Consider the following 72089-nt stretch of genomic DNA (forward strand, 5'->3'; position numbering starts at 1 on the left):
ATTCTTTTAATTTTCTTATTCAATTGATTTTCTACTTCCGCTTTATAAGTTAAAAACTTGTCAAAAGCTTCATCCTTATGTTTAATTAAATACACTTTGGTGTATCTAAAAAAATCATCTATAAAAGTTACAAAATAATTTTTACCACCTCTAGACATGGTTTGTTTTAAATCAGCAAGGTCGGTATGTATTAAACCAAGAATTTCAGTTTGATGTTCTACAGAGTGACATGTTTTCTTTGTTATTTTAGATTCTACGCATTCATCACATTTACTACTTTGTTTGTCATGCATGTTGATTAATCCTAGTCGTTGCAATTTCATAACATACGAAGAATTCACATGTCCTAATCTAGCATGTCATATATCATACGAGTCAACAACATAAGCAGAAGATTCATAATTTCATAAATGTTTAATACAAAAAGGCCTTGATCACAATATCCCTTTTCCACAAAAACATTGTTTTTTGTCATAACAATCTTGTCAGATTCAAATGACACTTTAACCCCAACTTTGCTTAGCAATGCCACAGAGATCAAATTAACTCTAATTGATGGCACATGTAGCACATCACTCAAAGCCAGAGTTTTACCAGATGTGAGCTTCAGAAGAACTTTTCATTTTCCTAGGACAGGAGTTGTCCTGGAATCACTAAGATATACTTGTTCTTCTCCATCCCCAACACTTGTGTAGGAGGTAAACACATTTCTGCTTGCACAAATGTGTCTGGTAGCCACAGAGTCTACCACCCATTTGCTCACATTTGTCACAAGATTTACTTGTGAAACGACTGTCACAATTGTATCTTCCCCTTCGACTAGATTTGCCTTAGGAGGATAGTCGTTTTTAGCCCTATGTCTGCATTGAGGTGCATGATGACCTGGTTTTCCACAGACAAAGCAATTATTCTTTTTCTTGAAAGTGGGGTTAGTTCCACTGGAGCGAGAGAATTTATTGTATTTCTTTTTATGATCAAATTTTTTCTCATACCTTTTTGGAGCTAGTTTGTCTTCTACCACTTTTGCTTTGGCAGACAAAGTTTTGGCCTTCGCAGCAGCATACTCCTTTCTGTTTGTGTCTTCGATGATGATGTGGGTGATCAGATCTGATAGTGACATCTGTTTCTGTCTGTGCTTCAGTTGTTGTTTGTAATCCGTCCAAGATTGCGGAAGCTTTTTGATCAAGAGTTCAGACACGAATTCATCCGGCAAGGTTATGCTTTTAGTTTTGATATCTTTAATCAGCTTGTGATATTCGTTTATTTGGATTTTGATGTCTTTGCCTTCGATCATCTCCCAGCGGTAGTAATTTGCAATTATGAACCTTTTTCTGACGATGTCTTCGGCAGTATATTTGAGGATAAGAGAATCCCAAATATCTTTCACATTCTTATAAGAAGCATAGACATCGAACAGATCATTAGATAAAACACTGAGTAAAGTGTGACGACATACCTTATTTGCATGGATCCAATCATCAACTTGCTTCGTAACTGTGGTTGAGTCGGGTTTGGAAGTTGTAAGTGCAAGAGCAATTCCGTACATGTCCAATAGGGTGGACACGCGTTCTTGCCAACGTCAAAAATTCTGACCAGTGAAGACTTCAATTTTGGAGACATCTGGAAATGATTTCGCAAAAATGGTTTGCGTTGCGGAAACAACATTTGATGTTCCCGGAGCAACGTTGTTGTTGTCCGTATTTTCAGCCACAAGTCCTTACGATTGTAGTAAAATAGGCTTTAAAACTCGAACAAAAATTGGTTTCCCGAGACGTGAGTAATCACTGTCCGTAAGGACTTATCCGCAGTGTATTGCGCAAGTCCCCCAGAATACAACATGACCTTCCTGGTAATTTTCGAGGATCAGAACTAGCAAGTTTCTCTTTAAAAGAGCAATACTCAAATAGAACCCAGAAATATTATAATTATAAAAAATGAGGAGAGAGAAATTAAAAAGGAAAAATGGAGAAGGAAGAAAATGGTGAACGGAGGGTTTGAAGAAGATGAAGAGGTGAGTGTGAGCTGCGTTTTCTGAAGGAGGGGAACCCTTGTTTATATAGGGAAAAAAGTAACAGCCCAAACGGCCACAACCCACGTTCCAGCAGCCATTGGTGACACTATTTCAGGTTCCAACTGCACAACTTCTTCAACCTCCGAAAATCCAACAATGTGGAGGCGTAGAACTTCCAAGTTGTGCAGCACAATTCAAGGTGGGGAAGCCAACGTCTGCTTTTCAAACTTGGAGTCATTCTCCGCTTCACCCTGCTTTCGAAATTTCCTCCAACATAAGCATCGAAAGATTAGGATTTATGCTCATATCTGTTTTTCAGTTTTTTATTTTGCAAAACTGATTTTGTTTACAAGATCATGTCCATCCATGTTAGTATAATATATTTTTTATTCTTAATTTATCACTTTATTTATTTTAAACATTTGATATATATTTCTTGTTTTATACTTTGTCTTTGATTATAATTTTCATGGCAACATTATCCACAGTAAAAGGACAACATGAAATCTTCATTGCGTGGAAGAAAAAGCACGTATCTGGCAACTGGCATGTCAAAAGCGGACACAGAGGTATGTAAAAGGTTACTGTAGACATGTTTTTGCTCCCACGATGAAAGGTTCTTTGGCACTACCAAACAAAACTCCACTGATATTCTCCACTTTCTATTGTTTTCATGCATGGTTTTGAAGGGCCACGAAGGCATTGGAGGATAAGGTTTAAGTGGCAGTATCCCAATGATAATAAAAAAGCTAACACACACAGTAAAACACTTGTCTTGGATCAAACCTAGTGCTTCCTTAAAGTGACCTTCCAACCACTTCAAGATCGACCAGGAAGCACATATATAACTTTATCTTTTTTTTAAGCCTTAATGATGGCTTATGATACTAAGCCACCAAGTTATTTGTCGACTATTATTGGTTTCTTCTTTACGTAAATACAACCAAGTTCCCACTAAGACTCATTATATTCTTTTCTTATATTGTCCTTATTGAGTACCGCAATAGCTTTATTATAGAAACTATATTTTGGTTTTGCTAGAATAAGACAGTTTTGTAAGAGATGAAGTTGTCCACATTCTTGGAATAATATGCTTCTTTTTTTAGTCATAATTAAGCAGAAGACTATGATGAATTTACCCAAGTGATTAAAATCTTATGCTTACACAGATGTGAAAACAATTTAAGTGATCATGAGGAATCACAAATTTGTCAGATCAAGGTAATTATAACATTGTAAATATGAAATTCTGGCTTTGATTATAAAAGAAACATGTGAAAACAGAGAAAAAAAAATAAGACATTGAGAACAAAAGACCATTTTAGAAAAGTTGTTGTGTCTTAAGTTGACCCATGCATAGGATTCACTAGAAGCCCAATTATGGGTACGGTGGAACTCTTCGAGTGTAGCAAATGATTGAAGTAAATCAGAAATGGATTTGGGTTTAGAATTAGTGATATTTTAGGGTGTCAATTGTACGTTGTTGTAACTTTTTGCAGAAGCTAACTATAATGAAAGGTACGTGAGAACATATGGCGCAAGGATGAGCAATGAAGGTTTCATTTTGACGCGTGTGGCTTAAAGGAACCCTTTTTCACGTGTCAGTGGCACGTCGTTCACACACTGGTGAAATTATTCTGACCACATCAGATATCAGATGTCTCTACACTGCTATCTATTTTTCTATGATTACTTTTTCTACTTGTGTTTTCCTTACAGATGGCAATTTTCTTTTATGAAAGATCGCAGTCGATTGTAGGTAATGTATTGGTGTCTCATCATTGAAGAAAGGATCGTAGAAAATTAGTTGCCATGGATTTAGTTATATTGGATATTAGACTATCCATTTAAATGATTTGTTAGATTGTTCAGATATTAAACGACACTAGGTTTGATAAATAGAAAATGTGAAATTTATATTTGTATATTTTGATGATAATAAAAAGTAATTGAACAATTTATTTATATTTGATTCTTCTAAGAATGTTTTGTATAACCGTAGTTTTTAGTAAATTTTCAGGGTTTCCAATATGCATGAGCATATATTTATGATAAATGGTATTGATTGATTGGTTGTATAAAAAAATTTAGATTAAATATATGTAGTTTATATGTGACTTAATAATATAAAAGTGGTTAGTGAAAGTTACAATATATGTTGATACTTATACTTACGAGTGTTTGTAATTTTCTTTATGTTTGAAGGTTTTATAATTGTGTTGCATGACTAACATATTTTTTATTAAATGATTTTTTTTAATATATATTTTTACTAAAAACACGTTTAATCGAAATATTATATCTAGAAACGAAAATATTTCAATATATAAAATGTTGACCATATATTTTGTTGCATATGTCTAAAATCTATGTTTTCCTAAATATATTTGCTCAAATTAAATCTTCCAAATATTTTTTTAATATATTGTGAATGTATGTAATCTTTTTTAAACATAAACAATTTGAAAATATGAACTACTATGTTTCTTTACCACATATTTATATGGAATGAAAATATTTTCTAATCATGTTTTAATTTTGTACACATATTTCAAATATTTTTAAATTAGTTTCTTAAACAAATTTAAAGCAAGATCAAATTAAAAGATTAGAAATCCAAACTTTTTGTTTTGAGGATCTATCATCAAATAGATAAAGATATGAAGATATTGTAATTACCCAAAATTAATTAATTAAAGTATCAAATAATAGATTTGAAAAGCTATATATAGGTACTAGAGGTGAAAATGAAAGGTAGGCAAACCAAGTAATAAAAACTACACTAGTAATCTTGCTGAAAATACAAGATTTGCAGTAGTGTCTAATTTAGTCATTAGAGTGTCTAATCTTTTGGGTTGAGTGTAAAACAATTGTAATTCTTTACTTTATGAAGTTATACTAGTGTGAATATTCTTTGTACTCTCTTTAAGAGTGTTTTTTATTTATTTTTTTGGACAGTTTTTAATATCTGGAGGAGGTTAAGAATGTGTAACCTATGAATGTGTGAACACTCTTTATAATATGGAGAGGTGAGAATATCCGTTGTAACCTAGAGAGATAAAAATACTCATTATAACCTGAAAAGATAAAAATACTCGTTGTAATCCAGATAATTTCTTAAATAGACTACATATAATCTGAATTTGAGTTAATCAAAATAATTTATGTAATAATCTTTTATTATTCTTGTCATTGCTCATATTTTATGGTTTGCTCTATTTTTCTTATTAAACAATCTGTTTAGACAATTTTGCTAAAGTTGCAAACAAAATTCAGACTATATTCAAACTGTTGTAAAGTAAGATCCACCTATAGATATCATTAGTTTATGTATAGAACATTGGTGAGAAATATCTCATCATAACCCTTGTGTGTGAAATCTGCATGCAACTGCAATGATTAGTGGGTGGGAAAGCGTATTGTCATGGTTTATGGCCGTTAGGTTAAAGCAACAGATAATTAAACAAACGTGAAAATTTTTAATGCACCATGCACAAAACCAGATGTGGGTCTCATGTTCCTTAATCCTTATCCTTCCTAATTAACTAACCATACACTAATTTAATGATTTAATGTTAACTTAAGTTGTAATTTTCGCTGGCTTCTTTTGATAGCTTCCTTGGCCGGCATTGCCCTTCTTAATAGGTCCCACTTTCTTATCATGCTTTTACACGTAGCGCCGCCTTTCTTACAGCAACTCACTCAAGTTTTGAATAATAATAATAATACTAACAAAAAACTTTCTCTTTCTCTTTCTCTATCTCTTGCTATTTTTCATTATATATATTCACAAATTAAAACTGAATTATCAAATTCAAGAACATAGAAGATGGAAGATGCAAGTTTCAACCTTCCTCCTGGGTTTTTCTTCTCTCCAACTGATGAAGAACTCGTTCTTCACTTTCTCTATTGCAAGGCTTCTCTTATTCCATGTCATCCCAACATAATCCCAGACCTCGATTTCTCTCGGCTTCATCCTTGGGAACTAAATGGTATGTTAACTTCTGTTCAAGTTTTCAAAACTATATATATATATACATTATATATATGTTATGATGATATATAACAATGGCATGACCATTTCTTGTGTGTTATTCATGCATGCATATGTTTATACTCTATACAGGTAAGGCTTTGTTAAGTGGGAATCAGTACTATTTCTTTACCAAAGTGAATGAAAACAGAACAATGGAAAATGGGTGTTGGAAGGAAATAGGTGTCACTGAACCTATATTTTCAACTTTTGACGAGAAAGTGGGAACGAAGAAATACTTGGTATTCCACATTGGTGAAGAAGCTCCACATGGTACTGAAACCAATTGGGTAATGCAAGAATATCATATATGTTCCTCTGGGTTTGACACTGCGTCCTATAGAAGTTCTAGGAGAAGAAGAAAACATGTAAGTGACTTTGTTTTATTCATTTGTTTAAGCTAATTAGAGGAGAATTAAGAACATACTTTTTGTATTAATCGTGAGAGAAGTTAATTAAATAAGATGTGAGTCAAAGTTTTATGCTCGTTAATTATTAAATTTGAGCTGAAAAAGGGAGTGAGTTAAAGAATATTAATTTTTCATTTAAGTAATGTTGTTGTCCTAACACAGGATCAAAGTTGGAGCAAGTGGGTTTTGTGCAGAGTTTACGAGAAGATGAGGTCTGAACAAGGTGTAAACAGCTATAGCGATGATGACGATGAGAGTGGATCAGAGCTTTCATGGCTAGATGAAGTTTATCTGTCCTTGGATGATGATCTGGAAGAAATTGTCATGCCTAATTAGATTGAATATTGTATACTTATATATAAAGACTTGTTCTTAATTATAATTTTGAATTGTTTGAAATGAAGGGGGTTCAATGATGGCCTTTTTTACATGCAAATTAATGGCAGAGTAAGGTTCAAATCGAGTATGTAGTAGAACAATGCCAATATCTCAGGATGTGTTTTGTTCATGAAATTGAAATTTTGGCTTTAATTTCTAAACCATATAAAATTTGATTTGTTTAGAATTATAATTTTATATTTGGGTTGTGCTAATTATCAGTATTAGTTAAATTTAATTAAAAAACTTAATTAAAAATAGGCTTTTCTAATATAAAGCAACTATATAACTAATTCTTGTTTCCACCGAGGTATATTTTCACCTTTTAGATTTTTTTTTATGTTAACTTATTAGTCAATTAATTTAGCAGGTTAGTAGGTTAGATTAGTAAGCTTAGATTAGTAAGCTTGTTCTGCGCTTTTTGATACAGGTTGCGGGCCGATCCACATGACTGATCCTGCATTATCATCCCTAATATTTATGATTTTTCCTTTTCATCTTATCTATTTTTTCTTTAGAAATGATTGAAGCTAGAAGTAACATTGGCAAAGGGTGACTGCTAAAAAAATACATTTTATATAAAGTTATGGTATAATTACCTCTTTGGTCCCTACATTTAAGGTCAATATTCAATTTACTACAGTGGTTTTTAAAAAAATCAATTTGGTCCTAAGTTTTTTTAAAAAGTATAAAATTTGGTCCCTTTTGTTAGATTGGCATGAACGGCGATAACTGGTGAGTACGTGGCAGAGTGTGTGACATACAAAGTGACAGTTTTATTTACAGGTGTCTTCAGGTGTAATCTAGTATTCTAACACTCTTCTCCATTATGATTTCATTTAAATTAAATTATTTAACTGAATTAAATTCATTCATAACCCAAACCAAACGACAAGAAGAAGAAAAAAGAGCTTTATCTGAACCAATCAAAATTGAATCCTAAGTTTCTTTGTAGTAGTGTTGAATACAAGAGAAAATGTGAAACCTAGTCAATTGATGAATCTGAGAAAAAAAAATTAAAACATAAGGATCCACCCACTAAAGAAAAAAAAAAGAGAAAATTGATGTAAAGAGGAAATTGAATTGAAGATTTGCAATTCCACATTTGATATTGTTGCTTAAGAGAATGTTGTTGAGTTAAGATATTGAAATTTCAGCCTTTTCAAAAAATAAAAGGGCCTCCAAAGCTTTGTTGGTGAAGAAACAGAACAATGGAGGAAGAAGAAGACCAACAAGATCTTCCAGATTTAGTGAAGAAGCGAGTCCACCGCTTCCTCTCTCAAAACCTCCCCTCCAATTCCCCACCGCTAAAGCTAGCTCCCCCAAATTTTGAAACTCTATCCACTACGCCCTCCGCCTCGCCATCCACGCCCACTCCGCTTACACACTCTCCTTTGCCAACCTCTTCTCCAAATTTGCCTCTAAAACCCAAAACGACAACAATAAATAGGTCTTGGACATCAACATTGTATTGCTTGACGAACCAAAAGACGGTAACCACGAGAAATTGAACCTGCACGAGTTGTGATTTCACTTATGAGTTTTGGATTAGGGTTTGTGCAAATGGAGAGGTGATATTTGCTTATGAGTTTGGGATTAGAGTTTATGCAGATGGAGAGATAATATTCAAAAGTTAAAAATAAATATAATTAATAATTAATTATAAACATGGAATAATGCGTGGACTCAATTTATGCATAAATGTCCACATTATGCACCACCTCTTCACCACTTAATGTCGTTCATGTCAATCTAACAAAAGGGACCAAATTGCATACTTTTTAAAAAAACTTGGAACCAAATTGATTTTTTAAAAAATCATTGTAGTAAATTGAATATTGACCCTAAATGTAAAGACCAATGTAATTATACCAAAAGTTATTTATTAGATTTTACGTCGATGTAGATGTCACCATTGTAGAAAGTGAAACATATTTTATATCGATTTTAAAAATTAATCGATATATAAAAGCGTATTTAAAAGAATTAAATAAAAAAAAGTAAATACGACACTTATTACATAAATTATTCCATAACCAAAGTAATATCCCATCTTTTTACATGGTTGTTCTCGGAACCAATGTTATATTCCTTTTTTACATGGATTATTCCCAAAACCAATGTAATAGCATTATAAGGTTACATATGACTTTAGTAAAGGCCCGTATTACATTGATTATCGGTTATGACCATAATCGATGTAATATGTACCCTTTTACATCATTTCATTCTTTAACCAATGTAAAATGGATAATATGTAATATGTTATTTTTTTTAAATAATTACGTTGATGTTAAATCTAGCATCACATACAAATAAAACTATCTCACAATGGAGAGACACAACAATATTGACACATCATCCAAAGTGATGGTATCTCACAAATAGGGAGGTGGAAACTGTTGGTGTTGCGGTGCCACATTTTCACAAAGGCTTATATGAGACCTTTATCAGCAGTCTCATAGCGAATGTTGCTCAGTGACAACAACCCAATGTTAAGCACCACAACCTCAATTTGGGGATAAGGATTCCAAGCTTACTTAACTTACGTTCGTGGGAGACCAACTTCAATTCCTTCGATGCTCACCCTCTCACATTCTACAGGCCAGATGATCAACGTAAGCTAATAACAACGGCGTATGAGCATGTCCCTCCAACAAATCCTACTTGCTCATTGTGTCCTAAAGTAGTTGATAGCAACACATCTGCATCAATGACAATGACAACTTATTCCCTACCCCTTCTATGGACCACATTAGTGCACAAAACACATTCTACAACGACATATAGGTCAGTTAATTGAGAACCGGTGCAAATAAAATATTTGCATATATTACACCGGTTGTAAGGACCAACCAGTGTAATATGTTCTTTTCAGAGTAAAAAAAAACTTAATTTTGGCGTTAGACATATTACACCAATTGGTCCATCCAACCAGTGTAATATGTCTTATAGAGTAAAAACCAGCAATTTAAAATTAATTAGGTTTGACTTTAGACATATTACACCGGTTGGTCCATCCAATCAATGTAATATGTCTTTCAAAGTAAAACAAAAAGTTTTAACAAAATAATAGTTATATTACATCTGTTGTTATTCAAAACCAGTGTAATATGTTTATTTATCCTATTTTTGTGTCTTGCTCTCTCACTGCTCACTTTGCGCTAAAACAAATTTCTCTTTGTCTTGTAGTCTCCATTGCTACTGTCATCATTGCTACCATCGCTGCCTCCACCGTTCCTTTTTCCATGTCTTCCTCGTCATAGTAACCCAACAAAATGTCATGGTTTAATCAGTACAAGAAAAACGCGAATTATATACGGATTATTACATACGGATCAAAATCTGTATGTAAAATCAACATTAGATACGGATAATACGGATTACATCCGTATGTAACTTTGACACCATAAAACAAAAATCTGCAACGGATGGAATTCGAACACAGGTTCCTTTAACCACTACAACAGTCAACTTCTTTTATATTATTATGATTTTTATTATACTTATTATTAATAATAATACTAATAATACTAATAATATTAATAATACTAATAATACTAATAATACTAATAATACTAATAATATTAATAATACTAATAATATTAATAATACTAATAATAGTAATAAAACTAATAATACTAATAATATTTTATAATACTAATAATACTAATAATATTAATAATACTAAAAATATTTTATAATACTAATAACATTAATAATACTAATAATATTAATAATACAAATAATATTAATAATACTAATAATCTTTTATAATATTAATAATACTAATAAAATTAATAATACTAATAATATTAATAATATGAATATAATATTAATAATATTAATAATATTAATAATATAAATAAAATGAATATAATATTAATAATATGAATATCATAATAATATGAAATATAATATTAATAATATGAATATAATATTAACAATATTATTAATAACATTAAAAATATTATTAATAATATGAATAATGTTAATAATATGAATATAATATTAAAAATATGAATATTGAATATTATATTAATAATATGAATATAATTTATATTATTATTATTGTAAATTGTATAAATTATATTAATAATAATAAGTTTAAATTATATTTATAATAATAAGTATAAATTATATTAATAATAATATGTATAAATTATATTAATAATATGTATAAATTATATTAATAATAATAAGTATAAATTATATTAATAATAATATGTATAAGTTATATTAATAATAATAAGTATAAGTTGTATTAATAATAATAAGTATAAATTATATTAATAATAATATGTAAAATTATATTAATAATAATATGTATAAATTATATTAATAATAATAATTAAAAAAGATAATAATAATAAAGATTTTTTTTTTTTGCATTACATACGGATTCTCCGTATGTAACGCTTACCTACGACAGTTTTATATACGGATTTTTGCTCGTATGTAATCTGTATATAAACCTGTTTTACATACGGATTTTGGCTGTATGTAATTCCAATTTTTCTTGTAGTGAATGTTGACATTCAATTTTTTATAGCAAAAGTTTATTTTTTTAGGTTTTATCATGGATCACTGAAAGGGTATTGCTCTGGAGTCATCTGCAGGTATCCATGAACACAAAAATTGGACTTCTGACATGGATTTTCGATTGCTGAATGCCATGATCGATGAGGCATTTATGGGTAATCGCATTGACGGTAGTTGGACGACCCAGGATTACACAAACATCGTTAAATCCCTACATTAGAGTGGATTGGTAGGGATTACAAAAAATCATGTGAAGAACAGGCAGAAAAGCCTTAAGAGCAAATGGCATGAGATCCATGATCTATTTAGAGGACTGAGTGGTTTCACTTGGAATCAAAGCTCGAAATTTTTTTAGCCTGAGGATGAAATGTGGAATGTGTTGATAAAGGTAACGTATTCAACCTTTTGTTGACTTATCGTATACATTAACCATTAATTATGAATATCAATGCATTTCTTTTCATTAATGAACAAGCAAAACCCACAACCGCAAAGTGGCGCGTTAAACCCATGAGGCACTACTACTTGATGGAAAACTTATGGGGGCTTGATCGTGCTAGAGGCCACGGTGGGAGAACAACACTACAATCATCAACTCGAACTCAGTTTCATCATTTTAATGTAGATCTTAACGATCACAATATGGAGTACATCCCGGAGGAGCCAGATATATGCGACGCAATGTGAAACTCCTCGCTCAACTGGCCCTAATGTCGATTCTTATAGTCCTGGCCCTAATCTGACACCTCAGTCATCCCAACCATCAGGTGGTACTTCTTCTTCTAGGGGATCAAAAAGAAAAGCCCTCATGGTGGATGCCATTGATATTAAATTGGAAAGACTTAATACAAGGTTTGAAGGATTAATTGATATCCTTGGGAAGGGTAGCGATCAGTCAGATGGTTGTGTCATATTGCTGAGCGACAAACCATTTCATCTAAGGTTGTCGCTTTGTCATCACAGCGAGTGACTAATGCTATAGAAGAAAATCTGTAACATAACAGATGTCGTGTTGTTGCTGAAGAAGAACGAAACTCCATATTTCGTGAACACATGCGCACACTTTGTCGTACATCGACTTTCCAGTACTTTGAATCTAATTTATGGGAAATGTTAGTGAAGATGAACATGCAGGATGAAGATATGTTGGATAAGTGTTACAACTTTCTATGTAGTCATCCTAATGCGGTGAAATAACTCTTTGACCTGCCTCTTAAGCGATAAATGAGAAAGCTTGTGAAGATAATGACTACAAATCCCTAAATTATATAAAAATTTGATTGTCTTTTATTACGCATGTGATTTCTTTTTCAAATTTGTAATCTTAACTATGACACTATGCACATTTATAATATTTATTATACATTAACTTTATCCATAAATTTTACTTTAAATTATAATTTATTAAATTATAATTTATTTTATAAATATTTTTTCTTTATCAAATTGTAACACTAATAGAGTATCGAAAATAATATGTTCCAATATAATAATTTTTTTTAATTATATAAAATTATAATTAAAAAATAAATAAATCATAATTACAATTTTTTTTTCTAAATAAAATTTGTGAAAATTTATTAATTGCGTGATGCAATTGAGTTAACGAGGATAAGACTGAATCAGCAGTCAGCACCCACGCAACATTGATGTACACAGCCGTCAACCTAATTTATAGAATAAGCAATTTATTATTATTATTATTAGTTATTCATTATTAATTTACTATATTAGCGATATTGCTTTCACGTTAGGCTGACGTGGCAGTCCATAAATAAATAGTGCTGTAAAAGTATCAATAAAACCATACCTACATAATAAGATAATATTTCAAAAATTTTAAATGATATTTAAAAATAAAATAATACATATTTCATACAACTCTAGGAAGAATAAGTATAAATTAAAATTAATTTAAGAAATTCTGAAATAAAAAATTGTTTTAACACCAATTTTAGACTAAATTCAACATGTGACCTAACTTGGCCTCGAAAGGCACTAATGCAGTTACCAAAATCAAATGATAACTGTTTATAAATCATAGAAAGATTCATTTGCTGAGTCTCGTAACGACGTTTTGTATATGCGTTTCGCGTTTCACACGATGAGGAAGTTTGTCACCATCTTCTCCCTTTTCAAATCTAAGAACTTCTCCGTTTCGCTAATTCCAAATTCTCCACGCTGTTCCAATCAACTCCACCCTAATTTCAGAAACCTCACGCAGATTTGCGATTTATCACTCTCACCTCTCTCTTCGCATCGATTTGTCTCCACTACCGCGGAGAATCCTTCCACATTGAATAGGAATGTTCATCAGGACCAGGTACTTTTTCCTTCATCTCCTGCTTTTTCACTTTTCCACCATTCCATGGCTTTTTGTTGCATTTTCTGATTCGATTTCTCTTTCTGCGCTACCTTACTATTTTTATGGAATATAAGAAAACAAAACAATTAGGAGTTCAACAAGAGCTTATTAAACTAAAAAATAATTAAGTTAACTGATGTGTGCGTTATTTGATAATTAATTAGTATTTGATAGATGAAATAACTATTTTTTATGTAGAAAAATTATAATTTCGTCCATCAAATTTGTAACTTCATGGCTATTTTGAAAAAAAAAACATAATTACTCATAAAAATAATAAATAATATATATATATTTAAAATTATATCATTTTAATATAATAAAACTGGGAATACACATTAAAGGAATATTCTCACTAGTGTTAATGATAAAATGATTATACGGAAATTAATAATAAGAGGTAATTATTTTTATTTAAAGATTAAATAAAAAAATTCGTTTTCCTTATTTACATTTTCAGAATCAAAATGACTATATATTTATTTTTTCTTTTAGCTTTTAGTTTGGTCCATAAATTTTATTTAAAAGTTTTTCTAATCCGGATTTGGATCTTGGCTGGGTCCAATATCCAAAAATAAAATAAAAAAAATGTATTATTTTTGTCTCTACGTAAATGTGAAAACACTCTAATTATATTCCGATTATATAATTAAAAATTTATTTTAAATTTTGTAATTTAAAATTAAAAAAATATTATAAATTATATAATTCATAATATATTTGTGAGTTTAAAAATATATTTTAAATTATTTACTCTAAAACGTATTTTAAATTATATAATTCAAAATATATATGGTTGAAAAGGTATTTATGAGATTTGTATAATTTAAAATACATTTATGAATTATATAATTTAGAAATACAATTCATCTTATCTTATAAAAAATCTAGAAATGTATCTTAAAGAATATATTTTTGAATTACAATGTCTGAAATGTATTTCTATATCAAAACTTATTTTTTACATTATGTAATTTTTTTATAATCAAAAGATCTAAAGTATATAAAATTTAGATTTTTTTAACATTTCTTCGAAATGTAAAAAGAAAACATGGTTTGCAAAAATGGGTTTCGAATACGAAGTATTATTGTCTATGTTGGTTTGCTAATTTGATTGTTCGATTTCATTTAACTACTACTGTTTGTTGGGTTTGGTTGGATGAAAAAAAGTGGAAAATTAAATCAAGGAAGGAAGTGTATCGTTTTGATAATTTTTCGTGCAAATGTAAGAGGAAAGGAGTGGAATGTGCGAATAACAAAACATAAACATACGTTGTGCTTTTTTTTTGTTTGTCACAATTCATACTAAAACAATTCTAATATAGTTGAGATCTATTTTTTATCTTTTCAATTTTTTTAAAATTTAATAAATGAATAAAATAATAATAATATATAAACTATAAAAAAAGTCAAATAAAATAATATTGTAATAAAAATATTTTTTTGTCATAACTCATACTAAAAACAATTCTAATATAGTTGAGATCTATTTTTTTTATCTTTTTTAAAAATTTAATAAATGAATAAAATAAAAATAAAAATATATAAATTAGAAAACAGTCAAATAAAATAATATTGTAAATAAAAATATTTTCTTTCATTAAAACTATCTCCATTTCCACTCATCCTTTCTCTTTCTTTCTTTTCTCTCTAACAAACGAAGTGAAAACTATTTAATGAACTCTATGCATAATTAAAACTTGGATGATACGAACGACGACTATGATGCAATTTTTCAATATGGATTTTTATTCATAATAGGAAATTTAGATGGTGTACACCCTAAGTGGAATTTGCCAAATTGCCAAACAGAATTCAAATTTTGTTGTTTAGCTAATTCTCTCTTAGGAAAACAGTTTTTGTTGTAAGCCAAAACTATATATAGGTTCTTTGTTTTGTTTTTTTTTTAAGAATAATGAGAAGTTCTCTAGTTTCCTGTATCCTCTACAATCAGTTTCTTGAAGAATTGAGAGTGAGTGTTTATGGAGTAAGCCATACTAATTTTTAAGAGGAAGGATGGTGACCACCAAGGATTTAGAAATCCGTATGTAATCATTGGACTACATTCCAAGATGCGCAAGAAGCCACTAAAGAGATCTTTGGAGTCGATGCAGCATATGCTTCAAGAATTTAGTTTCTTCAATCACAGCTTTGAATGGAGGCAATGCCATTTTGAATAATGTTGATTTCTGTTTCATCTGATATGAGTCCTTCGGTTCTTGAACGTGCACATATACAATTTCCTATGTTTGATGGTACTAATTTCATGATTGGAGAGCAAAGGCCGAACAATTATTTGAATTGGAGTCTACCCCGGAAGCACAACGTGGGAAGTTGTTGCTGTTATCCATGGATGGAAAAGCTTTCTCTTGGCAGCGACATTACATGCATCAGCCTAGTTTCTCAAGAACAAGTCTTGGGAACAAATTTTAGAGGATGTGGCAGGTAGATTTGTTGATAGTGCTTTTGAAGATACGGTGGCTGAATAATCAAGATTGCAACAACAAGAAGAATCGGGAGAATATTTGGAAGCTTTTGATTCTCTTTGGCTCGTGTAGCAGTCTTAGTATCGATGGCCTTAAGTTTTTTTTTTGTCGGTATTAAAGACTAAATTAGAGAAATCTGTGAGAATTCACAAACCTCAGTCGCTGCAAGAAGCTGTGCATCTTGCAAGACTTCAGGGAAGACATTTTAAAAGATTTAGAAAAGAAAATGTTGCAAAGAAGTGCGGCCAGTACTGACACTCAACCAAGATCTACAAGAACATGGTCAGCTCCAATTATTTCTCTTAGGATTCCTTCTATAACCAATTTAAGTCAGAATCAGTACACACCCTCTGTGTCTACACCAGCTACTGCGGATTCTAAAGGTAAACACTTCAACCTCTATATCTCGAAAGGAAGTTAGTGACAGGATTGCTAAAGGCTTGTGTAGATTCTGTGGTGAGAAGTGGGATAAAAATCATAGGATGAAATGTAAAATTTGGGGAAACTCAATGCTATCTTCTCTACTCAAAAGTTTCTTATTCCTTTGATAGAGGGTTTTTTGGATGAACTACATGAGGCATGTTATTTTACCAAACTGATGAGGATATCCATAAATCTGCCTTTTGAACCCACCGTGGGCATATAGATATCCCCATTCTCAAAAAGAAGAAATTGAGAGACAGGTGCAACACTTATTGTCGACATGATTTATAAGAGAAATCACTAGTTCTTATGCTTTTCCTTTGGTGTTGGTGAGAAGAAAGATGGTTCGTGGCGGTGTTGTATAGATTTCAGAAAAATTATAAGTCAAAATTATATATAAGTTCTTTGTTCTATTTTTTTGGAGAATAATAAGTTCTCTAGTTTTCTGTACACTCTACAATTTCTTAAAGATTGAGAGTGAGTGTATAGGGAATAAGTCATACCAATTTTTGAAACATAACATTTTTTTATTCATAGTGTCAGGATGGTATGTATGAGCCTTAATGACCCTTAATCTAGATGAATTCTTTGTACCAAGATATCAAACGGGGTTTGGATAACTTCGATCCTTGAAGGAAACTCGGTATGAACTCTTCATTCGTGATGCAAAAGTTGAATGGTACGCTTAAAGAATTTTTTATTGGTAATGTAAAATCGGGATGGTATGCCCCAAAATAAAACTGTTGAAAGAATTCTTTATTTGTAGTGTAAATTCAGAATGGTGTAACCTAAAATGGCCCTTTACCGATTGCTAGATGAATGTTTTGTTCAATGATTCTAAATCGAGATGGGGATACCTTGAGTATGAACTCTTTATTCATGATCTAAAACGTGGACGGTAAGCTTGACCCTTCGTGGCTCTAAATGGAAAATTTCTTTATTCATAATGTAAAATTGATATTGTATGTGTCTACATACCTTCAGTTGACCTGCAGTGTGAACACTAATCATATCGGAAAGATGTTGGGATGGTATGTCATATAGCCTTGATGATCCTGAATATAACTGCAATTTGAATTTGAGCTAGATTCTCTAAATTCCCCTGAATTCTGTATTAATAAAGTAATTCAGGAGGACTAAATTTGTTCCTTGGTGACCCTAACTTCCCGTGGTATGACTTGATTCATAATCTAAAATTGTGATGATAGTATATGGATTGAGAGTTCATGATCCAAAATGCAATAGAACCATGAATTTTTTATTCAGAATGTTAAATTCTGATGCTGTCTAAAGGAGCGAATATTTATGAAAAATGAAGAGTTGGAATAATTTCAGTTTGGATACTATATGAATTATTAAATACCACTATATCATCAATGTAAATTTATTTGTTTTTCCTCCTATAATTAGAAAGCAATACATTCTTGAATTGTAGGAAGCGTCATACTGAGCTATGTATATGAACGTTTGCATCTAACTGGATATTGCAGGGCATTGATTTTCCTGGAGGAACAGTAGAACTCATCCCTGAAATGAAGTTTATATCAGAATCAGTTAAAGAGAGAATACCCTGCTACCGTGTCCTTGATGATAATGGGCAGGCGATCATGGGTCATAATTTTGTGCAGGTTTTCACATCTTCGACCTACCATTTCACAATTTTTGCTTGTCCAGAGGGAAAGTATATGGAAATGAAACTGATGGATATCAATAATATTAGGTCAGCGAGGAAGTTGCTGTTAAGATGTACACTGACATGGTTACTCTCCGATCTATGGATACTATCTTCTATGAAGCACAAAGACAAGGTAGAATATCGTTTTATGTGACGGCAATAGGAGAGGAGGCTATTAATGTTGCTTCAGCTGCTGCTCTTTCCATGGACGATGTTGTTTTCCCTCAGGTTTCAAATGCATGACACAAAGAAATTAGTGTTTTTAAACTTTTGAATTTATATTCAGAAACCTATAAAATGATTTTCGTAGTTATAAAATTTCCTCGTAGTTTATCATATGTTTTGCTTCTTTGGTTTGTTTGATTAAGGTTGGAAAATGATTTAACAAAAATAACAAATTTGGTTGCATGCAGTATAGGGAAGCGGGAGTCTTGTTATGGCGTGGTTTTACTCTGCAAGAATTTGCAAACCAGTTATTTTCCAATAAATATGATAATGGGAAAGGAAGGCAGATGCCAGCTCATTATGGTTCCAACAAACATAATTACTTTACAATAGCATCAACTATTGCGTGAGTATTAAAAGCTTTGATATACAAGGCTTTGATGTTTATTTCTCTATATATTTATCCATCTATGCCTCTTTGCATCATGAATATGAAAATTACAGAATGAAAAATTTACCTTGGTCTATAGTACACAAATTCCCCATGCTGTTGGAGCTGCTTATTCCTTAAAGATGGATAAGAAGGATGCATGCGCTGTAACTTACTTTGGTGATGGTGGATCTAGTGAGGTAACTTTACCATAATAGAAGATCCATTTCTCCCTTTATCGAAAAATAAATTTTGTTGGAAATTAAATCAACCAAACATAGATCTAGAACATAAACTCTAGGCAATATATTATCACTTTAGGATACAGTTTTTTCGTACTCAAATACCTATTTCTAGTTTTGGAATGTGCGTATTTTATTTTATTTTCCAGTTATCTCATTCATGTAAATGGATGCAGTGCAATGCTTTTTGTTTTCATTAGCAAATGATCTTTAGTAACTTGAGAACATTTCTCTTGTCATATTCTTACGCATTGTTTAATGACAGGGAGATTTCCATGCTGCTTTAAATTTTGCAGCGGTTACAGAGGCCCCAGTTATTTTTATATGCCGGAACAATGGATGGGCTATTAGTACCCCCATTTCAGATCAGTTTCGAAGTAATTTTCTTTTCTCTCTATGGAAATTTCTTCCATTTGGTCAGGTTTAGCGTTGTCTTGCAGTATCTATAGGCGTATTGTGTACCAGGTTATGTGTTTATTGTTATGCATAGGTGATGGTGTAGTCGTGAAAGGACAATCATATGGAGTCCGTAGCATCCGCGTAGATGGCAATGATGCCCTGGCCATCTACAGTGCTGTTCAAACTGCTCGTCAAATGGCAATTACTGAAGAGAGACCAATTCTAATAGAAGTAAAGTGACAATTTGGGCTTGGTTAAAAGAAATTTGGTAGTGTGGTCCAATATCAAAGCATTTTAATGGCAGACCAATGTTTTATTTGATTCTTTTTTCAGGCTCTTACGTACAGAGTGGGACACCATAGCACATCAGATGACTCCACCAAGTATCGTCCCGCAAATGAGATTGAATGGTGGAGAGTGGCACGTGATCCTGTGGCTAGATTTAGAAAGTGGCTAGAAAATAATGGTTGGTGGAATGATCGGGCAGAGTCAGAGCTTATAAACAATTTGAGACAGCAGGTTATAGACATAATGTTGATACTAGAATCCATACTAATACATCACAGTGTCTAACAAATTCATCTTACTCTAATTGCTAGTCCTATTATGTTGAAGTAGTTTCCAGTAATAATCTCCCTTTTCCCTCTGGACCACACAACTCACTGTTCTCACTTTAGTGTTCACTCACACACACAAAGGTATGCTCTCACAACACAGTTGTTGGTAGGATAGAAGTAAAACTGTTATTCTTTCATTCAAAGCACCTTAGAATGACTTATAAACCCCCTTTCTGTTACAAAACTAACTACTAACTCTATTTTAAAAGAGTTATATAACCCCTTTCTGTTACAAAACTAACTACTAACTCTGTTTTAAAAGAGTTATATAACAAATGTCCCCTCCATGAACAAGGACTTGACCACAAGGCCCGACCCCTACACCCATTTAAAGTCTGGAAATTTTTGTTGCATTTTATAGAGGTTTCTCCTAACTGCATCTTCTGGATTTGTCTCAGTCCATTGCACCAAAACTTCAGTTACAAATTTATTGTTTTGTTTCTTCATTCTACGAGCTAGAATAGCCAATGGTTGTGGAATGAAATGACCATCACTGTCAGCAAAAGGTAAAGTTGTAGATACTGGTTTATTTCCATGCGATGGTTTGAGTAAGGAAACATGCAAAAGATTATGAATCTTAGAGTCAGTAGGTAATTCCAGTTTATAAGCCACATTGCCAATCCTTTCTAAAACCTTGTAGGGACCATAATATCGGGCAACTAACTTGTGGAAATAGAGGAAGGATAGCCATAAAGAGCTTTAAATGGAGTCAACTGTATAGCTGTATGAAATTTGGTGTTGTACCACAATTTCGCAAGAGGTAAGTACTCAGTCCACTTGGAAGGAGTGTCCTAGGAAACACATCGAAGATAAGCCTCAATGGATTTGTTTACAGCCTCTGTTTGACCATTTATCTGTGGATGAAAAGTCGTTGAGCGCAGCAGCTTGACACCATTCTTGTGCATCAACTCAATCCAAAAATGACTCATGAACATCCGATATAATGTCCTGTGGCCAGCCATGAAGCTTGATAATATTGTCCATGAAAAGGGATGCCACCTTAGCCTCCAAAAGGATGTGCAAGTGGCAAAAAATGAGCATACTTAGTTAAACAGTCTATAACAACAAAAATCACAGTCATAAAACAAGATTTAGGGAGACCAACAATAAATTCCATGGATATAGATTTCCAAGGTCTATCAGGAATAGATAATGGTTGTAATATACCCACAGGAAATTGAAGTAAAGGCTTACATTTTTTACATAGATGACAATGCTGGACCCATTTTTTTACCTCCTTCTGCATACCCTTCCAATAGAAGTGATCTTTAATCCTTCTATAAGTCATCTCATATCTTGAATGGCCTCCAATCGCTGAATCATGAAAGTGTTGGAGAATCTGTTGACGCAATTCTGCATTGTCTCCCACCACTAACTTACCTTTTCTCCTCCATAAATCATTCTCAAAAGTATAATGTTTATGGGGATTTTTAGTCAAGCGAATACTATCAATAACATTTTGAAATTTTGATCTACTGGCCAAGAATCCTTAACTCTCTGAATTAATTCAGAAGTTATTACAAACATTGAAGCTAACTTACCTTAGGTAGGGTTTCGTGACAGCACATCAACTACTACATTGTTTTACCTTTTTTGTATTCAATGTGGAAATCCAAACCCATGAGCTTGTCCAAACCCCAATTCTGTAACATTGTTGTAGGGGGTTGCTCCAGCAAATACTTCAAAGCCTTTTGATCTGTTTTTATTACCACGTATTGATCTAAAAATAATGCTGCCACTTTTTTACTGCAAATAGAATAGCAAAAAATTCTTTCTCATATGCAGATAACAATTGATATTTAGGTCTCATTGCCTTACTTAAGTGTGCAATAGGGTGATTAGATTGCATGAGCACCGTTCCAATCCCTATTCTTGAAGCATAAGTTTCAATAGTAAAAGATTGCAAAAAATTTGGTAATATTAAAACTGGAGCAGTGGTTATTGCCTTTTTTTAACCTGTGGAACCCCACACATAAGGAATATCTTTTTGCAGTAAAGCTGTCAAAGGTGTTGCAATCTTACCATACCCCTGAATAAAACGTCTATAGTAGCCAGACAGTCCCAAGAATCCACGCAACTCCTTTAAATTGGTAGGTTGTGACCATTCTTGAACAACCAATATTTTTTCTAGATCAGGTTGGACTCCTTGCATAGAAATTTGATGTCCCAAATAATTTACCTGTGTCTTTCCAAAGCTACATTTCTTTTTATTCTAAAATAAATTATGATTGCGTAATAAGGTCAACGTTATGTCAATGCACCTAATATGGTCTACCCAAGTCTTAGTATAGATTAATATATCATCAAAGAAAACCAATATGAATTTCCTTAAATAAGAATCATTCATAAGATTTTGAAATGTAGCAGGGGCATTGCTAAGACCAAAAGGCAAAACTACCCACTCATACAGCCCACTATGAGTCCTAAAAGTTGTTTTATAAATATCCGATGGATGCATTCTAACCTGATTATATCCACTTCTTAGGTCTAATTTTGAAAAATAAGTAGGCCCATACAATTCATCCAAAAGATCCTCAATCAAGGGTATATGAATTTTTTTTTAATAGTCATAGCTTTCAACTTTCTGAAATCAGTGCAACAACGCCAATCTTTTTAACCAAAACCAAGGGAGAAGCATAACAACTAGAACTCTCTCTAATAAATCCAGTTGATAACAATTGTTTTATGTCTTTTAATTTCATTTTTCTGGTTGTGAGGATACCTATAAGGTTTCAAAGAAACAGGAACATCACTATTTAAAATGATTCTATGGTCATACCTTTTAGGTGGTGGAAGTTGGGTAGGTTCTTGAAAAACATCTTCAAATTGAGTTAATAATTCATCCAGTTGTTGTTGTTGTGCACTCGAAATGCATAAACTGAGAATGGGATGCAATATGAAAAGTAGTTGCACCTTGTATGGCTAATAACATAGGTTGACCCTCTGCAAGCTTAACTTTATTGGAAATTTGAATATTATTATTTTGTTGTTTTTCTCCTACTAAAGTCACCCCTTATCTCCCTTATGGTTGAAAGACATAGTTAGTTGTGCACAATTCCATACAAGCTCTCCTAATGTTTGAAACCATTGCATGCCCAAAATAACTCTAAAATTAGTACTAGATAAATACCAAAAAGTCAGTCTGAAAACTCTGATTATGAAACTACTAGTCAATCCCCAAACACTGTTTAGTGATTATTAAAGGAAAAGAATGAATAGAGCAAATCCCTTGTGTATATTGAACACATAGGGTTATGTTTATATAGGAAAAGAAACATATGGGCTAAGCCCATTACATAAATATGAGATATTTAACAATATCTATAATATCTCATAATATCACATAATATCTAATTATATCTAATAATATCTAATAATATCTAACACTCCCCCTCAAGCTGGTGCATATAGATCATATGTGCCCAGCTTGTTACAAATGAAATCAATCCTAGGCCCTCGTAAGGGTTTAGTAAAAATATCTGCTAATTGATTATTTGAATTAACAAACTCAGTCTTGATATCTCCCGATATAATCTTTTCTCGAATGAAATGACAATCAATATCAACATGTTTTGTCCTTTCATGAAAAACTGGATTTGAGCTAATATGAAGAGCAGTCTGATTATCACATATAAGTGTCATTTGAGTAACCTCTCCAAATTGCAATTCTTTAAGTAACTGTTTAAGCCAAATAAGCTCACAAGTAGCCGAGGCCATAACTCTATATTCTGTTTCTGCACTAAATCTTGCCACAACACTTTGTTTCTTGCTCTTCCAAGAGATCAAGTTATCACCAATGGAGACACAATAACCAGAAGTTGATCTTCTATCAAATGGAGATCCTGCCCAATCAGCATCTGAATAACAAACGATTTTAGTATGGTTATTATGACCATATAACAAACCTTTTCCAAGAGAGCCTTTAATGTACTTCACTATACGAATGAATGCATTCCAATGATCTTCACATGGAGAATTAAGAAATTGACTCACTACACTGACTGCAAAGGAAATATCAAGACGAGTAACAGTGAGATAGTTCAATTTTCCAACTAATCTCCTGTACTTCTCAGGATCTGAAAGAGGCTCCCCCTAATTGGGTAAAAGCTTGAAATTGAGATCCATGGGAGTATCAACAGATTTTGAATTCATCAACCCAATTTCCTCCAAAATATCTAATGCATATTTTCTTTGAGAGATAACAATACCAGTATTGGATTGTGCTACCTCAATCCCCAAGAAATATCTAAGTTTGCCAAGATCTTTTGTCTGAAAGTGTTGACAAAGGTGTTGTTTTACTTGTGAGATGCCATGGTGATCACTGCCTGTAAGAAAAATGTCATCAACATATACTACGAGATAGATACACCCAACACTCGAGTGACGATAAAAAACTAAATGATCTCCTTCACTGCGAGTCATACCAAATTGTTGAACAACATTGCTAAATTTTCCAAACAAGCCCTAGATGACTGTTTGAGGCCATATAAGGATTTGCGAAGACGACATACCAATCCAGAAGACTCCCCCTGAGCAACAAAACTGGGAGGTTGCTCCATATAAATTTCTTCCTGCAAATCCCCATTAAGAAAAGCATTTTTGACATCCAGTTGATAAAGAGGCCATTGTTGAAGAGCATCCATAGCTATGAATAAGCGAACAAAGACCATCTTTGCTACTGGAGAAAAAATATCACCATAGTCTAAACCAAAAATTTGGGTATAACCCTTAGCCACAAGACGAGCTTTGAGACGATCAATAGTACCATCAGGACAAACTTTGATAGCAAAAATCCACCTGCAACCAACAACAGATTTCCTAGATGGTAAAGGAACAAGTTCCCAAGTTCCATTATTCTGAAGCTCATTCATTTCATCAAGCATGGCCTGATGCCAACCAAGATGAGCTAAGGCATCACCTACAGATTTTGGAATGGATACAGAAGAAATAGACGAAAGGCAGGTATAAAAGGGTTGAGTTAGTCTATGGTAACTCAAAGCAGTATAATGTGGAGAGGGATTACGAGTAGAACGTATACCTTTACGGATAGCAATAGGCAGATCAGGTTCAACAGTCGGAGGGGGATGAGGTGTTGGCACCAGAATAGAGTCTGCTGATGGACGATGAGACGTTTGACGACGACTATACACCTGAAGAGTTGGTGGCGGTGGTGAATCGTTAGGTGCACTAGGCACAACAAGAGGAATATTAACTTGATTAGATGAAAAAATTGAAAGAGAAGGACAAGACTTAAAGTAAAGGGAAGATTCACTGAAGGTGACATCTGCTGAAATAAAATTACGGTTTAAAGACGGTGAGAAACATTTATATCCTTTTTGTGATCTAGTGAACCCTAAAAAGACACATTTGTGTGACTTAGGAGATAATTTATTAAGACCAGGATTAAAATTATGAACAAAACATGTGGACCCAAAAACTTTGGGAGGTAAAGAGTGGAGAGGGTCATGTGGAAATAAAATAGAATGAGGAATTTTGTTATCTAAAACTGAAGATGGCATGCGATTAATGAGATAACATGCACAAAGAACAGCATCACCCCAAAAACGCTGAGAAACATCACCATGGATTAAAATAGTACGAGTTGTTTCAATAAGATGTCTATTCTTACGCTCAGCTACCCCATTTTGTTGAGGTGTATAAGCACATGAAGTTTGATGAAGAATACCATGAGAAGCCATAAATTTTTTAAAAGAATGAGAAAGATACTCACGTCCATTATCACTGCGCAAAGTTCGGATGGAAATTCCAAATTGATTTTTAATTTCATTGTAAAATATTTGAAATATAGAAAACAACTCAGAACGGTTTTTCAATAAAAATACCCAAGTACATCTTGAATAATCATCAATAAAAGTAACAAAATACTGAAATCCTAAATTAGACTTAATACGACTTGGTCCCCAAATGTCAGAGTGAACTAAGGCAAAAGGAGATGAAGCACGTTGTGAGACACTACTAGGAAAAGAACTACGAATGTGCTTCCCTAACTGACACGACTCACACGATAAAGTAGACATATTAGACAAACTTGGAACAAGCTATTGCATCTTGGCAAGACTAGGATGACCCAACTGAGCATGAATGAGAGATGGAGAATCCATAATCGCGCCAACATGTGCAGAGATCTGTAGTTGATAAAGTCCATAAGACTCACATCCGGTGCCAATCATCCATCCCGAACTCCTGTTCTGTAAAGTAACAAAATCTTTGGTAAAAGAAATAACACAATCAAGGGAACGGGTGAGACGACTAATGGATAATAAGTTAAATGGAGACCCAGGGACATAAAGAACATTATCAATAGATAAAGAAGAAAAAAGATTAATAGTACCAACACCATGTGATGGTACCTTATATCCATTGGCCATGGTAACCGAAGGTAAATAACCCGTAGTAGATAGCGAAGAGAAAAAAGATTTATTACCAGTAATGTGATCAGTGGCACCTGAATCTAGAACCCAAGGCCCATGGGAAGTGGAGTGAGTGAGGCTAACAAAAGATGTACCTGAATGTGCAACAGAAGCCGTGGAACTAGGGTTCTGACGATCCTCATACCATTTAAGAAATTCATTGAAAATAGCAGGCTGGCCTGGGGTATCAATTGAAGTATGGTCCATGGTAGAAGGTTGCACATGGGCAATTTGAGCAACTACAATAGATCTAGGAGGACGACCATGTAAGGCATAACATCTGTCAATTTTGTGGCCAAGTTTGCCACAATGGTCACACTTGTGACGCACTTTGCCCGGCTTGTGAGGGCGAGTACGATCATTATGTTGGGAGACTAAAGCAGAAGAGTCATCAGCATGAGACGTTATATCAGTGGTGTGTTTACCTAGATATTCTGCCATTATACCATCAAGACGTTTGGGAGCAACAATTGTGAGAAGATTTTGACACACACCATAAAGACGTTGAGTATCATTGGTGTATAATAATTTTGCTTGTTCCCAAACTTCTGAACATGTCTCATAGGTACGGAAAATTTGTTTTAAAGATGAGTGAATGGTCGATTTGATAACAATGCATAATTGAGCATCAATTTTCAGCAACAGTAGGATGAGTAAGATGATCAACATAACCTTGACTCTTAAGCCATAATTTAATATCTGATGCCCAAGTGTCATAATTGGTTCCATCCAATTTGTCAATGGAAAGATGATCATTGACGTAATTAGTATAAATAGATGAATCCGGCATAATGACTGCGGAAGAAGCCATAGCGGTAGCGGCAACGAAAGAAGCCAAGCGGCAGCGGAAAAAGCCATAGAAGATAAGGACAAATCCAGTCACCGGTTAATTGGCGGCAGCAACAAAGATGAAGGCTCCGACAGCGATTCCGGCAGCGTCTCCAGCGAAGGCTCCGACGAGATTCCACTGAGTTTCCGGTGACGAATCCGGCGAGATTCCGATGACGGTTCCGGCGACAGGTCCAACGAGATTCCAGCGACGGGTTCGACGACTCCGACGAGGTAGTGGTAGCTCCGGCGAAACAGTGGGGCGGTGGTTGGAAAATTCCAATGAATAGTGGGTTCACTAATAAAAATTGAACCCTAAACCCTAACCTTATGCTCTGATACCATATTAAAGGAAAAGAATGAATAGAGTAAATTCCTTGTGTATATTGAACACATAGGGTTATGTTTATATAGGAAAAGAAACATATGGGCTAAGCCCATTACATAAATATGAGATATCTAATAATATCTATAATATCTCATAATATCACATAATATCTAATTATATCTAACAATGATTATGAGTTGTCTATCCGAAATCACAATTACTAAAAAATCATTTATGAAAATTGTCTTTAAACCCAATGATTTCATCCACTTCTCATTAATAAAGTTGTGGGTACTACCTATGTCCATTAAATGGAATGCTCTGTTTTTTAATCATACCAGTTAGTTGTAGAGTACTCCCACCAGCCACTCCTTGAAGTGCATGTAAAGAAACATGTACTGACGATTCATGCAACAATTCTAGACTCTGTGTAATTAAATTCATCTCCGCATCTTTGTCTGAAGCATCCTTTTCCTTCATTTGATCTTGGGAAACAAAAATAACATGTAATTTGCCCCAAACCTTACATTTATTTCTATGGTTCTTATCCCATTTTTCACCACAAAATCTGCACAACCCTTTAGAGATACGATCACTTATCTCTTTTCTGGAAATTGAACCTGTAGTAATAGTCTTGCTGTCCAATCCTAAGAGTGGCTTAAAGGAACTTGGTGCAGCATGAGATTGTAATGTAGTAATAGGTGCAGATTTATGGTAAAACTGGGACTAATTCCCAGTTTTAAAATTTTTGTGTTGCTCCTCTGAACTTCCCATTGAAACCCCATGAATTTCCTTGGTCAATTCCTGCAATAGATCTTTCGGGAGACGGGCTAACTGCACTGCTTCTTGAAGAGTAGTTGGACTGTGTAAACAGACTGATTTCTCCAATCTTACCGTTAAACCTGACAAAAAAAGAAACTCAAAGTCTTTTCGTCCGAAACCATAACTCTGGCCAACAGATTGTCAAATTTTTCCAAATAATCAACTAAAGAACTTCCCTGTTTTAATCGAGTTAATTCAGCCATAGGATTATCAAAGGTACCATCATCAAATCTTTGAGCCGCATCCTTCAAGATTTGTGTCCAAGATTGATGTTGGAAATCAAAAGTCTTAATGTAGTGACTCTGCCACGCAAAAGCCTTGCCCTCCATTTAAAGCAACAGTAATCTTGCTCTTTGTTGTATTGGGTGTCCTCTAATTCGAAAAATTGCTCCACTTTGGCCTTCCAATCCCGAAAATTGGATCCATCGAATGATGGAAAAGGCAATTGGGTTCGATTAAGCACCGAGAAGAGTTCTTCACAAGTTCTTGATTTGTGAAAGAAGAAGATGGAATCTGCTGTAAACTGCTCCCAACAAACATGGAAGAAATTAAACCTTCAATAGCTTGTTGTAAACCTTGTAAAGATTTCTGGGTTGCTGCTTGGGAATCTGCCACCAGTTTCTCCAAAAAATCCACCCTTGATTCTAATTTTTTATTGGTCACCATCTCACCTAGAAAGTTGATACCACTGTTAAAGTAGTTTCCAGTAATAATCTCCCTTTTCCCTCTGGACAACACAACTCACACTGTTCTCACTTTGGTGTTCACTGACACACACAAAGGTATGCTCTCACAACACAATTATTGATAGGATTGAAGTAAAACTGTTATTCTTTCATTCAAAGCACCTTAGAAGGACTTATAAACCCCTTTCTATTACAAAACTAACTAGTAACTCTGTTTTAAAAGAGTTATATAACCCTTTTCTTTACAAAACTAACTACTAACTCTATTTTAAAAGAGTTATATAACATATTAATAGATGGAATCTTAAATAACTTTTCAATATGTGTTACTTAATTGTCCTTATCTTTAACTGTAATCATTTCCCTATCAGTGTCCTGAACATGGAGCATGATTCTTGGCTTGGTTCGGTAGACTTCTGTGTTTATTTTTACACAAGTATTTTGTTGGTGGACCTGTTTTAACAAATTTACCTTGATACCCCATGTCTGTGGTATAAGAACTCAGTTTGTTGTGGGTTGTAGTTTTGTCATCATCATAATAATGAATACTGAAACTATATTCATTGGATTTCAATATGATGATAGCTTTTAGAAATTATTCCTTGAATAATTACACATGCCAAAGGTATGGAGCATAGTGCATTTGATAAACTTAGTTCGTTGGAACTACAAAAAATTGTACCCAGGATCTTGTACTTCTATTTTCAAAATCGTGAATACTGTAGGCACCTCTTAAAAAATTTCTTCCTTGGTGACAATTCCTGGAACCAAGGGAAATATGACAACTTCGTTTATGATCACAATTGAAGTTGTATTACTGTTTTGAATTTGATTTAGGCGGCTCTCACAAACATTATTCAATTGTTGTTCTTACTAATAATTTTTCCTACTACAGCTTCTGCACACAATTCAAGTTGCAGAGAGTGTAGAGAAACCTCCACTTGCAGAAGCTTTTCGTGATGTTTATGATGTTCCTCCATCCAATCTCCGTGAGCAGGAGCAATGGCTGAAGAAGATTGTAAAAGAACAGCCCGAAGAGTATCCAGGAAATATTTCTGGGTAGACTTCAATATGCTAAAGCAAATTTCACTGCTGCTAATAATTTACATGTCCTGATTTTCCACTAGACTATTTTCAGTTTTTTTTTTTAATTTTTATATTATGCGTAAAATATTAAAATTGATTTATAAAAAATATAATTATATAAATATATAATAGGATCTTAATTAAATTATGAACCATTACAAATTAAATTTTAATAATTGATTGAATAATTTAATATTATTAATTTTTTCCATTCATCTATTTGAGATTATTAATTCATTAAATATTTACATGATTTAATTAGTTTTAATATATATATATATATATATATATATTAAAAGTAAAAATAAAAATTAGCTTACTAACATGTAGTTTACTCTTTAGCAAAAAAAAAAAAATCCAAATTACAAAATTTCCTATCCATAATTATCCAAATCCATATTAGTTTTAATCCATTTAAATGGATTTATTTCAAATCCAAATCCATATTTTTGGATTTTAAATCCAACCCATTTAATTGGATATGGATTAAATATAAGATTAGATACATTTTTGGATTATCCAAATTGCATTTTGGGTTGGATTTTGACTCGGCCGATCCAGGTTGAGCCAAGAAAATCAGGCCTAGGTTGAGCAAAGTCGGCCAAAGTCCACTTCGAGCTGAGTCGTCCTAGCCTTTCCGAAAGAGTTCTCCAAAAATGGCAAACAAATTTTGGATCTCTATCCAAAAACTATGGAATATTGTTAACATCATCCAATTTATGACAGAATGTGAAATGAGCCATCTTGCTAAACCTATTCACTACCACAAAGATGGAATCAAAACCTCTTTGTGTCCTAGGAAGCCCTAAAATGAAATCCATGTTAATGTCTTCCCATGGAGAATAAGCAAGAGACAAAAGAGTATAAAGTCCATGAGGCATTGTCTTAGATTTTGGTTTTAAACATGAGATACATCTATGACAATGTCTTTGAATTCTTTCCTCGTATGGGGTCAAAAGAATTTTTCTTTTAAAAGCTCAAGAGATTTATCAACTCCAAAATTACCCATGAGACCTCCTTCATGTGACTCTTTAACAAATTGTTTTCTATGTGTTCCTTGAGGTATACAAATTTTATGTGAGTTGATTTTAATGTTGCACATTTTATGGGTTGCATCATCCAATTTATGGCTGGGTATGAAATGAGTCATCTAGCTAAACCTATCCACTACCACAAAGATGGAATCAAAATCTTTGTGTCCTAGGAAGCCCTAAAATGAAATCCATGCTAATGTCTTCCCATGGAGCATAAACAAGAGGCAAAAGAGTATAAAGTCCATGAGGCATTGTCTTAGATTTTGCTTTTAAACATGAGATGCATCTATGACAATGTCTTTGAATTCTTTTCTCATATGGGGTCAAAAGAGTTTTCCTTTTAAAAGCTCAAGAGTTTTTTCAACTCCAAAATGACCCATGAGACCTCCTTCATGTGACTCTTTAACAAAGTGTTTTCTATGTGTTCCTTGAGGTATACAAAGTTGATGTGAGTTTATTTTAAATTTGCACATTTTATGGATTGCACTTTGTTTATGATTTTTTTTAAGAAGAATATGGTGAAAAATCCAAAGAAAATTCCCATTGGATACGAACTTAACCAAGTGGTTAAGTGTGAAGGTTCACTTCTAGTGGGAAAAGAGAAAAACACAATTATATGGTGATTTAGATGATGATGGGTGGAAATGAAAAGCATATAAGGTAAAGAGAATACAATGAAAACCTAAAAGGAAAAGACACAATAGCATAAAGAATGGAAGAAAAGTGGTGTAAAGAAAAGGAAGGAAAAAAATGAAAGATGAAAGAAGCTTATGGAGATGAGATGTTGTCACGCCACTTGGAGGATGAGATACTCCAAGATGAGTGGTGTAGAGCTGCCACTTGAAGTGTAGTGCACTCAAGATAAGACCCAAGGATAATAGAAGACTCAACTCACTAAAAACTATGACAGAGTTTCTTTACTTTCAAAATTCAATGTGTCCAATACATGAGGCAAGACACTCTATTTATGAGAGAGTGTCATAGAGAACAAGATAGAGGGGTAGGGGTGTCATTTGTGAGAAACCTTCTAGAAGGTAGGTCAAAGAAACCCTAAACCTAGAAGCACTTGTCATGAAAGGTGGGTTTGGCACAAGCCCAATTTATGCTAAGTACACCCCAATTTATGCCAAGTGAACACAACTCTAGCTTATTATTCTATTTGGACCCCAAAGTGAGCCCAATTTATTTACATAAACTTGTCCTTTAAAAAGACTAGAAGAAAGAACATTTGATGCTCTAGCCTATGTTCAGTTCTTCTTCTGCTGAGGTCCTTCTGAAGTTTGGTGGGACCTTGTCTTGGATGTTGAGATGACTGATTTAATTGTGAAATGTCTGTTGTGTCCTTGGTTATTCCTTGACTAATTGGGTTGTGTCAAAAGTTTTCCTTCTTTAAATAAATACCCCTCAAAAACATAAAATCCTCCTTTATTATGTTGACAACTAGAAAAGGTGGATGCAAAATCTTGATCATTTTCATAAAGCTTAGGTATGTTTTCAAATCCAAGAATTTGGGCTCCAAGTTTAGAAAAGATGGCATGTCTCTGAGATAGAGCATTTGCCACAATATTTGTACTGCTTTTCTTGTATTTGATAACATGGAAATTGCTCTAGAAATTCCATCCATTTTACATGTCTTTTGTTCAACTTATGTTGACCGTTAAGATATTTTAAAGACTCATGATCACTATGAATGACAAATTCTTTTGAAACCAAATATTGTTCCCAAGTCTACAGGGCCTTTACAAATGCATATAGCTCTTTATCGTAGGTGGGGTAATTGAGGGTTGCACCATGTAATTTTTCATTAAAATATGCAATTGGGTGTCCACCCTGCAATAACACTACACTTATACCTACTCCTAATGCATCACACTCTAGCTCAAAAGTTTTTGAAAAGTTTTACAAAGTGAGTTGAGCTTTCAACCTTTGAAATACTTGCTCATGTTTCTCTGTCCAACAAAATGGAGTGTCTTTCTTCACTAACTCATTGAGTGGTAAAGCTAGACTTGATAAGTTGGGAACAAATCTTCTATAAAAACTTGCTAACCCACAAAAGTTCCTAACATCTCCTACATTCTGCGGTGTTGGCCATTCTTGAATGACTTTGATTTTCTCGGGGTTAACATGAACCCCATTTTTGTTGACTATAAAACCTAAAAATACCACACTATCAACACAAAAAGTGCACTTATCTACATTAGCAAACAAATTGTTATTCCTAAGAACTAACAAGACTTCACTAAGATGACTTAAATGAGACTCTAGACTCTGACTATACACTAAAATATCATCAAAGTAAACTACTACATATTTACCTATACAATCCCTAAGGACATATATGTTAGAATGTATGGCTTTAAACTAGAGGGGGGTGAATGGTTTAAAGAAGATTTTCGCAAACTTTTTAAGATAGAATGAAATTCTTTGCAAGAAACCAGATTTAGGAATTCAGTTTGCCAAGAACAAAGCTCAAAACAGAAAAGCAATAGAAAAACAATCGGTTGTTTATACCAGTATATAACAACAATTGAAATTAAAGAGTTTAAGGAAGAGAGAAATGCATGAACAGTTTATACTGGTTCACTCTTAACCCAAGAGCTACATCCAGTTTCCCAGAAACCACTGGGGAATCTACTAGGTAATCAAATCCAGATTACATACACACACCACCAAAGAAGTGACCTTGATCCCCTCAAGACACACACTTCCTTTGGCTCAGCAGATACACCACCAAGAATGTTGATCTTGACAACCTCAAGAGCACACAACCCTTCTTGGCTTTACAACACCAGAATGTACACAAATCACAGAACGAATTACACTATTACAGAATCAACTGAAATCAATACAGAGTAATCCTATTCCACTTCTCTCTTGAATAACCAAAGCTCAAAGTTCAAACTCAAATGCTTCAAAATCTCTTTGAAAAACTCAAATATGTTTTTCTTTCTTGTTGTTTGTTATAAAACATTAACAAACTATTTATAGTATTCAAATCTTGGTCAAAGAATTTAAAGCAGGAGCGTATTCAGTTATGAAATCAATTAAAGCTCTTTTAACAACCAAAATTGTTTCTGTTAAGATTCTAAACAAACAATCGGTTGAAATAGCGAATCAATCGGTTGTTTGGTTTTGGCAGCAAGTCAACCATCCAAAACAGTTTTCAAACTTTTTCAAAAACACCTAAGTATAAAACAATCGGTTCTTTCGACAAAACAACAGGTTGTTTTTCACTTAGTTTGAAAAACACTTTAATCTTAAAAGATTTGAAAACACTTAAGCTTTTGATTCAACAAAACGTGGATTACAAATATAATCTACCCTAGATCCTATTCTAAAGCACATCAGCAACAGCAAGCACCTCCAGCCTTTCATCAAACAAAAAGGATTTGGATTCTTCAAAGCTTGAACACGTTTGATTCAACAATATAAGCCTCATGAAAGTGCTAGGTGCGTTAGTGAGACCAAAAGGCATCACTAACCACTCATATAGTCCAAACGTTGTCTTAAAAGCAGTTTTTCACTCATCACCCTCTTTGATTCTAATTTGGTGATAACCAATTTTGAGATCAATCTCGTAAAATATTGTTGACCCATGGAATTCATCAAGCATATCATCAAGTCTAGGAATTGGATGCCTATATTTGATGGTGATATTGTTGATGGCTCTACAATCACAACACATTCTCTACTTGCCATCTTTCTTAGGCACCAACAAAACAGGTATAACACAAGGACTTAGGCTTTTATGGACCCAGCCCTTCTCCAACAATTCTTGAACATGGTATTCTACCTCCTTAGTCTCTTCCGAATTATTTTTGTATATTGTTCTATTTGGTAGACTAGCTGCAGGCACTAGGAGGTAGAACACTGGGTTTTGAAAGTGTGGCATTACATCAAATTATTCAAATAGAAGAATTTTTTTAACATCATTTTTTTGCAAATTTTATTCTATCTGAATGACCTTGTGGGAAGGAGCACTCTTCTCCCAAGCCTCAGCATTGTCCCTAAGGACTATCCTTTGATTTTCAATATTTTTTCTTCTCATTTTATCTTTTTATTTTCATTTGTACTTGGTCTTCAACCACTTGTGTAGGTATTAAAGGATAAAGTACACACTTTTTAACTTTATGGGTAAAAGTGATCTTGTCGGTAAGACCATTATGGATGATTTTCTTATCAAATTGTCATGGCCTTCCCAACAAGATATGTCAAGCTTCCATGGGTACTACATCACATAAAACATTGTCTTTGTAGTTCTCACAGAAAGACTAACTTTTACCTATTATAGTTAAGTTCCCATCTTCATTCAGCCATTGTAACTTATAGGGTTTGGGTGGGGTATAACTTGCATATCAAGTTTTTCAACCAACATAATGCTACAAAAATTGTAACAAGAGCCACTATCCATAATGAGAGAACAAGTATTTTCTAAAATTTTACATTTTGTATGAAAGATGTTCTCTCTTTGTGTTTCAAGCTTCACACTAGTTTGATTGTTGAAGGTTATTTTATTAATCAATAATCTCCCCTCACAAGGATATGCCCCTCACTCTTTTCTTTCTCCTCCTCCTCACTAAACTCATCATCTTGGCTACTATACTCATCTTTTCCCCGTAGGATCATGGTTCTCCTATTGAGACATTGAGATGCTATGTAGCCTCTACCAAGACATTTAAAACATTGGATATCTCTAGTGCGAAATGTGAGGTTTGCATATCTTTTTCTCTCTCTCTCTCTCTATGTTTTTGGGAGTTTCTAACTTAGATATATCTTTAGAAAAACTTTCATCCCTCTCTTTCTTATACTCCTTCTTGGGATAAGAGCTAGAGTAAGAACTTTCCTTGCGACTTGACCCTTTTCTCAAATTTTGTTTCTCAACTTTTATGCAAAGTTGGATCAAGTCATTCAAGTCCCTGTAAGGCAAAAGTTATACTTTGTCTCTTATCTCAAGACTAAGTCCACTTAGAAACCTAGAGATGGTAGTGGTTTCTTCCTCCCTAATAGAGGCTCTCATCATGTAAAACTCCATTTTCTTCCTATACTCCTCTACACTCATATTCTTTTGTTGCAGTCTTTGGAGCTTGTCCATCAACTCCCTATTGTAGTATGAAGGAATATGACGGCATCTCAAGGCTCCCTTAATATCATTCCAATAGGCAAGAGGAGGGTCCTTGTGGAGACGTCTCTCTCTCTTTAGGGCAGTCCACCAATACATAACATTTGATTGAAAGCTTAAGGTGGCTAGGTGATGGAACCCTGAGAGATAGAGCAACCAATGAGCTAACCCAACCTTCTAGTAGGATGACCATGAGCATGACACAGGACTCAGGGCTAGGTCAAGATCAATCCATAGCCAGTGCTTCAGAGGCTATTATTTTAGAGAATTACCAAGAGCAGAGCCCACATAATTGGAGTTGAGCACCAACTATTTTCTTTATTTTTAATTTCATTAAAGTAGGGTGTATTTAGTATAATTTGGGTTTGTGTCAAACCCACCTTCTCTCCATGTGCCTCCTAGGTTAGCACTCATTAACCTACCTTCTAGAAGCTTCCTAAAAGGTGCAAAATTTTACCTAGGAATTAGACCTAGCCGCCCCCTACCCCCTCTCCCTCTCTTGTTTTCCAAGGCATTCTCTCCTATAAATAAAGTGTCTTGCCTCTTGTATTGACACATTGGAATGAACATAATAAGAAAACTATGCTTGAGTGAGTGTTTCTCCTAAATTTTAGGTCTTATCTTGTGAGAGCATACTCCAAGTGGCGACTCTTCACCACTCATCTTGGAATTCTCCATGCTTCCAAGTGGCGTGATCATCCACCATCTTCCATAAGCTTTTCTCATCTTTCTCTTTTGCTTTCTTCCTTTACGCTCTTCCATTGCTCCTTTTCACTTGTATTCTTTATCTTCTCTTCTTTTAGTATTCGATCATCATTTTGTTATTTACTATCTTATTTTTGTTTCCATTTCTCCATGATCATCTTCACCTGTATATTTTTTTTCTCTCTAGAAGAGAACCTTCACACTTACTTAACCACTAAGTTCATGTCCAGTGACAATCTTCTTTGGGTTCTCACCATATTCTGCTAATCCAAAAGGCATAAACAAAAGTGAAACATCTAAAATGTGTCAATCTAAAATCAACTCACATCATGTGGTATTCAGAGCATGGTTATCTTTTACTTAATTTTTGTTTTAGTTGATTTTCTGCTTTAAAATTCTAGCACATTTCAATTATGTCTTTATCTACCTTAAAAATAAGGTAGGTCAACCCTAGTCTCAATTGGTTGACTTTCTCTTCTAGTTCTCCTAGGTGTAGGTTGATATTAGTCATTGATTCTAAGACTCTCTTCCTTAGCATGAGAGTCACTAAACCTAGAACTAGATGGGTGAGAATGTTTTTTGTGTATTCATCTCTTTCTTTAACAAGTTTTAACTCTTCCCCAAGAATTCCAAGATGGGAATCCCTTTCTTTCTTTTCTTTAATGATTTGATTCTCATGTTTTAATTATCTTAGTGTAAGTGATTGAATATCTCTAGCTATTTGTTTCAAAATAAATTTAGTAGAGCTCAAATCACTTTCACTAAGATTACATGTATGTTTAGACATGTTAAAAGAACTTTGCTATAGAAGCAATTCCCAAAGAGAAAAATAGGCTTAGTGAAATAGGTAGTTTCCCAGGAAAGGGAGGTGGATCACTATGATGGCTTAAGTACCAAGCCTTTTGATGACTTTTCTACGAAAAGTGCATCGCGTTGTCAAAAGTAATAATTTGTCCCTAAGGACGGATATCGAACCCACAATGAACAATTTAATAATCAAGTAAAATATTTACTAAATATAAAACAAAATAATAAAAGTTTGTTGAGATTTGTTATGATGACAATGATTAATAAGAAAACAAGTCAAATAATTTGTTGCTTCAATTGGAAAAGTAGAGACTGGAGTTCATTTTTCTCACTCTTTTGTATTTTGATTAGCATGACAATATTGTGTCCTTTGATATATTGATATTGATGCCCGTATGAAAATTATTTATATCAATTCCTCGCATATAAAATTATTAAGATGCTTCCTAAATATCGATTCCTCGCATATTTATCAAAACAACTTATCATTAAGATTATACGTTGATAGCAATTAACATTTCAAATATATTCATAGCATTTAAATATGTTAAGCATTATCGTTTGGGTCAGAACCTTAGAAGTACTTTCTAGTCAAATCTAAGTTTCGATATCATGGAAAACCAAGCATTACAAACAAAACAATAATATCAATCATCAATCAAGAACAAAATATTATGTTTATATATCACCTCAATACATAAGAGTTTGAAAAGATTTCTCTCAATCCCAAATGGTAGAATTAGCCACACATGATGACGGCTACCTCCTATAGGGTTTCTAACACCTCTTATTCCCCCAATTGGATTACAATTCCCTCAATGGTGTTTTCCTCTCGATCACTGATGATTAGGGTTGTGCCTCAAGCCTCTTATTTAACCTAATTTGCTTGGACTTAAGTGAATTCTCATTTGGGTGTTAATGGGCTCGCTTGGGCGAGTTTCACGTAAAAAGGCCCAACGCTTCTTGAGCAATCTCGCTTGAGTGAGATCCACTGGTGGTGTCTGGCTTGAGCGAGTTTGGGCGAGCTTTGGTGAGTGCTGGTGCGTTCCAACTTTCCCTTTTTAGCTTTGTATATTCTCCTTTTGCCCAGTCATCTTCATTCTTCCCTACAATCCTGAAATTAATAAAAAAAATTGGAATAAATCGTTCTTATTTAAATTAAAATTGCAAAATATGTAAAAAGGTATAATTTCATAAATTAAGGGTTATTTTACATTTATTTTATTAATTAATATTCATAAGTGCCTATATTTTAATGTGAAATATTACAGAAATTTGGCACTAATCACCTTTCCTAAATTGAGACTATCTCACAACACTTCACAAACCTTTCTCTAAGCAAATTACTAAAAGCACAACCAAAGATGAAAACCCTTAGAAAAAAAAAATATGAAAAGCAATAAAACAATTGAAAATTCTAACAAGACAACTTTAAACTAGACGATTTACTAGGTAAGGCTTTTTAGCACCTTGGACCTTGAAGACACACTCACCGAACTAAAAAGACAATTAATCCAATAAGTAAAAGTTATGAAGCAATTACAACTCAAAAATAAATACAATGAAATTAGCTCAACAACTTTTTTATGCACTCTAAAAATTGTTGCTCCTATTGCCTTGTGTTTGTGTAACTTTTAGGTTGCTTCTCCCTTGCTTTACCTCCTTAGGATATTCAACCTATGGTGTCCATTTTTTACCTCTTTAATGATGTAGCTTGCACCACAATTTTCAGCTCCACAACTCATTAAAGATAATTCAATCACTTTCACAAACAAAGGTCAAACAAATTTAAAGCAACAAAAGCTCAATTTAAAAATAAGGTCAACTTCAAAGAAAGTTTATAATAGACATGACTTCAACTTAGTAGACAAGAAATTGACAAGAAAAAAATTAAGGTTAAAAAAAAAGGATAGCACACAAATAGAATCCTAAAGAAAGGGTCTAGAATAGATGAAATAAACCAAAATGCATTACATAATTTTTTTACGAAAATTTTCACAACTTGCTGACTTTATTCTGAACATAATATTTGAAATTAGACTTTGAAATTTTAACTTAAAACTTCAATGTATAAGTTGAATATTGGCACTGGAAATCCATAGCAACAGTGCGTCAATTAGTTGCAATAATATTTTCAAATTCGCTGCTCAATTCAAATTTTCAAAGCCAATTTTTTTTTACACTTTGTATGTTTTTCATTTGTCAAATTTATTATATTTTAAATTTTTATGTAATTATTTTTTTCACTTTCTCAACACCTTAGTACTCAAATCCAGAGTTTCATATTTTTTCACCAACAAATCAAATTATGATAAACTTTTTCGGTCAGCACGAAAATCTGGAAAATAGAGAAAACCTAATTGAATTTAAAAACATAATTGAAATCTCAAAGACAAAATATAATTTATAGAAAATTGAACTTGTATGGATCTAACAACAAGTATAGAACTCAAACTTGTAAAAATAAAATGCACCAAAGCTCAAACCCTAAACCCTAAACCAAAGTTCAAATTCATATTACTGTTAAGACTCAAAATAAAGCAAACAACCAAAATCAAATGAAAAAGGCACCACACAGATTTAGTGACATTTTAGGAAGAACATGACTAGGCATTACTTGAACTTGATTCAAAAATTAAAATGACTCACCTAAAATTGAAATTCACCGAATGAAATTGCAATAAGACTCAAATAAAAGTAAAAGCAAACAGTATACTCAAATTGAACACCTAAAAATTCAAATGGATGGTTCAAGAACAATTGAACTGAATATAAATTAGCACAAGTGCTGACTTTTTTATTGGAATTGATGCCCGTATAAAATTCATTTATCGATTCCTCGAATATAAAATTATTAAGAATGTTTCCTAAATATCGATTCCTCCCATATTTATAAAAACAACTTATAATCAAGCAAAAACATTAATAGCAATTAACATTTTAAGTTTATTCATAACACTCAAATATGTTAAGTATTGTTGTGTAAGTTAGAACCCTAAAAATACTTTCCAATCAGATTTAAGATTTTAGATCAAGAGTTATAAACAAAACAACAATACCAATAATCAATCAAGTACAAAATATTATATCATATATAAATATCACCTCAACAATCTCAAAGGGTAGAATTAGCCACACATACTTCTAGCACCTTCCATTCTCCCAATTGGTTACAAATCACTAAATGGTGTTTTCCTCTCTATGTGGCACACTAGGGTTGAGCCTCTAGCCCCCTATTTAACCTAATTTAATAAGGTTAGGTGACGTCTAGCATCACACTGATGGGCTAGTTCATAAAACATAAAATAAACCCAATTAATCTGACGCATTCTCGCTCAAGCGAGAAAAGCGTTATTTTCCCAAAACTTCACAAGAGTATTCTCACTCAAGCGAGAATGAGCTCGCTTGAGCGAGATGCTCCAGTGCTGAGTTGGACTTTTTTTTTCTCTTTTCGTGCATTTTTTGTGCCTTCCAGCTTTCTCCTTTTAGCTTATATCATTCTTTTTTAGTCCAAATCTCCATTTTTCCCTAGAAACATGAAATTAACACCAAATATGGGAATAAAATGTTCTTATTCAAATAAAGATCATAAAAAATGTAAAAGGGTATAAATTCATAAATTATGGATTATTTTACATATATTTTAGCAATTAATACTCATAAGTGCCTACATTTTAATATGAAATATTACTAAAATTAGGCACTTATCACTCTCCCCAACTTAGAATCTTGTTTGTCCTCAAGCAAAGTCAATGAATATATTTGAATTTAAATATCAAAACACCTTAATTTACTGAACAACATATTAAATTAGAAATTTAAAATGGTTCCAAATTCAAATATAAAAAAATATAGACACAATCAACTTCCAGGATCAAAACAAAACAAATAAATGACAATTTATTAAGGAATTTCTTCTCATATGCTCACAAGTAAGTTTTCTCTCTATTTTCACTTAATCATAACAATTCGCAGTTATTTTCATTTCATCTTCAAATCACAAACATCTTAGAAACATGAATCTTGAGGTCTTTTCCAGGATTGTAATGAGGTTGGGCTTCCAAAAAATATTGGTTTTTTAGATAACAAAATGCATATCTTAAAGAAAAAGAACATACTTACAATCCAATTATAGAACCTATTATCTAATCACCATTTTCTTTTGACTTCCCACTTTTCCTCATTTTTCTTTTTACTTTTTTCTGATTTTCAACATGAATTTTTTTTTCTCTTTCCTTTTCATTTTCTCGTTAATAGGAATAGATTCTTCCTATTTTAAACTTTTTGAGCTTTCAAAATACAAAACCAACCATTCCCTTTTCTATATTTATTGCATCTATGATCTCCTTCCTTAAATATGCTAAAGGGTAGGAAAATATATCATCAAAGGTTAGGGTGCAATAATAAGAAAAATTATTGGCCCAAAGGGGATATATATAAAAAATGGAATTCTAATAAGATAAAGTTTGGTTATTTGGCCCTAGGTTCCTAATTTACACAAAAAAAATGCCTCAATCATTTTCATGTTATTTTATGATGTAACAAAAAATAAAAATTAAGCAACCACAACTGTCAATTCATCAGTAAAACTTTCAAAATTGTTCACACACTCACTTAGTTTAATTGGTCTCATTACTTTTTGTTTTGTCATTCTCTGTCCTAATCAATCATCTTGTTAAATTTTCATGTATCACAATTTCAACTACATTTGAATAGGGATTCAATCAAATTTTCTTTTCTAACTCGTGTCTAATTCATCTTACTATTTAATATTTAAACACAAAATCTTTTTTTTCCACAAATTAATATTCCAGTTCTTTTTTATTTGCGAAAAAATAAACTAGAAATTAAAAATAACAATAATTCAAGAAAACAATAACAGGAAAATATTCCAACCTAATACAATTAGATAACTAAACCAACAAATGCTAACAAAAGAAATAAGAAAAAATGAAAATAAAACAAAAAATTGAAAAGAAATAACCATATTAGTCGTCCCTTAGAAAATCATTCAACTCTGTGTTAAATTCATCATCTACACCAGTCGTAGATGGTCCTGCTGCATTAGCTGGATCTGCCTATAAACTCTGTTGAATCACTTTTTTTCCAAACCCACTGATCCTCTTTTACTACATTTTTGCACTTCCCTCCCATGAGCAAAACTAGTTGTTCCTAATTCCTTTCCCATTCAAACAAATGTCTTATCCATCCTATCTTCCAAGACCACTCAAGATTATTGTACCACTCCCCTCCTTGCTAGAGCTTGGAGTCCCTAGAATAGCAGACGGAGAAGAGCATCAATAATTTGTCCTTAAGAACCTCCTTGCCCAACCATTTATCCTCCCGCAAACAAATTTCCCTCTCATTCCCTACGTCCCAAATGAGGTTATCCTTAAACTTACCTTTCCAACACTCAAAATTTCATACCTCCTACAAATCCCTCCACCACAACAAATTTGACCTAACATTTCTTTGAGACCTTAAATTCATCCACCTTCCTTACTTCGAGTCCTAGCAGAGCCCAAGCACCAAATCCACTTTTCTAAAAAAGCCATGTTGAACCGTCTCAACTCTATCATTCCTAGCCCTCCGAATTCTTTTGATTTGCATACCTTTATCCACGAAGCTCACGCTATTTTCCTGCCTTCTGAGTCTCATCCCCACAAGAAGTTCCTCTGCAGCTTCATTATATCCTTCGCCATCATCGTTGACATTCTTAATAACGACATGTAAAAAAGAGGAAGAGAGGATAGCACAAATTTAATCAGACACAAATGACCTGCCATTGAAATCAATTTGTCTTTCCATCTCCCTAACCTGTTTCTCACTCTTTCCACCACTCCCTCCTAGAACTTGATTCTTTTGTGACACCCCCTGCTAGCAGCCTCAAATATTTAAATTGAGTCTTCATCATCTCACAATTCAAAATAGTTGCAAAACGTTGTATCATTGTGGACTATTCCCCATCCTTTCAATATTACTCTTCTGAAAATTAACCTTTAATCCTGATGTCAATTCAAAGCAATTTACAAGAGCCTTGATAGCAAACACGCTTTGAGTGGTCGTTTTACAGAAGAAGAAAAAAAGTATCATTCGTTTATTGAAGCATATTCATCTTTATCAACTTGTCATTAATGATCAGGCTCTCTAGTAACACTTTCTCCATCACTTTCCTTACCACCCTTGTTAAACCCTTTACCACAATAAGGAAAAGGAACGGCACTAGAGGATCTCCTTGTCCCAATCCTCTCGTTGGTTTGAATTCCTAAGTAGGACTCTCGTTGACTAACACAGATATCAATGAAGATTCAAGGCAAGCTCTAATTCAATCAATTCATTTCCCACAAAAATCGAGCCTTTCTAGCATATAGTAAATAAATTCTCAATTAACTGAGTTATACGTCTTCTCATAGTCAACCTTGAAAAAAACACAACAACTTTTTCTCTTCTTCACTTCATTTAAAACTTCATTGACTACTAAAAGTTGTCCCCACCCTCCAAGAACCCAGACTGTCGAACATCAATGACTTTATGCAATACCTTCTTCAACCTCAAGGACATAATTTTAGCCACTATTTTGTACTAGCACTCAACCAAAGATATTGGTCTAAACTCGTTCAAATGCTGAGGGTTATCGACTTTAGGTATCAAAGACATAAAAGACTTATTTGTCCCCATTAGCCATCTTTCGCTAACCTCAAAGTTATGCACTACCCTTATATATAACATCCATTTTAATCTCTTTCCAACAAAACTTAATGAACTAAAAGTTGAAGTCATCAGGTTCCAGACTTTTTGTACTATCACAGCTCCACACAACACACTTTATTTACTTTTTGTACTATCACAACTCCACACAACACACTTTATTTCCTCTTCGGTTATATCTCCAACTAATATATCATTGTGTTCATATGTGATTTTATTGAAATCAACCTTATCAAACCTGACCTATTGCTAAACACCTTTTATGAACTTTTCCTCAAAGAAATCTCTAACATTTTCCTTCACCTCCTCTTCATCATCATATCAATCCTCTTCATCATCATATCAATGACCGTTCTCTCTGTATCCCATGGTACTCTTCCCTGAATACCAAATCATTCTATCATAATACACTTAAATAAATATGTTTTATGTGCTTTACTACAATTAATGCAATAAAATAAAATTTAAAAGACAAGAATATAATATAATTGAACATGTTATATTTTTATGTGCTCTAATACAATTAATAATATAAATAAAATTATGAAAAACGAAAAATAAGCAATTTAATTAATATTAATCAGCATATTAAATTAATAAAAATAATCTAAATTTGTTTACCAAAATGAGATTACAAATTATATTTTAAAATTGGTTTCAAGTTTCTTTTATATATATATATATATATATATATATATATATATATATATATATATATATTAATGTACTGTGTTTCATTTTTATGTTGAAAATAAAATGCAATAGTTTTGTTAAAGAAATTGTGAATATTACAAATCCATATTATATTTAAAGATATGTATATCTTACGATTCTAAGTATATATAATATAATTCCTTTATTATAACTTCAATATGAAATATAATGCAACTAAAATACTAGTTATGTATTTAATCACAGTTGTTAACCTATATTTTTTTTTCTCAACAATGATTGCTTTTCGTTAAAGTGATAATAGGCAAAAACAAATTGTATATATCATTGTAGTATAGTTGCAGATCGCACAAATTCATCCTCAAAGCTATATTCTCTGTTATCCAATAATTATTCACTAACGTAAAATCGAATCATGAGCTTTCTTAAAATAGAAACCCTTCTCTTCAAAACAATACAAACCCTAGAATTGACTAGAGTTCCCACTTGAAGTGGACAGCCACCAAAACCAAAGGAACCCCACTTCTTTTCTCTCTGCCTTCAATTCTTCTCATATCCTTTCATCAAACAACACAAAACACAATTATCCTCCTTACATTTTTTCCAACTTTTTGGTCCATCTTCGTAACCCTTTTGCACTTCTAGTCAATTCATCTGCTTAACGCAACATGACTTGAACCACGTTCCTTTTCATGAAGCATTTGCATGTAAAACTTCAGTAGCTAACGATTTTGAAACATATAGTATATATATATGATGCTTATTTGACACTTGAAAGAGTCATCTACAAAGGGTTGAACGTAAGAGGAAGTGAAGGTTGTTGTAACAATAAAGGAGATAGGAGAAAAATGGAAGAACCAACCAATAAAACGGATGACTATATAGTATGTTATGCACCTACCATGATAACAACAAATGGGGTGTGGCAAGGAGACAACCCTTTGGATTATTCTCTCCCTCTTTTCATCTTGCAATTGACTTTAGTTGTGATTGCCACCCGCATATTCGTGTTCATTCTCAAACCCTTTCGCCAGCCACGCGTAATAGCTGAAGTTTTGGTTAGTTTATTTCTTCACCATCATCTCAAATTTCACTATCAAAACTATTTTGGCTAAAAACATGAGAGAATGAGAAAAAATCTCCCAACTTTTTCTGTATCATGGTTTTTAAAATATTTGTTTTAGAAAGCATGCTCAAAAGTTGATGGTACCATGAAATTGTTTTAAAGAATCATTTTTAAAAGCAAGAGTGAGAAGGGCTAGAAGATTAAAACATAATCACACTTTGATTGGTTCTTTGCTGACAGATGTTATCATTTTGCATGAGTTCAGGGTGGAGTAATGTTGGGTCCGTCGGTGCTTGGACAAAACAAAACATTTGCTAATGCAGTGTTTCCTCTAAGAAGTGTTATGGTGATTGAAACAATGGCAAATATTGGTCTGCTCTATTTCCTCTTCTTGGTAGGGGTGGAGATGGACATAACAGTGATGCGAAGTGTTCGTAGAAAAGCTGTGGCTTCAGCAATGGCTGGCATGGTTTTACCATTCCTCGTTGGAGTGGCCTTCTCCTACCTTTTGGCAAAAAAAACTGACAGTCACATAAACCAAGCCACATACATCTTATTCCTTGGTGTTGCTCTCTCTGTCACCGCATTTCCTGTCCTTGCTAGGATCCTGGCTGAGCTTAAACTCATTAACACAGAGTTGGGGAGGCTTGCTCTTTCAGCAGCACTCATCAATGATGTGTGTGCTTGGATTCTCTTAGCTTTAGCCATTGCACTAGCTGAGAATAATGCCACTTCCTTGGCCTCTCTCTGGGTTCTGCTATCTGGTGCAGGATTTGTGGCCTTTTGTGTTTTTGCTGTTCGACCAGCAGTTGCATGGCTAGTTAAGAAAACCCCTGAAGGAGAATCTTTCAGTGAGTTTTATATATCTCTTATTCTGGCTGGGGTCATGGTATCAGGCTTCATCACTGATGCCATTGGAACTCATTCTGTTTTTGGAGCTTTTGTGTTTGGGTTGGCAATCCCAAATGGACCACTCAGTTTTACTCTTGTGGAAAAGCTTGAGGACTTTGTTTCTGGACTTCTGCTACCTCTCTTTTTTGCCATAAGTGGGCTAAAAACCAACCTAGCACTCATCAATGGCTCATACACCTGGGCGATTCTTATTCTAGTCATTTTTCTGGCCTGCATTGGTAAAGTTCTTGGAACACTAATGATTGCATTATTTTATAAAATGCCAATACGTGAAGGAGCTGCCCTTGGTTTACTCATGAACACAAAAGGTCTTGTTGAAATGGTCGTGCTTAATGTTGGGAAGGACCAGAAGGTACTGATACTATACTATAATGATAATGTTATATCCTTCAAATAATCCTCATAATATTTTATAACAAAATTATTGGATGAAAAGTTAAACATGCTTAACATCTTGAACGCATAAAAACATTTAACAAATAGGACAATTATACTACTAGCTGGTTCTCTTAATTCCTCTCTTGATAAGTGATGTTGATCATTTACAACTGTGTGCAGGTTTTTGATGAAGAATCATTTGCAGTTATGGTCGTTATAACAGTGATAATGACTGCCATTATTGTACCTGCCGTATCAATCATTTATAGGCCCTCAAGAAGCAGCATATACTACAAAAGAAGAACAATTGAGATATCAAAAACAGATACTGAGTTGAGACTCCTAGTGTGTATCCACACCCCTCGAAACGTTCCAACAATGATCAACCTTCTTGAAGCTACTAACCCAACGAAGAACTCTCCAATATGTGTGTATGTGCTCCATTTGGTGGAACTCAGTGGTCGCACATCAGCCATGCTCATTGTTCACAACACGGGAAAACCAGACCTCCCTGCCCTTAACAGAACCGAAGCTCAATCTGACCACATAATCAAAGCCTTTGAAAACTACGAGCAACATGTTTCATACATCTCAGTGCAGCCCTTGACAGCTATCTCTCCCTATTCCACCATGCATGAAGACATATGCAATTTGGCTGCAGACAAACGTGTGTCCCTCATTATTGTTCCTTTTCATAAACAACAAACAGTTGATGGTGGCATGGAAGCTACAAACATGTCCTATAGAGCCATCAACCAGAATGTGCTAGCTCATGCACCTTGCTCAGTAGGAATTCTAGTAGATAGAGGCTTAAGTGGCTCTAACCGTTTGGCTGGAAGTCAAGTATCTCATCACATAGCAGTATTGTTTTTTGGAGGACCAGATGATAGAGAAGCATTGTGCTATGCATGGAGAATGGTGGAACATCAAGCCATTACCCTCACCATAATGCGTTTTGTCCCAGGTGAACAAGTAGAGCCATCGTTCCAACAACAAGAGAACAAGCATATGGATGGACCAAGGGAGCTGACAGTGCAAACAGATAGGGATATACAGAAGCAACTTGATGAAAAACTCCTAAATGAATTTAGGATGAGATGTGGGGAGGATAATTCAGTTGGTTTTATTGAGAAGGTAGTTAACAATGGGGAAGACACAGTGGCTGCAATAAGGACCATGGATGATGTTCATGACCTTTTTGTTGTTGGAAGAGGTCAAGGGATGATATCACCTCTCACTGCAGGACTCACTGATTGGAGTGAATGTCCTGAAATAGGGGCCATTGGAGATTTGTTAGCATCTTCAGATTTTGCAGCCACTGCTTCAGTTTTGGTGGTACAACAATATGTTGGCCAAGGTACACTATATGAAGGGATGGAAACACCTAATAATGGTGAAGATTATATCACTGATTTTAGCTATTGTTCTACATCACCTGCAGCTAAAGCATACAGTTAGACCATTTTATACCTAAAGCATACAAAGTACATAACATTTATTCTCTTTTCTTTTTCCTATGTACCATCCATTTTTGTATTATGTCTCGTGGAGTACTTATTTTTGTTTGTAATGTACCTTCTTCAACTCTTACGAGAATTAATGTACATATTACAATCAACTTTTCATAACTCTTTGCCCTTTCAATACTGAATTTGACAAGAGTATGTTTCTGCTATTGTATTTAATATTCTCTCTTTCTTTTTTCACTGTGATGGATAACAGCAACAACAAAAGTGTTACAAAGGTTTTACTTTTGTTATTAATTTATCATCTTTACGTACATCATAAAATGTTAGAGGTTTTTAGTTATTTTAATGCCTCTTATACTAATTTAATATTTTAATTATAATTGCAAATCACTCATTTAAATATATAAAGATATACTATAAGAATATATTATTTAAAAATTTATATTTATTACTCACTTAAAAGTTCAAACATAATTAAATTTTATTTTTTAATATATAATTAAAACACCCTTCAAAAGTTAATTATCATCACCTCCTACTAAAATTAAGAAAATACATAATGAAAAAGTTAAACTTACAACTTCTGATAATTCAATTAATCAAAACTATTACTATTGTTATTTTACCGCACACTCTTCCCATCATCCATATTTGATTGAAGCTTTATTTCCTGTTAAATTGGATCATTTTGATTACAATATTCTTAAATGACCCTTATGATTCATTGTTAGGAATTTTTTTTATGGTATATTATCGAAAAGGTTTATCACTAATAGTTAATTAGAGATATTCAAAATTTTAAAATTTATATTTATGATTTTTTTTCTTTATATATCGATTTTCTTATTATCACTACAAGAAAATCATGAAATACAAACTAATTTTAGAGACAAAAAATAATTAATTGTTAAATAACTAAATTAGATATCATTTTAGAAACTAAAAAAAATTTTGGTTACTAAATTAGTTTATATTATTGTTAAATGGTTTCTAAATTGGTATTTAATTAGCAACCAAGGTTTTTGCTACCAACTTTAGAAACTAAATAATTGGTAGCTAATTAGATACCAATTTAGAAATCATTTACCAATAATAGAAATTAATTTAGAAACCATTTTTTTTAGTTTATTAATGGTCTCTAATTTAGTTACTATAACAACTAATTATTTTTTGTTTTTAAAACTAGTTTTTATTTCATGTTTTGCTTGTAGTAGGTGTACTCAATGTTTTAATATTTTTTTTTATAAACACGGAATATAATAATATTAACTTGTTTTTAACTATTTATAAATTAATTAATAACAGGATCTCAATAAAAAAAAAGTAATATATTCACAAAGTTGGACAATGGATTATAACACCTTAAGTATTAAATTGTAACATTATTCTATATCTGAAGAGAAAAACGTTTTACAAGTACTATAGTAACGCTTACAATGATTTATTGAAATAAAAGTTTGAAAAATGATATATTAACAACTTAATATAATTTTTTTTTATATATCTAAAATTTCAGTTTTGCTTCAAATGATAAAAATAATGTTTTTATATATATTAATCACAAGTTATATATTAGAACATGTTGTAAAATATAAGAGTTTTCAACTTTGTAGACCTAGAAGTTACCTAAATTTGAATATATGGCACTTGGTGGAGAAGAAGCATGTACATGAGTCAGAAAGAATCTTCATGCCAACGCATTCTTTGTTTTATCATGCATTGCACTGACTTATGCTTGTTTCCATTTTTTGACTGGCCAAACTTTTCTTCCATAATCATAATTATACCATTTTTGTCAATCTTCCACTTCACTTTCTACATCACAACTCAACTCATTGTTTTCACATTTCTATAACCTTATGCGCATGCACATTCCACATTCCCAAACAATTAAAATATCATATAAATGGGCTACTCTTCTATTTTATAAATATGTTTATGAGAGTTGAATCAAGATGAAAAACTCAAATTGTAAAATGGTATTAAAATATGTCTTAAAAACTATTAAGAAGAATTCTTTGGCTAACTAAAGAGTAAGTGAACTTAGAAAGAAAATGGTAGAAAGACTCGTATATTGTAGATGTTGAATCTAAGTGAATCTTCTTAAACTATTTAATATAACTATGCTGAGAGAATGAGAAAAAAAAAATAGAAATGGATTTGGGTGAAAATTGGTCGATAATAGTTTTAAATCACTAAGCCGCTTTCATCCGTATCTAGTTTAATATGATTCGAATATACAATAATATAGTAAGTTAAATAATTTATACTTACAAATTAAAGTCTATTTATTAATTATAAATAAATAATTTTATATATGAAAGTAATAATTATTTTAATTTATTTCATTACATATATTTAAAACATATTTACATAATTAAATATATCTTTAATATATATATATATATATATATATATTAAATTGAAAAAAAAGTTAGCTCAGGCCAATATTTTGCGTCTGCCTAACGGCAACAAACTAGTCTATTCACCTCATTTCTTAGCATCAAAAATTTAAAATAGACTGAACTAGAAATTTAAAATATATTAATACCCGTTTTGTTAATCCATATATAACTAGAAATTGAAGTTATTTTATTAAAGATTTTTTAGTTGAAATTAGAACATGAAAGTAATTATTTATATTTTATATTAATATTTAATCAAAGTTAGAATGGCATTTTCAACAAGTGGAAAATTCATTTAACAGGAGTTATTAAAAAACTGTAAATAGAATTGGCGAAAATGATAGTGTGAAAGAAAGTCTTGCAAACTAGTGGATGAAAACCTATTTTAATCTGTATAATAATTTGCAGAGTCTACCTGGTTTGTAATCACACAATTGCGTATTCGTTTTATGAGAAAGTTGGGGATTGTTGGTGGCATTTATTTTGGGTTCTAACCTCTCTTTCTCACATTTGATTTGTACCCAACATCTCTGATAATTGAGTAGGCAAGAAAACCAATTTAAATAAATGTTCCCTTGAAACGCAGGTAAGTTCGACAAAGAAAGAGACCAAACAACAATTCACACCAATAAAACTTCAAACACGTTTTAGCCTTTCAACCTTATTTTGTCTCTCTTCCTCTTTCAATGAAAAATCAATTTTTTTTTTATTGGAAATCCTCAATGCAATAATTATAACTACCAAATCATTCTTATTTTTAATTAAGATGGTAAATGGGCTTTAAAACACGAACAAAATTGATTTTCTTAGGAGTCAGTGATCACTATTCGTAAAAAATTATTCGCGATATATTCTACAAGTTCTCCAGTGCGGAAGTGGAAGCAAGACAACGTTCTTCAACTTCTGAAAGACCAACAGTGGTGGTGTGAACCTTCTCAATCATGTGACCATGATCTTGGATAGAGAGAGAGCAACGTTGTGCGTCAAATTCGAAATCAATCTCCACTACACTTCTGAGATCTCCTCCAATAACACTGAAAATCACTAAAAAAATTCTCCACACACTCTATTTTTATTTTGCAATATTTGTTCATAAGTTCATACAGCTTTACAACAGTTTACATAAATAGTAACAAAAAGTTAAACTTGTTTAAATTTTGAGCAAGAAATTCAAAAGATTTCACTTTGATTTAGGAGGGGTTAGCAAGTACAAGATTCATGAATTTCTTAACTCAAAATTCTTGAAAAATAATTATATATATACATTTTTTTTCTTCGTTTTATTTTTAGCTCATCCTATTTTCTTTTTTTTCATCACATCACTTAATTATTCTTTTTTTTTTCTTTTCTTCCTATGCCTCCAGTTTACCCGCATTGTGACGTAGATGAATATCATAATCCATAAGGTCAAATATTGTAATATCATATATTATTGTGATTAATGTTTTTTATTATTGATAAATCTCTTCCTAACTATTACATTAATTGATAAGAACATACTAAAATACTTATATATATATATATATATATATTAAAAAGTTATAGCATAACTTTTTTTTGCATTATACTATATTTTATCCACTAGCCCAAAAGGTCACAAACGATACCTAGTTATGTGGTTTTCTAAATTGTATTTTAAGAAATATCAATTTTCAACTTCTAAGAGCTGTGGTCTTTTAAGAGTTCTAGAACTAGAATCATAAAGAAGAAGAATTGGATAGAACACATGTTCAACGTTTGAATACGTGAAAACGACAACATTCGTAAATAAGTTGGATTCTTCAACATAACAGAAAGAAAAAAAACATGAAATTTCTATACAAATTTGGATGAAAACATGTACATGGTCCGACTCCAACATTTGGTTAGCCAAAAGCTTTATGCGCGAATGATGGAATTAACCAATTTATATATAAAAAAATTGTGATTTGAAGCATATCAAGAATCACATTATGAAGCTTTGGATATGATATCTTTGAGTTTTCAAGAAACTCAATCATTGCATGTCTGCAAGATTTTTCCTCTGCTCCTCAAGTTTTATTTAATAGGGCCACCATCGTTGCTTTTGGCAGTGGTTGCATTCCCCGTGAATGGTCCACTTTAGTGGTGGTTTTTTCAACTGTAATCATAAATCACGTGTTTAGGAACCATGAAATTTCTCCTTTAATACTTTTTTTCCCTTACAGCATTTGAGAATTGAGAACCAAAAATTCTCACCGATTTGAGTAATCCGTGTGATTAAAATATATATACAGAGAGAGACATTATCATCTAAAAATTTTCACATTTTATTTTCATATTTTTTAATGTTTTAAATATTTAATGATGTTTCATAAAAAAAAATTAAAAATAATAATGATATGAAAAAAAATTCTTTTATAAAAAATGTAATAAATAAAGAATTTTTTTTTCACTGACTTGTCGTTCCACACACTAGTTTGATATCGTGGACAAATAATAATAAAATCTTGCTTCTATTTTTTCTACCCCAGCTTCTTAACACAATCTACTGTATTAAAATACCATCAGAGAAAATTGTGATAATATTTTTTGGAAGATAATTATATTTCTTTGTTTTCACAATTCTCATATTATGGCTAACCACACTCCTCATTTTTAAATTGTGTTCTGAATTAAACTATGCATAACGTAATATGTTAGTAGTAACTATAACACAATTTATATCATGAAACATAATGTCTCGCAACAACACCTCTGCAGTTGTTTATTGCCTCGATATCTTGCACCTAAGATGTATACAAATTATTCAAAATGAAACAATAAAATTCATAAAATTTGCCACTATTTAATATAGCAACATCAAGTACTGAATTAAATAAAACATTTTTTGGAATGATTTCAATGTACCAATGATAAAACACAATTCATGTCATAAACTAACCCTTAGACCTAGAAAAACGTGTTTAAGAGTGAATGTAACTATATTAAGATAAAATATACTGTATTAGTTAAATTAAAAAGTTATAAATAAAAGAATTTAGTTATTGTAATTTTTTTTTATTTTTAAATTATTATTATTTTAATAAAAAATGTATCATTTTATTAAGATTGTAAATTTCAACAATAATCTTCTGAGTATGGTGGAAGTTTGATGTCTTCTTCATTTTCAAGTGGTGGTGGTTGTTTATGGTGGTGGGTGGTGGTTGTTTGTGATGGTGGCTGGTGGTAAACACTGGTGATTGAGGTAAATTTTGTGGTATTTTAATCGGTAGTGGTGGGTCTGTTTTCGTTCACTAATTTTATTTTATTTTTAAACCACAAAACCTAGAAAAAATATTAGCGAGGTGCAAAAATGGAGTACAAAATTACAAAAATAATTTATCTTTGCACTGAAAAATGTCGAATACAACGAATCATTTTACCAACCCTCTCACACATGTTCAAATGATGAAATTGTTTTCTCAAACACTGCAACTGAAGAAGAATAAAAATGTTGCGGCTCGAAAAATATATTGAGTGCAACTGAGGTTATTTAAAAATGTGAAATTATGTTTCATTTAAAATTATTTAAAATATTTAAAAGATTAACACAAATTTTTCTCAATTAGTATGAAGGTGTTGGGAAGGTATGGAGTTGGAAAAAGAATTTGTCATCCCTATATTAGTAAAAAATTATCTATATTAAGTCCATATTTAAAATGTGTCTTATTTTGTATTACCGAGATGTGTTTTATCTTATTTGTCGATAGATTACTCAGTAGTTGTTGTAAGTGATATATTATCTGAATCATTTCGACCATATAATATAATATATATATATATAATTCAATTGTTTTAGTTTATTCTCTACTCACATAGGTCATGGATCTTCTTATTTTATTCTGTGTTCAAATTATTCGTGCAACCTTTTTCCTTGTTATGTTCTAAGTCTTGTACATATATAATGTCACAAATTGATTATAAAAAATCATACAAGATTACTGTAACTATAAAAAAATATTACCATGATTATAAAAGAAATACTTTAATAATAAAAAATATATCATATCACTACAATTATTAAAAAAATACCGCCATAACTATAAAACAATTATTGTATTATAAAAATTAGTGAAATTTAATAAATTGATTGACGTATTATATTATATAAAATCAAATCCATATAATTGATATTTAAGGACTTAATTGATAAAAAAAATTATGAATTAGAAAATAATATAAAAATGAACGGCGTCTTAGTAAAAAAAGAATTCACTAATGTTGTCACGTGATAAAAAAAATATTTTATAAGAATATAATTGATTTGATTATGTGGAGGTGTTTTTCCAAATAAATAGATGTAGACATATATAATTATTTTGCAAAACTATAATTTATTTTGAAGAAAAGTCTTTTGACTATTTAATTAAAAGTGAAGACTTTTTGAATCTCCACTGAGAAGAGAAATAAAAAGAAAAAGGAAATGATTCTGTGAGAAGCTACCTCTTTAACCCTTTTTCATCTTTTTGAATTTTTGTAATAAAGTATAATGGGTAAGGGGGACAACAACTTGAGGTGAGTTGAAACTGTGATTTGAGTTCATGATTTGAGAACGTGCAATAACCCTAATTGAAGATCTATTTGGGAATTATGATAGGAGGGTCCACCAACATACCATGCCACTCACTGTATTGTATATTTATCCCTCCCCAAATTGACGGTTCACCTGCTTCTGTTTTTTACTACTGTGAAATGGAAGGCTGAGAAAATGGAAGATGGAATATTCCTTTCATTCATGCGATTTGATTTGAGGTTGTAATAAATATCATAGGGTGTCTGCTCATCCAGTGGTTTTGCATATTATTGCTCTTCTCATGACCCTTATGACTAGCATTAAATACAGTGCCTTCCACTATTAAACACAGTGAAAAGCAAATAAAAAATGTACCTATAAATCAATCAAATAAGTGCCAACCACACAACACCACACTCAATTTCTTGTGATATAAGTACAAGAGTACTGTTGGTTGTTAAAAAATCTTATGAAATATGAAAATGTGTAATTTTTTCTTACATTCAAATATAAAAAAGTGTTGTTCATAGTGGAGAGTTGGCTCCCATGGTAGGCAGGGTCCTAACAGGTTATTCAAACTTGAAAGACATTAACAATAATTTTCCCTTTTGGTGGGTGAGTTTGACTGGATTGGTGGGAGCAAGGTGGGGACCATTACCACAATTATTCTATATTATTAGTTGTGATAAGGTCTGTTCCTTGGACCTGAGTTTGTGGTGTTCTTTCCTGTTTTTTCCAAGTAAGATTGCACTTTTTCTCTTTCTCTTTCTCCACTGTCTTTTCTGTCAGGCACAAACTGCAGGGCTTAAATAAACTTCCTCACACTCAACTCCTTCTTTCCCTTCTGACTCCAGTTTGGAATGCAAGTACTCAACTTTTTTTCATTTTTCTTTACCCCATATCTTGCTATTCATAATGCTCCATTTCTCACTCTTCTCTCACACAGTCACCACCACACCACACCACTTTCTAGTTTCTAGTTTAGTTTCTAGTTTCTACCTCTTGTCATTAACTTTTGCTGTCTCAAGGCTTTAACAGGCAAAGGAGGAAAAAAAGTATACTACTTTCTGACACCGTCTTTATGGCATTAGTGTTTTAGGTAGTGCCTCAAAATGCTTGTCTTGTATTGGCCACACCTAAAGGCTCAAACTTTAAGCTTGCCCAAGATCATATCTCCAGAACAACCAAACCACTTTGATTTTCTGTCACTTTCTTCAATATAGGTTCCATTTGGTAATTGCAACTGTTTGCTTCTTTCGTTGGTCTGTGGAAACAATATTCAGCTTCTTTCCATGAAGGAAGCCCAAATTGAAATTACCATTCCTCACCTGTTCAGATGCCCCATCAGTTTGGACTTGTTCGAAGATCCAGTAACTTTGTCCACCGGCCAAACCTATGACAGATCGAGCATAGAGAAATGGTTCTCTGCTGGAAATCTCACATGCCCTGTAACAATGCAGAAGCTTCATGATGCATCCATTGTTCCCAACCACACTCTTCGCCACTTGATCGATCAGTGGCTCCAATTGGGTCCCCAATTTGGTAACTGTGCTACTATTGATCATCTAGCCGCACTAAAGCATTCCCTTGAATCTCCCGAATTGGAAAACAAGCTCCAAGCACTTGAGAAAATTAGAGTTCTCTCTGATGAGTATTGCTCCTTCAGAAAATCTTTTTTCCATCAACTGAGTTTCTTGCCCCTACTTTTGGAACTTGTTTTTGGAACTGAGTTCACAAAATGTCACACCAAGTTCACGGAGCTAGCACTTTGTTGCATTATAAAGTTGTTACCTCTTGTGAGTTTGGAGGCTCTAAATATGATCAAAGATGAGTCTAAGTTAGCAACGTTCTTACTACTATTTGAAAAGGGAACTAGCTCGGTTAAGACCAGTCTTTGTCATCTTATAGATTCTACAGCATCACCCCAAACAGAAGAGGTATGTCACATGCTTGGACACTCTCAAAATTTACTGCGTGAAATTGTCGTACTTGTTCGTCAAGGTTCTGAGGTTTCTAAGGTTGCAATTAAGGCCATGTTATCATTATGTTCCTTGCAATCTAACCGAGACAATTTGGTGAGGGCAGGAGCAATTGATGGGGTCATAATATACATTTCAGGTTGTGAAACAAGGCAGAAGAACTTGGCTCCATTTGCGATGGCAATAATAAAGAACCTTCTGGTGCTAGAGAGTGCTAAAGAGGCACTGGTGAATCACCCTTATGGGGTTGCAACTTTGGTGAAGTTGGTTTTCAAAGTGTGTAATCAAGAGTGTAGTGAGAGTGCTGTTGGGATACTTGCAATCGTTTGCCGTGATTTTGGGCGAGCAAGAGAGGAAGCAATCGGTGCTGGAGTTTTGACTCAGTTGCTGTTTCTTCTCCAGAGTCAGTGTGACCCCAAAACTAAAACAAAAGCAAGAATGCTGCTCAAGTTGCTAAGATCAAAGTGGATTGAGGAACCAAAACAGGTGTAGATTGTGAAATGTGAATGATAAATGTTAATAATAATGATCAGTATTTGATGGCTCTGGGAGGTCTTGTTTTCTGTGTGCAGCAGTATTTGTACCCATATACTTTGTAATCTTTGATATTATCAGCAAATTAAAAACGTTTTGGCCTCAATATTATCTCTGGTATTCACCTCTCAAAATATGTTTGGTAAGTTTGATTGCAACCTATCAACCTTACATTTGATGGAGACGATGAAAGAATTTCAGCTAAGGTACCAACTAACAGCTTTTTGGCTTTCAATGTTCTCTTGTTAACATAAACTTAAATAGATTTGAAGAACTTTTCTCATCATGAACACCTGAAGCTGAAATGTAAGATAGAACACCTAACCACAGTCTAGGATTAAGAGAGAGAGAGTGAACATGAAGTACATGATTAGCATTTCAGTGAAAAATCCTGCAAGTGGATGCAATTGTGCATCATACGACTCCATTCTCAATGATGCGATGTTTGGCCTAGTTTGGTGGAATTGATTCTGCAAACTCCACCATGGTCAAAAGTACACTTACCATTACCACAGTGATTTTCCTTTGGATATACTTTTTCTTTCTACCAGTGCAAGTGTTTTTTTTTACTACAACTTTATAGGAATCAAGAATATCTATCATATAAAAATATTAGTTGCACTGTGATCTTTTGGTCCAGAGGTGCTTGTCCTTGATGTAACATGTCATACAAATTTGAGTTCCTTTAGTTTTCTCAATTTCACAATTACAACTGACATCACGAATACAAATTATTCTTATTATTACCAGATATTTTTGTTCAAATATAAATGCAAAAATTATTATTTTAGATACTCATCTACAGCAATAACCTAATAAAATTGCAAAATATATGATATATTATCATTCAAGATACGGGAGCACAACATATAAAAAATGATTTCCATCAACATAAATAATAAACACATTAATATGACAGAGACAGCCTTAGGTAAAACTAAAATAGCAAAGACACATATGACTATATGATTAAAATACATTATAGATTCAAAGTAGTTGTAATACAAACTAACTAGACTGCATAAAAATGTTAAAAATTTGCGTTTGATTTGACAAGAATAGAGTCACTTTTTGACTATATTGGTGCAAGTAATGATTTTATATAAACTGAAAAAGAAAATAGGAGAAGGGTGAGATTTATTTTTTCGATCAATCTATTGTGACAAGAGCCCACTTCCTCAATTATTTGACCAAATGAATAATATAATGAAGTAGCTGGTTAATTAACCACACGAGTTACTTACATTCTACTTGGGTAAAATGACGTTTTAACTTAATTAATTATGTCAATATATTTTTACATATATACATATTTCATAACACCTCAACACCATTTATATATATATATGAACTATATTAAAATTATCATATTTATACAGCTGAAATCTCCTTAATTAATATATTGAATTTAATAAAAATATATATGGATGATGATGATGAAAATGGTAACTTTTTTCTTTACTATTTTTATTTTTGTTTCTCCAACTAATGTAACATCCTAACTTTTACTTTTTTTAAAAAATAAAAATAAAAAAAATATGCGTACAATATCTAACTAACGTACAATATCTAATTAACATATAAACATATATTGTTTTCTCATATTTGTATCTCAAAATATATCCCTCTTCATAAGGATTTAATATATACATCCAAAAAGTTTAAAAAAACAAAACAAAACAAAGCATTCAATTTAAATCTATCTAATCCTTCTGCTGCTCATTGAGGAGCTCTATTACCTGCAATCTCATCTGCTCCCGTGTAAATACACGATCACAGTTAGAGAAACAAACACAAACAAATAACAGGGTAAGCTATCTATATAAAATGTTTTGATATAATTTAAATTTCAAATTAATAAGCATAATTCATCAATTCTCATATGATTTCTCAAACCATCAAGTGTCTATTACATTCAAAAAATTCATTTTTCATATGTCAGACTTTTACTGACTCACAACACATAGACACTTGACTCTACTTCCAGAAGACTCGTGTATTGAAATTAGCATCCAGAGACCTGCACCTGTCATACTACTGCTGTGAAACCCACACAGCCATGCACATAATTATCTCAATATCTCATCATCTTCATATGACAGGGTAAATCCATTTGATATGCTCTGATCAGTTCTTTCAAATCTCAGAATCAGCCAAATGGACCTCCTTCGACTCTCACCAACTGAATAACTTCATCTATTTGATTCCATTATATCAGTAGAGTCAGGATCGTCTCATTCACAGGACACTCACAAATCAATACACCATAATAACAATCTCAACATGGTATTTCCTTTCCTGAAAATACTACGTCTTGATCACACTTTAACCTCATTACATACATCATTTAACATATCAATGCACCACTCAATCACTTCATATATATATATATATATATATATATATATATATATATATATATATATATACTTTCTAAACAATCCAAATATATCTCAAACTTTACTTAAAACACATAATTAATTCCAAATATATGCTCTTTAAATCAATCATCATCTGAAATCACACAACCACTTCTCATTCAAACATCTCACTTAAGTAATTCAACCAAAATATTCAAAAGGAATAGTTCAACTCATTTATATTATCATTCAAACACTTTCAATTCTCAATCACAAACAGTTTCAACAAATTATTCTCATAACATATTCAAAATCAACCATTCCAGTCACTATATTCAAATTATTCAAATTATTTATATGGTCTTGCCTCTGAGCTGTTTACTCTGATGGTCTTCAATCCTGACTGGTTTTGCTTCAAAAGACAAGTTATCCTTGATTTGCACATTATCCATTTCCAACACATGACTAGGGTCTGGGATGTACTTCCTTAGCTGTGATACGTGAAAGACATTATGCAGGTTTGCTAATTGAGGAGGTAGAGCAATCTCATAAGCCACTGGACCTATCTTCTTTAGGATCTGATATGGTCCAACAAACTTAGGAGATAACTTCCTTGATTTGATAGCTCGTCCTACACCTTTGGTTGGTGTCACTCTCATGAACACATGATCTCCAGCTGCAAACTCCAAAGGCTTTCTCCTCTGATCTGCATATGATTTCTGCCTACTTTGAGAAGCTTTCATTTTGTCTTGTATCTGCTTCACCTTCTCAGTGGTCTGTTGAATTAACTCTGGCCCAACCAAAACTGTTTCACCGTCCTTATACCAACATAAAGGAGTTCTGCATTTCCTCCCATACAAAGCTGCATATGGTGCTATCCCAATACTGGCATGATAACTATTATTATAAGTAAACTCCACCAGAGGCAACATCTCATCCCAACTTCCCAGATGATCCAAGATACATGTCCTCAACAGATCTTCTAAGGATTGGATCGTCCTCTCAGATTGTCCATCTGTTTGAGGATGATATGCAGAGCTCATTCTCAATCTAGTTCCCAAAGAATCTTGTAAACTCTGCCAAAACTGTGAAGTAAACCTAGGATCTCTATCTGAAACAATACTAGAAGGCACCCCATGCAATCTTACAATCTCTTTGATGTACAATTGTGCCAACTTAGTCATAGATATTCTCAAATTAACTGGAAGAAAATGAGCGCTCTTCGTCAGTCGATCAACTATTACCCAGACTGCATCATGACCCCTTACTGATCTTGGTAAATGAGTAACGAAATCCATAACAATGTTATCCCATTTCCACTCAGGAACATCTAACTGTTGTAACAAACCACCAGGTCTCTGATGTTCTACCTTTGCCTTCTGACATGTTAAACATGTAGCAACATATAGAGCTATTTCTTTCTTCATGCCTGACCACCAAAATGACTCCTTCAAATCTTGGTACATCTTATTCATACCGGGATGTAGACTAAGATAACTCTTGTGACCCTCTTCTAGGATCATTCTCTTCAGTTCTTCATTTGCAGGTATGCAAATTCTGCCATTAAATCTTAAGATCTCATCTTCTCCCATCACAAAGTCTTTAGCCTGATCTGTACCTAGTAAATCCATAGTACGCTTCAGAGTAGGATCCTCTAACTGCTTTTCCTTTATCATTCCAAGAAAATCATTAGTTATAGTTAACTTACTACAACTAATATGATCAACATGAAATTTCACTCCTAAATTTAGATCTCTGAATTGCTCAATCAACTTTTGTTCTTCAATCATCATGGTTGACACCTGTACTGACTTTCTACTCAAAGCATCTGCAACTACATTAGCCTTCCCTGGATGATACATCAGTTGGAAATCATAATCCTTCAAAAACTCCATCCATCTTCTTTGTCTCATATTCAACTCTTTTTGATCAAACAAGTATTTCAAACTTTTATGGTCACTGAACACCTGAAATTGAGCTCCATATAAATAATGCCTCCAAATCTTCAAAGCAAACACCACAGCTGCCAATTCTAAGTCATGAGTTGGATAGTTTCTCTCATGAACTTTGAGTTGCCTTGAAGCATATGTAACTGGTCTTTTCTCTTGCATCAAGACACAACCCAAACCCTGATGTGAAGCATCACAGTAAACTTCAAAAGGTTTTCCTGTATCAGGAATCACTAACACCGGAGCACTAGTTAACCTTTTCCTCAGCTCTATGAAACTCTGCTCACATCTGTCAGTCCAAGCAAAAGGTTGATCTTTGCGGGTTAACTGAGTCAAAGGAGCTACTACCCTGGAAAAATCTTCAATGAACCTCCGATAGTAGCCAGCTAGACCCACAAAACTCCTTATCTCAGTCACTGTCTTTGGACGTTCCCATTGAAGCACTGCCTCCACTTTGGCTGGATCCACTGAGATCCCCTGAATTGATATTACATGCCCTAAGAAGTTGACTTCCTTCAGCCAAAACTCACACTTAGAGAATTTAGCATATAATTGCTTCTCCCTCAAAATCTCCAACACTGTCTTCAGATGCTCTTCATGTTCTCCCTTAGTCCTTGAATAAATAAGTATGTCGTCTATAAAGACTATAACAAACTTATCCAAGAAAGGACGAAAAATTCTATTCATGTAATCCATGAACAAAGCTGGAGCATTTGTTACTCCAAACGGCATCACCACATACTCATAGTGTCCATAACGAGACCTAAAGGCGGTCTTCTGAACATCTTCAGCCTTTACCAAAATCTGGTGGTATCCAGATCTCAGATCAATCTTTGAGAATACTGAGGCTCCATGTAACTGAGCCATCAAATCATCAATTCTGGGCAGAGGATATTTGTTCTTGATGGTCAACTTATTCAACTGTCTGTAATCTACACACAACCGAGACCCTCCATCTTTCTTCTTAACTAGAAGCACCGGAGCTCCCCATGGAGATACACTTGGTCTGATGAATTGTTTCTCCAACAAATCTTCAACTTGCTTCTTTAGTTCAATCAACTCTGCTGGAGCCATTCTGTAAGGTGCCATTGACACTGGCCCAGCTTCAGGTACCAAATCAATAGAGAATTCTACTTCTCTCTTAGGAGGTAATCCAGGTATTTCTTCTGGAAATACATCCATGAAATCCTTCACCACATGTATACTACTCATTTCTTCTTCATTCTTAACTTCCATCTGAGTTAAGATTACAAAACACTTTGATCCTTCTTTCAATTCTGACCACACTTGCTGAGCAGACATCCCATATGACTTCTTGGAATCTGAAAACACTTTTTTCTGTTGACCACAATCTATGAGAATGTGATTGGCAGATAGCCAATCCATCCCTAAGATAACATCTAAGTCCTGAAGAGGTAGACAGATCAAATTTATTTTGAACCTGCGTCCCTCTACTATTACTGGACATTCAGAGCAAACTGTAGAGGTTAAAACTTTTCCTGATGTTGGTGTAGAGACCAACAATTCAAACGGCAACTCCTTTACTAGAAGACCCAACTCCGCTACACATAAACTCGACACAAAAGAGTGTGTCGCTCCAGAATCAAATAAAACTTTCACATATCTACCAGCTATATAACATACACCTTGTACCAAGTTACCTGACTGAGATGCTTCAGCTCCTGACATAGCAAACACCCTTCCAGTTGCTTGGGGTCTACCACCTCCTCCTCTTCCTGACTGCAAGTTACCTCCAGGAATTATCCTCCTCCTATTAGGGCAATCTTTTGATAGATGTCCTTCTTTCTTACAAGTATAACACTTTCTCTCCGATGAAAGTTGAGGACAATCTTTCTTCAAATGGGATCCAGCACAGTGATAACATGTGGGTCTCCATGGTTGTTGTTGTTGAAATTGTGGTAGAGATGTTCCTGTCCTATGTTGTGGAGGTCTAGCATAAGGTTTATGTTGTTGATGCTGCACCTTGGCCTTCCCACTGGAAGACCCTCCTTGGTGTGATCTGATCACCCTGGAATCACCATTTTCCAGGGTCTCCACCATCTTTGTCTTCTCCACCAAGGCAGGAAACTCTCTAATGCACATAGGAGCTATAGTCTTCTTCAGCTCATGTTTTAGACCTTCTTCAAACTTCCTACACCTCCAAGCCTCAGAGGTAGCTTGGGTGTAGAATTTGGCTAGGTACTCAAACCTAGTAGCATATGCATTCACTGACATCTCTCCCTGTTCCAACCTGAGGAATTCAGCTTCCTTTGCAAACCTTGCACTATCTGGAAAATATTTCTCTAAAAACTTCACTCTGAAACTCTCCCAGTCTAATACTTCATCTCTAGCTTCCATCATCTGTTGAGCTCCCATCCACCAGAACTCTGCTTCTCCAGACAATAAATATGTAGCAAATACCAATTTCTTATCCTCAGGGCAGGAGGTTGCCCTAAAGATCTTCTCTAAATCTCTTATCCATTGATCTGCTTGGTCAGGAGTGGCATTCCCAGTGAACTTAGGTGGGTTGTGTCTCATGAACTCTGTCAGTCCCATCTGCTCCTGAGACTGACTGACATGGGAAGCTGTTGCACCAGATCTAGCAGTCTCCCAATGATTCATTGCTGCCTGGTGATTCTGAGTCATTGCCATATTCTGTTGTTGAATAGCATTTGCCATCATCTCAATAGCCCTGGCAATCTGGTTCATCTCAGAAGAAGGTTGGGGAGGGGTAGGAGGTCTAGGAGACATGCTATACAACAGAAAAGAAAGATTTAGGATGAATCTAAAAAATCATAACTATGTAGTTTTACTAACAACCTAACTAAAGCACACATAAACAATCCCATAACCCTTAGGTCTCCTAAGGTTCGAACAGCTCTGACACCATAATGTAACATCCCTAACTTTTACTTTTTTTAAAAAATAAAAATAAAAAAAATATGCGTAGAATATCTAACTAACGTACAATATCTAATTAACATATAAACATATATTGTTTTCTCATATTTGTATCTCAAAATATATCCCTCTTTATAAGGATTTAATATATACATCCAAAAAGTTTAAAAAAACAAAACAAAACAAAGCATTCAATTTAAATCTATCTAATCCTTCTGCTGCTCATTGAGGAGCTCTATTACATGCAATCTCATCTGCTCCCGTGTAAATACACGATCATCACAGTTAGAGAAACAAACACAAACAAATAACAGGGTAAGTTATCTATATAAAATGTTTTGATATAATTTAAATTTCAAATTAATAAGCATAATTCATCAATTCTCATATGATTTCTCAAACCATCAAGTGTCTATTACATTCAAAAAATTCATTTTTCATATGTCAGACTTTTACTGACTCACAACACATAGACACTTGACTCTACTTCCGGAAGACTCGTGTATTGAAATTAGCATCCAGAGACCTGCACCTGTCATACTACTGCTGTGAAACCCACACAGCCATGCACATAATTATCTCAATATCTCATCATCTTCATATGACAAGGTAAATCCATTTGATATGCTCTGATCAGTTCTTTCAAACCTCAGAATCAGCCAAATGGACCTCCTTCGACTCTCACCAACTGAATAACTTCATCTATTTGATTCCATTATATCAGTAGAGTCAGGATCGTCTCATTCACAGGACACTCACAAATCAATACACCCTAATAACAATCTCAACATGGTATTTCCTTTCCTGAAAATACTACGTCTTGATCACACTTTAACCTCATTACATACATCATTTAACATATCAATGCACCACTCAATCACTTCATATATATATATATATATATATATATATATATATATATATATATATATACTTTCTAAACAATCCAAATATATCTCAAACTTTACTTAAAACACATAATTAATTCCAAATATATGCTCTTTAAATCAATCATCATCTGAAATCACACAACCACTTCTCATTCAAACATCTCACTTAAGTAATTCAACCAAAATATTCAAAAGGAATAGTTCAACTCATTTATATTATCATTCAAACACTTTCAATTCTCAATCACAAACAGTTTCAACAAATTATTCTCATAACATATTCAAAATCAACCATTCCAGTCACTATATTACTTTACTCTTTAAGAGAGACAATCCTGCAAGCAAAAATAATTGGAATTGGTGACCACGTCACCTCCACATCCAGAATCTTCTAACCTAGGGTTTTATTGAAAATAATAAGACTAGCTTCCCTTACCTGAACTTTAGCTTATGCTCACTAAGAGCTCCAAATCTACCCAAAAGCTAAAGGTAATTAACCTGCACCACAGAGTCCTAATCAAAATCTAACTATATAACTAGGACCTTGAGTTAACAGAGATTAACCCGTACAAAATCTAATCAAAAGAAAAAGGAGCGAAGAAGGAACTTACTCTATCTGATATTTTGATCCGGCAAACTTATAAGGTTCATTACCAAGAGTCTAACGGCAGACTTCGATCGCCAAACTGATAAGCGAGGTAGTCAAAATCTTAAAGAAAAGGAGAGGAAAGGAAAAAGAGGAACAAAACTGAACTTCTGATCGGTAGACTTGTAGTCTTTGCTGCCAGGAGTCTAATGGCGTACTCTGATCGTCAAACAGATGAACGAGGAGGTCCGAATCTTAGAGAGAAGGGAGAGAAAGGAAAAGGGAAACTTTTAGAGAGATGGTGGTTATTTTAAAATGAAACCTGAATAACTGAATTTTCTATTTATATGTCATTTTCATTTTAATAATAAAATATTCAGGTATCATTTAAAATATACCGCTTCTACTCTAAGTTTATTTTCTAGATCCTTACAACTAACACCTTTTTGTTTTTATTTTTCTATCTAGCACTTTTTTTTTATTTCTTTATCTAGCACCGTTTCTGATCCTGCCGGCAACTCGAACGGGGAGGAATCGCTTCGTAGCACTCTCTGCCCTGTCTACGCGACTGCGTCTTCCGCAGAATCACCCTCAGGACCTTCTCTTGGTGTTCCAGTCGTGACCTGCAAAACACACAGACGGCGCCTCTAGCGGCCGTTTGCACTCCGACGATCAAGTTAGTCCAACAGAACCACCAGAAACTGGAAACTAGTAATGTGTGTGTGTAAAACTCTTGCACTCTGTTTTTCGTCTCCCTTTTTTTCTCTCTCCCCCACTCTCCCCTGATTCTCTCTTTTATCTCTCTTTCCCTGCTTCTGGGCATAACAGAATTCTGTTATGCTTTTCTGGCATGTGTCAGAACCCTGTTATGCTTTTCAGAGAAAGCGTACCTTCAGAATCAGCAGTGGGGAGCGTGAGGGTCTGCGCATGTCTGCGCGTCTCTGCGCTTGGCTGCGCCTGTCTGTACCTTTAGTGGTACGGAGTGCTCTTTTGTCTGGACCGCACCCCTCTCAGATGATGACACGTGGAGGCCTGCAACTCACATCTAACCACACGCGCGTCACTTACTGGAAGGGCTCTAGCGCTTCTCTTTGTGGGCCTAAGTTACGCCCTCGCGGAGTAACGTAGGATGTTTCTCTTATCTGGGCAGATCGCGTACTCTTGGGAGAACGTCGGGTGTGGCTGGTCTAGGCACACTCACCAAGCGTTGCTCTCTGCGTATACAGCTTACCCTTCACGATGCCATGCACGTAATGGGTTGAGGGAATCACCAACCACTGGCTGGTTTACTAGTCCCCTCAGGCCACTCTCGTGCATGATTCCCTGAGGTGTGCACATGCGAGATCCATGCGTAACGCTCTCGCTGGGAACCTCATTCCCAGTTTAACTGCGTGTAACACGAGACCCCGATGACAATACCCCGATGACTGATCAGTGTTTATCTGTTTCTCGCGTTCTGCCTTCAGGCGTTAGTCTGAGAACTGATCTGTTGGTGGCCACTTGGCTACTGACCACCGATCACCTTCCCGGATGATCTGTCCCCCGACCTCTCTACCGCCTGATCTGTTGGTGGTCACTTGATTACTGATCGCCGATCACCTCTCTTGGCGATCGTCCCTCTGACCTCTCTGCCACCTGGTCCACGTGTCACCCGGCGAGTGGTCCACGTGGTTCTCTGATGCTGACGTCATCGACTACCGATGACCGATCGGATCACAAGCCCCCCAGTCTCGAGTCGAGAACTCGTTCTCAGCGAAGAGACTAAGTGGTCGTGCCTTCAGTCCACGTGGCAAGTGGGGCCGCCTCACGTGCCACCTCACGTGCTGCTTCTTTAACGTTTGGACTCCCTCTCTTGATCTCGCGACACGTGGCGCCATCAACGGCCAGCGTTGTGCGTCGCTAGCGCTTCTCTTATTCAAATTGGCGCGTCCTTCCACTGTTCCTTCATCTTCTTCATTCAACTCCCAGACTCTCTGCGAACTTTCTTCTGTGCACCCATCTTTCTTCAAATTCTCTGCTTCCCAATCTCCTGCGATCATTCAAAGGTATGGTTTTTCTTTCTTCTGGCCCCTTTTTGGTCATCTTTACCGATTGCATTTATCATTCTAGTTATCATGCATTCATCTTCCCCATTTCCCTCTCTCGAACCCGCGCTAGGGTTTTTTTCAGGCTCTTACTCTGGCTTCTGCTTCTTCTTCTTCTTCTTTTCATCTGGGCATCTCCTTTTCCTTTCCCTTTTCTGCTTTCACCGAAACATTCATCATTCCTCCTTCTCCCATTTATTCTGACTTTTCGTTTTTCCTCCATTTTCAGCTATCTCACGATGGCTCGCTTGAAACAAAATGCGCGCGTCATTGCTTCTTCTTCTGGTGCACAGCCTTCCGCGAGTGCGCCAGCTCCACCACCGCCTGTGGCTACCTCCTACCATGACAATGCCAGGGTCTACCAATGGGCTCCCCTGGCATTGCTCGCCGAAACCTCCACTCTACTGCCCGAGGGCCATCTCAAGTCCCTGCTAAGTCGCAACCCCGATGAGCCTTCCTGCTCCATCGACAGGGAGAATGACTTCAACATTCAAATCCGCATCCCTCCTCGAGGGATGCCTATCTGCGTAGATGACAGGGCCACCAATGGGGTGCCCTTTGTCTTCATCTACTCCGCCGTTTTCAAAAGACTAAAGTTGCGCCTCCCTTTCACTTTCTTCGAAAAGGAGCTGATGATGGAGTTAAACGTCGCGCCCTGCCAACTCCATCCAAATGCCTGGGCCTTCATCCGGGCGTTTCAAATCCTCTGTAGTCATTTCGGGCACAACGCCTCCGTGGACGTGTTCCTTTACTTCTTCGAAGCGAAGAACCCTGGGGACAGGTCCTGGGTGAGCCTGAACGGGGTTGCTGGACGGGTGCTCCTGGGCCTGTACCAGCAATCCTTCAAAGACTGGAAGGGCAGATTCTACATGATATCTGCTACCCCTCAAAGTCCAAGCCTGCTCGAGGGGTACCCCCTCTACTGGGTTCCTGGAGTCGAGTTCAAAAAATCCAGGGACCTCGAAGCTATGGCCCCCTATGAGCGCGAGCTGTGTGGGCTGCTCCTGAGGGCCAAGTACAACTCCGCCCGCCTCATCAAAGATGAATTTGATGTGGTGGCTCTGAAAAAATACATAGGTAGCTCTTCTTGCACCTCTTAGGATACTTGTCTCTTCTCATGCATGTTTCTATGTGCTTTTTGGTTTACCTGTATAACTTGGCCATCTAACCTTTCCTTTTTCCATGTATGCAGACTCGATGACGGGAAAAGACAGGAAGCTGGCTCTGCTGGAGCTTGCCAAACGTAGGGGAGCCAAGGGCACTGGCTCCTCTTCTTCCACAACAGAGCCCATCGCAGCCCCTCCACTCTCGGTCGCGCCAGCTGAAGGCCCCGAGCCAGGGAAGAAAAGGAAGAGGCTGGTGAAGGCTTCCGCTTCAACCGCTGCTGCTACTGCTGCTTCAACTGAAGAGGAGAGCTCAGGCTCTCCTCTGGTGCACCGCCAAAGGAAAAGGTCAGCAGTTGAAGGGGCCTCATCTCTCCAGCCTGGAGAGATTGAGGTGGTGGAAGTAGAGGAAGGGTCTTCCCCTCCTCCCTGCGCTCAAACTGCCTCAGAGCCTACCAACCTTCCTTCTCCAGGCCAGCAGTTGCCTCCAACTTCCCAACTGCCATCTTCCCCCCCAGCAGGCCAATCACCTGGTCCACCTGCTCATCTTGCTGGGGGTCCACCACCACCACTGCCAATCCCCACCGCCACTGCTGAAGGTGGGGGGTCCAGCTTGCGCCCAAGCACTTCTGGGGCCAACCACGAAAACTTCAGCAGGGTCATCACCCTGGTCCGACAACTCATAAGCAACCGGGAGCTTGTTGAGTGGAGTGGTGATGAGGTGGATATGCACCTGGCCAAGCAGGTGGTGCTCTCTCTGGAGTTTTCCACCCAGCATCGCAAGCAACTAGCCCTGGAGAAGAGGGTGAAGGATCTTGAGCATGACAAGGAGTCACTGCGAAGTGACTTTGAAGCTGCCCAAGGATCTGTGGAGTTGATGCGGGGCATGGTGGAGAAAGCTAGGAGGGAGTACCTAGCGCAGGTCCAAGAGACCATCAAGACAGAGATCTTGATGGGGGAAGCTGTTAGCTCCTTGGACTGCACGGTGGTGGAGCTTAAGGCCGAGACTTCCTCCCTGCGCCAACAGAACACTCAGCTATTGGGGGAGCTCGAGTCCGCCAAAGAAGCAGCTGCTGCGGGGGAGAAAAGACTTGAGGTGGTGGGCAAACTGTCTGAGGCTGCCTCCTCCCTTGCTGTCGTCACCACTGAGAGGGATGCTGCGGAGGCTTCAAAGCAAGAACTGGAGGTGGAGAAGGCCGATTTGATGAACGTGGGTGCTGATGCCCTTACAGACGGATTCGAGCTAGCACTCGAGCAAATCAAATGCGTTCTCCCGGACCTGGACCTCTCGCAGTTCAGCATCTACCACGAAGTGGTGGATGGAAAGCTCATTCCCCCTGCTCCTTAAACCCTTCTTTTCTCTGTAAATTTAATTTCTGCACAATTTTCTTATCACACTGAAATTTGTATAAGACTTGACTGTGAATACAAACTCTCAATGCTTCTTTTGTTGCATAAGTTTCTTCCCTTGTATTCTCTTTGAACTTCACTTATCTTTATGTGCGCGACTAACCGTTAGCTAGCTTAGGTTCAGCGCGATCTTGGGCTTTACCTTTCC

At 34.3% G+C, this 72089-nt stretch overlaps 5 protein-coding genes and 1 long non-coding RNA gene across 7 annotated transcripts; 4 read left to right on the forward strand and 2 right to left on the reverse strand.

Annotated features, from left to right (window-relative positions):
- Positions 1–434: 434 nt before the first annotated feature.
- On the reverse strand, positions 435–2430 carry LOC137821752 (uncharacterized). The gene is made up of 2 exons (XM_068626500.1): positions 993–2430; positions 435–882 (listed from the first exon to the last, which is right to left on the reverse strand). The coding sequence occupies exons 1-2, from the start codon at positions 1544–1546 to the stop codon at positions 855–857; spliced, it is 582 nt and encodes a 193-aa protein (XP_068482601.1). The 5' UTR covers positions 1547–2430; the 3' UTR covers positions 435–854.
- A 3374-nt stretch (positions 2431–5804) lies between these two features.
- LOC137822890 (NAC domain-containing protein 104-like) lies at positions 5805–7003 on the forward strand. The gene is made up of 3 exons (XM_068627907.1): positions 5805–6003; positions 6138–6412; positions 6617–7003. Exons 1-3 carry the CDS (start codon positions 5841–5843, stop codon positions 6788–6790), a joined length of 612 nt encoding a protein of 203 aa, XP_068484008.1. The 5' UTR covers positions 5805–5840; the 3' UTR covers positions 6791–7003.
- A 6343-nt stretch (positions 7004–13346) lies between these two features.
- LOC137820834 (2-oxoisovalerate dehydrogenase subunit alpha 2, mitochondrial-like) lies at positions 13347–30397 on the forward strand. 2 transcript variants are annotated; one of them, XM_068625103.1, is made up of 9 exons: positions 13347–13697; positions 18139–18276; positions 18369–18551; positions 18737–18894; positions 19019–19118; positions 19426–19537; positions 19651–19790; positions 19893–20078; positions 30167–30397. In XM_068625103.1, the coding sequence occupies exons 1-9, from the start codon at positions 13458–13460 to the stop codon at positions 30332–30334; spliced, it is 1425 nt and encodes a 474-aa protein (XP_068481204.1). In that variant the 5' UTR covers positions 13347–13457; the 3' UTR covers positions 30335–30397. The 2 variants fall into 2 exon arrangements, with proteins under 2 accessions (XP_068481204.1, XP_068481205.1); XM_068625104.1 differs by lacking the exon at positions 13347–13697 and adding an exon at positions 15671–16608.
- A 15586-nt stretch (positions 30398–45983) lies between these two features.
- LOC137820835 (cation/H(+) antiporter 15-like) lies at positions 45984–49384 on the forward strand. The gene is made up of 3 exons (XM_068625105.1): positions 45984–46460; positions 46734–47732; positions 47939–49384. Exons 1-3 carry the CDS (start codon positions 46251–46253, stop codon positions 49214–49216), a joined length of 2487 nt encoding a protein of 828 aa, XP_068481206.1. The 5' UTR covers positions 45984–46250; the 3' UTR covers positions 49217–49384.
- A 7468-nt stretch (positions 49385–56852) lies between these two features.
- LOC137822479 (U-box domain-containing protein 26-like) lies at positions 56853–58764 on the forward strand. Its single transcript, XM_068627369.1, has one exon. The coding sequence runs from the start codon at positions 57438–57440 to the stop codon at positions 58614–58616; it is 1179 nt and encodes a 392-aa protein (XP_068483470.1). The 5' UTR covers positions 56853–57437; the 3' UTR covers positions 58617–58764.
- Positions 58765–60363: 1599 nt separating this feature from the next.
- Positions 60364–67455, reverse strand: LOC137820247 (uncharacterized). The gene is made up of 3 exons (XR_011082594.1): positions 67370–67455; positions 67195–67256; positions 60364–60409 (listed from the first exon to the last, which is right to left on the reverse strand). It is a non-coding gene; the product is annotated as an uncharacterized lncRNA (long non-coding RNA).
- Between the last annotated feature and the right edge of the window lie 4634 nt (positions 67456–72089).

Source organism: Phaseolus vulgaris, chromosome 9, assembly GCF_000499845.2.
Source record: "Phaseolus vulgaris cultivar G19833 chromosome 9, P. vulgaris v2.0, whole genome shotgun sequence".
Classification (NCBI taxonomy): Eukaryota; Viridiplantae; Streptophyta; class Magnoliopsida; order Fabales; family Fabaceae; genus Phaseolus; species Phaseolus vulgaris.

What these genes read in the sequence shown, in the direction of transcription:
- LOC137821752 (XM_068626500.1), bottom strand. Translation starts at nt 1,546, where the DNA reads ATGTACGGAATTGCTCTTGCACTTACAACTTCCAAACCCGACTCAACC. An exon ending in GACAAACTAGCTCCAAAAAG is followed by an intron (nt 883 to 992) that starts GTATGAGAAAAA and finishes GTGGAAAACCAG; the next exon opens with GTCATCATGCACCTCAATGC.
- LOC137822890 (XM_068627907.1), top strand. Translation starts at nt 5,841, where the DNA reads ATGGAAGATGCAAGTTTCAACCTTCCTCCTGGGTTTTTCTTCTCTCCA. An exon ending in TCATCCTTGGGAACTAAATG is followed by an intron (nt 6,004 to 6,137) that starts GTATGTTAACTT and finishes TACTCTATACAG; the next exon opens with GTAAGGCTTTGTTAAGTGGG. An exon ending in CTAGGAGAAGAAGAAAACAT is followed by an intron (nt 6,413 to 6,616) that starts GTAAGTGACTTT and finishes GTCCTAACACAG; the next exon opens with GATCAAAGTTGGAGCAAGTG.
- LOC137820834 (XM_068625103.1), top strand. Translation starts at nt 13,458, where the DNA reads ATGCGTTTCGCGTTTCACACGATGAGGAAGTTTGTCACCATCTTCTCC. An exon ending in ACAATAGCATCAACTATTGC is followed by an intron (nt 18,895 to 19,018) that starts GTGAGTATTAAA and finishes CTTGGTCTATAG; the next exon opens with TACACAAATTCCCCATGCTG. An exon ending in CATTTCAGATCAGTTTCGAA is followed by an intron (nt 19,538 to 19,650) that starts GTAATTTTCTTT and finishes TGTTATGCATAG; the next exon opens with GTGATGGTGTAGTCGTGAAA.
- LOC137820835 (XM_068625105.1), top strand. Translation starts at nt 46,251, where the DNA reads ATGGAAGAACCAACCAATAAAACGGATGACTATATAGTATGTTATGCA. An exon ending in GCGTAATAGCTGAAGTTTTG is followed by an intron (nt 46,461 to 46,733) that starts GTTAGTTTATTT and finishes GCATGAGTTCAG; the next exon opens with GGTGGAGTAATGTTGGGTCC. An exon ending in ATGTTGGGAAGGACCAGAAG is followed by an intron (nt 47,733 to 47,938) that starts GTACTGATACTA and finishes AACTGTGTGCAG; the next exon opens with GTTTTTGATGAAGAATCATT.
- LOC137822479 (XM_068627369.1), top strand. Translation starts at nt 57,438, where the DNA reads ATGAAGGAAGCCCAAATTGAAATTACCATTCCTCACCTGTTCAGATGC.